Raw genomic sequence first — 69,537 nt, forward strand, 5'->3', positions numbered from 1 at the left:
ATTCTTGATAGGACGTGTCAATTTGTTATTAGTAACGTCAATTGTGTTACATTTGTTATAAGGTAACAGATGGAAAGTTTTGTAGTTTGAATCTAAATAGGGGGGCAGTCTACTATATACAGACTTGGGATCACATTGAAAGGCCCGATCTCCCTCCTTCCAGCTCTTTATAAAAATTCAGTAAAAAAGAAAAGAATGGTAATTGATAGGGAGTGGATATTATCACTCCAATATCTACTCTCTAATTGATAATGTCAATCCTCTACGAATATTATTCCCAAATTACCCTCACAATGAAAAATTTCTCTCATCACCATGGAAAATTAAATAGCGAGGATGGAACATAATTTTGAAAAATCACACAAAAAGGGAGTGGCAGTATCTCTCTCCAAAGTCTCCTAATTTATACTGTGAAGTCCATCCTTATTTGCATCTTAAGCTTCCACTTTCTGTTCCATTCCATTGTGTTGTCACATTCATGTTGTATTGTTTACTTGTCTGCAATTTGTTATGATGTGCTTGTATTTGTGTTTGTTGATGTCTAATGGGTTATGAAAATAGTTTCCGACATCTATTAACTTTGTGATGATGGTCTGCTGTATTGTTAAGGGCAACCGCTTTGCAATGCCTCTTTCCAGAGTTGCTCTGCAATCTCCAGCGGGAGCTACTCGAGGTCAGGTATGTAGATATCTCTTCTGAGATTAAGGTTATTATCACTCCTCAGATGTGTGAATATGATTGCTTTTACTCTTTATGCTAACGCCTTGAAAATTTTGAAAGGCTGATGACATCCGCAATGAAGCAAATGAGCTTTTAAGAATCAGAGATTACCTCTTTAACGAGTTGGCTAAGAAAACAGGCCAGCCTGTTGAGAGGGTCAGTTCATTCAACAATGAAATACTTGGAGATGAACATGAAAACCTGTTATCTTAAAAACTTAAGGGCTTATTGGTTTCTATTTTTAGTTTCTACTATTTGATGATTTTGCGAGGAAAAAAATGACAACAATCAATATTTTATTGTTTTCTCTTTCCCTCACATAATCTTGAAAATAGAAAATACTGAAAGTGGAAATGGAAAATAAATAGGCCCTTAAGTTTGTAGTTTGCTTCCATTTTATGATCATTTGTGTCAGTTCCTAGGTGCTTATATTAAATTATAAGTGTTTATCATTTGAAACTAATTTTTAATGGCATTCAGATCACCCAAGACCTGGGCAGGATGAAACGCTTCAGCGCACAGGAGGCTCTTGATTACGGGCTTATTGATCGAATTGTGAGGCTACCACGCATTAAGGCTGATGCGTCTAACAAGGAGGCAGGAACAGGCCTTGGTTAAGAACTCATGGTTTGTCACCCAGCCAGAGTACTCGTAATATTACAGAACCAGGATTGTTTCTTGTGTTTTATTTATCTCCTTAATTATTTTCAGAAATATGTATAATATTTGAATAGTTAGAAATTGTTGGCAAAGATAATTGGTTCTTGTTCAGAAATGGATGAATTCCACTGGTTGAAAGTAGTAAATAATGCAGTTGAAGCTTTATGTTCGTAACTCTACCACATCCTCATTTCTTCCCCTTTTACAGTTCTATCATGATCTTATATAAGACTTGCTCCTGCTCAAAATGCTAGATATATCATTCCCTGGAAAATTAACCCCAAAAGATGATTAGATATTTTAAGATTTTTGTGCATAGTGGTTAACACAAAAATTAGAGTGAGTTACTGAAGAGAAACAAATTTCTGCTCCTATTGAAATAAGTAGCAATTTCTCTTGTCAAGTCACTAGTACATGGTATGCACACATTAGGAAATATACAATGGTAGTAGTAATTTAGATATTTGTATACTTTTCAGGATAATTTACTTGTATAAATCATTTGGGAAGCAAAACTACATGATTATTCTAAAAGCGATTCCAATACATGTTTGTCCTCCAATCTATTGTGTAAATTGTGTGGATTTAACGATTTTCTTTTGTTCATAACTACCTACTAAAACCAATGATTAATGAAAAAGGGAAAGCTAGGCTAAATCATGGTATCTGAACCTGTTTTAGGTGCAGAATGCAATAAATTGCGCTGAATACAATGATTTATGTTCGTGAAAAGCTACTAACATAAAACATAGCAAACACACAGCGATTTACCATAGGTGCAGGGAGGTAAATTGTGGAATTTGTGTAGTGTGGATAAATCATGGTGAAGGCCACGATTTAATATGAAGACTGTTTAAATAATGGTGAAATCCCACGAATTAGTGTGAAATCATGGTGAAATCTCACGAATTAATGTGAAGCAGGATGCTATATAAATATAGTGTGAAGCCGTTTTAATAGAAGAGCTAGATGATTAAAATATTATCTAAAGTTACGATTTAGCATCATCAATGTCTGCCAAGAGATGTCACAATGGGATTCACTGCAACACGCAACAAAAAGTGATGTGATTATCTTGATCAACTATACCAAATAAATAGAATTGCCCATACGGTAGGTGTCATAAATCAAGGGGTTAGTAATTTTAATATTTTTAATTATTTTCTGTAGTAGTTTGAGTATAATAGATATCTTTAGTGTGAATTGCTCATGTGTTACGATTTATTATTTTTTTTTAAGAGTAAACTACCATTTGTACCCACAAAAGTTGAAAACGCTGACATATCTACCCATAGAAAAAGGAAATTACCATTTGTACCCATGAAAAATGATTTTTACAAGCAAAATTATCCAAACCCTAAAAAATTATCTAGAAACCCCAAAATACCCTTATCTTCACCACTACACCACCTCCTTCACTCAAACCCCTTTCTAACCCTAACCTTCTTCACCCAGCCACCACCCCTCTTTCCCTTTCTAATACACTCTCACCATGACTTCCCACTCAGTCCCCACCGCTGCTCCAATGGCTCCTTGCCACACCCTCCTTTCTTTCATCCTCACAGTCACAGCAACACTTGCTGCCGCTTCCCCGGAAAAGAAGAGCACCTTCATGGTGCAAGTACACCATAAAGCCAACACCTCCATCTTCCCAACCCACAAGCACTGGTACGCTCCCCACTAACCACTCCACAATCCTCATCTACTCATCACCTTACCACCACCACCACCACCACTAACCCCAAATTGCCTCTGTTTCTGTTCTTGCAACCTTCAGTGTCAGTGTCAGTGACCACCCATCCTTCTCTCCTTCCCTGTCTCGCTCTTGTCGAACAGAGGACCTTCGCACCCACCCCGCCCCTGCTTCGCTGCCGCTAGCAACCCTAGAGCCGCAGTGCCCTTTCTCCTCTTTTCACCGCCGACCACCTTCACCTACCGGGGCTACCTTCTCCTCATCACCGAACCAGTGCCCCAGACCGGCCACCGCGCCAGCTGCCACCACCGTGGTCCCCTTTGCGAACCAAATTCGCGGTGAGCTCTCTCTCTCTCTCTTTCTCTCTCTCTCTCTCTCTCTCTCTCTCTCTCTCTCTATCTCTCTCTCTTTCTGTCTCTTTCACCATTTTTCTTTTCTCCCAGAAAAAGTAAATCCAAATACATGAGGCTTCTGTGTTTGATTGTTCAGATTTGATCCTTTCTCCTCACTTTCTTCTCACCTTGGATCTGTGTTCTTTTTCGCCCTATTTCTATTAGCTTTCTCCATGACACCCTTTTCAATGTTTTGTTCCCTCAAACAGCTTCAGATTCAGTTGAAACCAAGATCCAATTTTGACTCTCACCCATCGTCATCCATTTCAAATTCCTCTCTAGGGTGATTTTGATTCCTCCAAAGGTGAAGGTTATGGTGATGAAGGAGTGGCAATGAGGTGGTTTGTGGCAGAGAAATGGAGGTTAGATCGGAGAGTGTTCATGTGATGCAAAGAGAGAGATGGGGAATGATGGTAGCAGTGGTAATGATAAGGGTATTTTGGAGTTTTTAGATAATTTTTTAGGGTTTGGATAATTTTGCTTGTAAAAATCATTTTTCATGGGTACAAATGGTAATTTCCTTTTTCTATGGGTATATATGTCAGCGTTTTCAACTTTCGTGGGTACAAATGGTAGTTTACTCTTTTTTTAATTATATTGTTATATTATGTTAGATGGTAACATGTTGATAATTGTAGGCTTGTCTTATAGCTCGTGTCAGATTAATAGAGCGGCATATAGGTGATTGTTAGATGTTAGAAATTTGGTTGTAATACATTGTGTTTAACAATCGATTAGTTGTATACTTGAAGAATATGGGATTGGTCTTAAAAAATTAATCCGAACGTGCTATTAGTTTGGGTTGAACTTTGATTGAACATTACCTAAATATATGCATGCATTTTGTGTGATTTTTTTTTTGTTGTCGAGCCATTGTATCATTAATATGACGAGGCAGTAGAAGATGCCATTACATGATCACATCATCCCTTATTTTTAACTTGCTAGGTTGTACCATCTTGCCAGGTTTCATGAGTAGTGGTTTAAGTTCGATGAGGTCCTTATAAGTGCATTTATAAAGTGGTGTCGTCTAAAAAAGCACATTCTTCATATGTCATTTGGGGAGTGTACGATCACGTTGTAGAATGTTGATTATCAGTTTGATCTTTCAATAGATGGTGAGGTTGTGAGTAACTGTCTTTAAGATTTTGAGCAATTTATACCCGAAGGGAAGTCTACATAGATTTGATTTAGGAGTTATTTGGTCATTTGGTGAGCTTCCGCTTGACAAGTATATTATGAAGTACACTATCACGGATACCTAGTTTCAAGGGAGATTTTGGATTCTCCAACTGATACCAATGAGAATACTGTGAAGATTTATGCTTTGGCACATTATGATGCATTTATCGACCCAACTGTTCATAAATAAGCTCGGGACTCGAGTTCACATTCGATGGTTGTCCTATGTTACCAATCTGGATAAGTTGAGAAAGTATAGTTGGTCCTTCGCCATGTTGGCATGGTTGTCCTGTAATACCGTTGCATATCTTCCGTCAATAACCTAAATGTGATCTAGCTAATAGGTCTTTTGATATTACTCCATTAATAGACTTTTTGGTGTTTTCTGACATTGAGATCTTACAGTACATTTGATTGGCCATTGGCTTCTAGGTAATGTTTTTGATAAGGAAAAGTATATGGGGTCAACTTCCCTATAAGGCAACTCAGCCAACTCCCCTGTAAATCTAATTTTGGAATTCAAAAAATAGGTTTTTGCACTCTCTCCATATCTGCGTCGTACAATTGCAAGCCATAAAATCACTCACTATAAGATCTCTCATCCTCTCTCAATCACTCTTCCTCCCATCCATGGAGTCGTTGACGTCTGTCACCGTTGACATTTGCCTCCCGCCCCATATCACGCCGTTGTCACCCATCGTGTTGTGTCCTTGCCATCACGTCGCACTCCTTTCGTCACCCATGGCGTTGCGCCCCTGCCCTCGCTAGCACTATCTACTAAAACCAGCAATTAATTACAATGGGAAAGCTAGGCTAAATCATGGTATCTAAACCTGTTTTAGGTACAGAATGCAATAAATTACGATGAATATAAAGATTTGCGTGCGCGAAAAGCTACTAACATAAAACATAGCAAACACACAGCGATTTACCATAAGCGCAGGGAGGTAAATTGTGGTATTTATGCAGTGTGGATAAATCATGGTGAAAGGCCATGATTTAATGTGGAGGCTGCTTAAATCATGGTGAAATCCCACGAATTAGTGTGAAGCGGGATGCTATATAAATCTGGTGTGAAGTCGTTTTAATAGAAGAGGTAGATGATTAAAACATTATCTAAAGTTACGATTTAGCATCCTCAAACACTGCCAAGAGATGTCACATCGGGATTCACTGCAACACGCAACAAAGAGTGATGGGATTATCTGGATCAACTATACCAGATAAATAGAATTGCCCATACGGTAGGTGTCATAAATCAAGGGGTTAGTAATTTTAATATTTTTAATTATTTTCTATAGTGGTTTGAGTATAATAGATATCTTTAGTGTGAATTTATCATGTGTTACTATTTATTAATTTTTTTAATTATATTGTTATATCATGTTAGATGGTAACATGTTGATAATTGTAGACTTGTCTTATAGCTCATGTCAGATTCATAGAGCGGCATATAGGTGATTGTTCGATGTTAGAAATTTGGTTGTGATACATTGTGTTTAAGAATCGATTAGTTGTATATTTGAAGCATGTGAGATTGGTCTTAAAAAATTAATCCGAACGTGCTATTAGTTTGGGTTGAGCTTTGATTGAACATGATCTAAATATATCCATGCATTTTGTGTGATTTTTTTTCTGGCCGAACCATTGTATCATTAATATGATGAGGCAGTAGAAGATGCCATTACATGATCGTATCATCCCTTAATTTTAACTTGTTAGGTTGTACCATCTTGCCAAGTTTCATAAGTAAAGTTCGATGAGATCCTTATTAGTGCATTTATAAAGTGATGTCATCCAAAGAAGCACATTCTTCATATGTCATTTGGGGAGTGTACGATTATGTTGTAGAATGTTGATTATTAGTTTGATCTTTCAATAGATGGTGAGGTTGTGAGTAACTGTCTTTAAGATTTTGAGCAATTTATGCCCGAGGTGAAGTCTGCATAGATTTGATGTAGGAGTTATTTGGTCATTTGGTGAGCTTCCGTTTGACAAGTATATTATGAAGTACACTATCACTGATACCTAGTTTCAAGGGAGATTTTGGATTCTCCAACTGATACCAATGAGAATACTGTAAAGATTTATGCTTTGGCATACATTATTATGCATTTATCGACCCAACTGTTTATAAATAAGCTCGGGACTTGAGTTCACATTCGATGGTTGCCCTCTGTTACCAATCTGGATAAGTTGAGAAAGTATAGTTGGTCCTTTACCATGTTGGCATGGTTGTACTGTAATACCGTTGCATGTGTCGCGTCACTAACCTAAACGTTATTTAGCTAATAGGTCTTTTGATACTACTCCATTCATAGACTTTTTGGTGTTTTCCGACATTGAGACCTTACAGTACATTTGATTGGTCATTGGCTTTTAGGTAATACTTTTTATAAGGAAAAGTATACGGGGTCAACTCCCCTATAAGAAAACTCAGCCAACTCCCCTGTAAATCTAATTTTGAAATTAAAAAAATTAGGTTTTTGCACTCTCTACATATCTGTGTCGTACAATCGCAAGCCTTATATCACTCACTATACGATCTCTCATCCTCTTTCAATCACTCTTCCTCCCAACCATGGCGTCGTTGACGTCTGTCACCGTTGACGTTTGCTTCCCGCCCTCTATCGCGCCGCTGTCGCCCATCGTCTTGCGCCCCTGCCATCACGTCGCACTTCTTCCGTCACCCATGGCGTCGCTCCCCTGCCCTCGCTAGCACTCCTCCATTGCGCTACAGCGCGTCGCCATCCTTCCCATATAATTTGGATATTTTTTCGATATAATTTGGATATTTTTTTTGGTATATTGTGAATATTTTTTCGTCCCTTAGTAGGAAATGTATTGTGGTTTAGAATGCGGATGTTTCTTTTACAAAGAAAGAAACATCCAATTACAAAAAATATTCAATTACAAATAAAGAAACATTCACAACCCATGAGAATGAATTTAATGGGATTTGAATTTTTTTCGATGTAATTTGGAATTTTTTCTTGAAATTTGAATTTTTTCGATATAATTTGTATTTTTTGTATATTGTGGATGTTTTTTCATCCCTTAGTAGGAAATGTATTAGCGTTTAGATAAAAGAAACATCCAATTACAAAAAAACATCCAATTACAAAGAAAGAAATATCCACAACCCAAGAGAATGAGTTCAATGTGATTTGGATGCTTTTTTCATGTAATTTTATTTTTTTATATAATTTGGATTTTTTTTGTATGTTGTCAAATTTTTTTCGTCCCTTAGTAGAAAATGTATTGGGATTTGGAATGCAGATGTTTCTCTTACAAATAAAGAAATATCCAATTATAAAAAAAGAAACAACCACAACCGCTTAAGAATAAAATTCCAACTCACAAATCCTAACAAATAAAAAATGTCCAATATTTACAGAATAAAACATCCAATTACTAAAAAAAATGTTCACAATCCCTTATTTTTATTTTCTTCATGCGTCTTGGGATGTAGTCCAAATAGGAGTTGGCTAAAGTTAGTGGCACCTCTTGTTGGTAACCTAACGAAGTTATTTTGATAAAATTATATCGTTTAGTGCATTAATTTAGGTTTATTTATTTCGTTGATAATGGTAAAATGATTGCATTGTAGGTGGTGAGGATTTTCTCCATCCTATCATATGAGAGAGGTTAGGTTTGTGCAGACGAGGGTGAGGTTGGATATGTTATGATCAACCGATGTAAGTAGTATCTTTAGTGTTTAGTTATTACTATTGTATAGTTGTATTTTTATATCATATTTTAACATGCAATGTTATAACCGTTTTTGTGGGTGCCATATACTTTGGCAGCAATGTTTGAAAATCGAATCAGATTGACCAGTCGAACTAATTTAAGCGTGACTATTCATCAGTTTGGTTCGGACAGAGATCATAATCGACCAAATCAAAAACAAAAAGATTGGACCCAAGAAAACTACTGAACAATTGACCAAAAAACGTTTGGTTTAGTGGTTTGTGAGAAAAGGGCAGTTGATGTGCTTTATGCTGCTAAATAAAGTAAGTGTTTTTCCATTGTTTTATGGACTTATGGTTCATGGGCTCTTGGGCCGATGCATTATATCTTTCTTTATCTTTTAAATCATTTATAGAAATCCAACTAAAAAAGTTCTATGAACACGACAAACTATATTTGACCTACTCGTTATAACTCGTTGTTACTGACTTATATCTTGGAATTAGAATTGAACATTATAACTTGGTTACAATTATGTCTTTAATAGTTTATTAGTATCCATTTTTCATGTTAGTTTACTTATGCGTATTTGGATTTTATTTTTAGTTATAAATTTTGATGTTTGAAGTTATTTGGAACTTTTAATGGTAAATTATAGATAATTCATTATGTGAAATTATAAAATTTTGAATTTTATTAGCTTACAATTCATTGAATTTAAATATTTCAAATTATGTATTAAATTTTTAATAATTTTATTTTATATTTAATTAAATCGGTTGAACTCCGATTGAACCCCAATTGAACTATTAAACCATTGAACCAGTCACTCCACCGATTCATTGACCGGTTCAGTTCTCGCAACCTTGGGTAACATTGCTAATAAATAAATAAAAGAAGGAGGTTCTGATTCCAGGGAGGATCAAAAGGGCATTGTTGTTGAAGTTCATCTTCAGAGCTGAGCGAGTATTGTATCTGGTTGAAGTTTTCTTCAAGCTCAAATAGTGCGTTCCCCCTCCCCTATCTCTTCGTAACCTCAAAAAGCTAACATGGCGGTTGCACCCTATATCACCGCTGCTGCACCTCCTAGGTTTGCTTCTCCTTCCCATTGTGCGTTTCCCACAATTTCTCTAAATTACTAACTGACTCTGTATTTCTCTTTTTGATGTGGCAGTTGCGCTATAAAACTCTACTCATGGTTGAAACTTCAATCTCCAAGTATCCCTAATTCCCTTGCGTGTAAACCTAATGTCTCCGCTGAGTTCTACGGAAAAGTTCACAAGCAAAAAATGTTGCATTGATACAGAACACGAGATACGATACAAGATACGCAGAGTTCTCATCGTTAAAATAAATGTTCATAACAATTCAAGTATTGAACAATAAACTAACCTAGAAACAAGAAGGGTTTAATTTAATTTGGTGAAAAAGGAAGACTAACCTTTGAAGAATAGCAACACAATCTCCAAGAGGCCCAACCAAAGCAAAATGCAAAGATTAGCCAATTCTCCCTTTTGTTTCATCGTCAATTGCCAACACAATCAGAAGGGGCATATTCACAACAGAGCCATCTTCCATCCTCAAACAATTAAAATGCAAACTCTGAAGGTACTCACTCTCCCTCATGAACCCTCTCAATGGGCTAGCCCACCCTTCACTTATCACATGCACCCACTCCACATCATATCTGGTGAGATTCACCTTCGCCATCGACTCTACCTCTGCCATCTTCGAATCTCTTTGGCTCTCCGGCACTATCAGATCCACCAATGTGCCTGCATCAGGATCTATCAATGAGCTCTTTATCATATTCTTATTACTATTATTGCACTTTATTCTTTGCTTCACCTTGCACTTCTTGATAGTGATCAATGGGTTAACGTTGTAAATAGATTTGGCAAGATTGTGTTTGCTCTTGTGTCTGAGGTTGTTGAGTTGGGATGTTAGATGTAGTTTGATTGTTAGAGACATTATTATTCTATATGGGAAATTATATTATGTTTTCTCGAGAGATAAATTAACAAGTAACTAATGTTGTAGTGCAACACAAGAAAATACTATGTGTAGAGAGATTAACGAGAAACTAAAATGGTGTCTATGATCATGGCGAAAATGTTGTAATGGTAGAGAACCATGAAACACAAGTGGCTCTCTAGTGCTTTTATTTTGACTTTTTAGCGCTTGTAGAGAAAAAAAATGTTGGCCATCGATGCACCAAACATGCATGCAGCCATCAGCATATATATTTTTCATTTTTATAAAAATGTTATGTGGATTAATAAAATGGAAAGAGTACATAAAGAGTAAGCAAAGATAATAAAATTGTGAAAGAATAATGAAAGAAAAGAAAAGATGAAGAAATTTTATTGATTGTTGATTGATTGAAAATTGTAAACTATGAAGGTAAAACTAAGTATATATAAAGCATTGGCCTATGAAAGATAAAAACAAATAAAGATAAGATAAAGATAAAGATAAGATAAGATAAAGACTAAAATTATAATTGAATTTGTGTATTCTGTTGGGCTGAATTTGTGGGTCGTGAGACATCTTTATTGTTGTCATGGGCTAAGGTGGAAGAGTGGTTTAATACGCCCCCGCAAACTGGAGATGAAAGATGTCAAGAACACTAAGCTTATTCAAATTAAGATGGAAGGGTTGAGAAGACAAAGGCTTGGTGAAGATGTCAGCTAGTTACCTAGAAGAGGGAATTGGGAGAAGTTTCATCACTCTTTTTGTCGAACCAAGTGACAATCAACCTCTAAATGTTTGGTCTGTTCATGAAAAACCGGGTTAGCAGCAATATGAAGAGCACTCTGATTATCACAATATAAAACTGGCGAGCGGATAGGAGAGATGTGTAAAAATTGTAACACTTAGTATCCATTGAAGTTCACAAGTTGTGTTGGCAAGTGCATGATATTCTGCTTCCGTGGATGAGCGGGCAACAGTGGTTTGTTTCTTGGTTTTCCAAGAGACTAAAGAACTGCCTAAAAAGAAACAATAACCTGTTAAAGATCGTCGAGTGTCAAGACATCCGGCCCAATCAGAGTCACTAAACCCGAGAAGCTGAATTTCTGATTCCCTTGGGAAAAAAAGTCCTTTTCAGGGACTAGTTTTCAGATATCGTAACACATGCTTGGCAGCTTGAAGATGAGATTCAGTAAGAGATGCCATGAATTGACTTAATTGTTCAGTGGCATACATGATGTCCGGTCGAGTAATGGTGAGATAGATAAGACGGCCAACCAAACGACGATATACAAAAGGGTCAGATAGCAGGGGACTTTTGTCTTGATATAATCTTGTGGTACTATCCATTGGAACAGAGGCAGGTTTAGCACCTAATAAACCAGAATCCTCCAAAATATTAAGATAATATTTTCTCTAAGATAAGCAAATTCCCTTCACTGATTGAGCAACCTCAATACCCAAAAAATATTTTAATGGGCCAAAGTATTTAATTTGGAAGTGTTGGTGCGAAATAGACTTAATGTCAGCAAGTTTAGAAATGAAATTGCCAGTGAGAACAATGTCGTCAACATAGACTAAAAGGATAGAAATTTGATCACCAATGAATTTAACAAATAGACTATAATCAGATGAGGTCTGTTGATATCCATGAGATAGCAAAAGATGAGAAAGTTTGTCATACCACATACGACTAGATTGTCGTAAACCATATAGTGACTTTAGTAGCTTACAGCATTGATTCGGTTGAGGAGATGTAAATCCGGGTGGCAAAATCATATAAACATCCTCAGAAAGATCCCCATGTAAGAAAGCATTATTGACATCCAACTGATGTATGGGCTGATGCTTTATAGAGGCTAATGCCAAAACTAATCTGATGGTGGCAGGCTTGACAACAGGGGAGAAAGTTTCCAAAAAATCAACACCTTCAATTTGAGTGAACCCTTTAGCCACAAAGCGTGCTTTATATCGATCAATTGAACCATCAGGCTTGCGTTTGATGTGATAAACCCATTTATAGCCAACCGGCTTAACCCCTGCAGGGCAATCAACAAGACGTCAAGTTTTGTTCAGCTCAAGAGCATCCAACTCATCTTTCATAGCACTACGCCAATTAGAGTGTTGATTGGTGTCCTTAAAAGACTTTGACTCAACGTCAGAATGTATAGATAAAAGAAACTTTTTATGTGAAGATGAAAGAGAAGAAAAAGACATGACTGAAGATAAAGGATACTTGCACTTTGAGGGAGATTGATTTGTAGAGATGAGAGAGGAATTACACAAGTAATCAGAGAGATATGCTGGAGGTCGGTGAGGCCGGTCGGAATGACAAGGATGGAGTTGCTTAGGTGGTGAAGAAGGTGACGGAGGATGAGAAGGTGATGGTGGACTGATGTCTAGTGCAGAAGGAGAGAAGGGTGTGTGCCTTGAGAGAGATTCGGTGGTCATGGGTTCAACTTGGTTAGGAAATGACAGTGAGGAAGAAGGAGAGGTTGTTGGAGAAAATAAAGAATTAGATGGAGTTGGGTCAATGGGTATGGGTGAGGGTTCAACTGGAAGTCTAACTGAATCTTGTTTTTGAGAAGGCGTGTTTGGCAATGTTGGGTTGGGTGTATGGAATTGGACATTTTTGGTGACTAAGGGCAAGATAATTTCATAAAAAATCACGTTTCTAGAAATCTCAATTCTTTTATCTTCTAAAACATAAACAATATATTCTTTAAAACCATGTGGAAAGCCAATAAACACAGCCTTTTTGGCTCTTGGATCAAATTTTGATCTGTTTGCCATTAGAGTAGAAACTAAACATAAGCATCCAAAAACTTTAAGGTCATGATAATTTAGTGGATGATTGAATAAAATCTCAAATAGTGTTTTAAAATTAATTGCAAAAGATGGAACTCTGTTAAGTAAATAAACAGCATGTTTAACAGCATAAGACCAAAAAGATGGTGGTAAATTAGATTGAAACATAAGAGCACGAGCTATATTCAAAATATGTTGATGCTTGCGTTCTACCGTTCCATTTTGTTGAGGAGTTTTAACACAAATACGTTGATGAATAATGCCCTTTGAAGCATAAAAATCATGTAAAATAAATTTTGGTCCATTATTGGAACGAATAGTTTTGACTTTAGAGTTGAATTGTGTTTCAACTAAAGTAATAAAATTTTTTACATGATTTTGCACTTCTCCTTTTGATTTTAATAAAACAACCCATGTAAAGCGGCTAAAATCATCAACAATAGTAAAAAAATATTTATGATTATAAATAGAATTTTGTCGAAACGGACCCCAAATATCAAAATGTAATAAATCAAAACTTGCATTGGCTTTGTTAAAACTTTGAGAAAATGAAAGTTTCTTTTGCTTAGAAAGATGACAAATGTCACAAGCCTCATCATGATGCATAGAGATAAAAGGAAATTATTTATGTAAATGATTAAGTCTTTGTCCAGAAAGGTGTCCTAAATGAAAATGCCATATATTTGAAGGTATAATGGGTGGGAATTGGATGGAATTTATGGAATGTGTAGTGGATCGATTTTTACCGAAATTGGGTTCAAAGACATATAATCCATCTCTCATTCTGCTCAAATCAACCGTCCCCAAATTGTTGCTCTGTAGAGTGTAAGAAGAAGATGAAAAAGTGAGTTCACATATGAGTGCTGAAGTAATTTTTGAGATAGAGATAATATTAAAGTTGAAACGAGGTAGATAAAGAACATCATGAAGAACCAATGATGGTGAAAATTGAATAATGCCTTTATAAGAAGCAATAATTTGAGAACCATTTGGTAAATAAACAATAATAGAAGAAATTTGTGTGTAAGAAATAAACCAAGACAAATTTGATGCAATGTGATCTGTGGCACCAGAATCAATGATCCAAGTGTTCAATAATAAATCTCGATTTGAAAAATTAACAATAGAAAAAGTATTGAAAGAACAAAGATAATGAGTAGTTGAATTTGACAACAGCTCAAGTTGGTTTGAAGGACGAACTTCTTTATTGGAAGGAAGTGCCATGAAAGAAAAGTGATGGACTGACGAAAGGTCCAAAAGAGGCTCCGGATGAAGTTGCTGATGTGCCCTTTCTCCTTGATCTTGGACAGAGTAGGGAGGTTGATTATTCATAGTGGAAGGAGAGGTTAAAGGGGTTTTAAGATTTGAATTGGTTGATTTATCCATGGATGTCAGCAGAGCTCAAGAGGAGCTCTGATACCATAATAAAACGGAAAGAGTACATAAAGAGTATGCAAAGATAATAAAACTGTGAAAGAATAATGAAAGAAAAGAAAAGATGAAGAAATTTTATTGATTGTTGATTGATTGAAAATTGTAAACTATGAAGGTAAAACTAAGTATATATAGAGCATTAGCCTATGAAAGATAAAAGCAAATAAAGATAAGATAAAGATAAAGATAAGATAAGATAAAGACTAAAATTATAATTGAATTTGTGTATTCTGTTGGGCTGAATTTGTGGGTCGTGAAACGTCTTTATTGTTGTCATGGGCTAAGGTGGAAGAGTGGTTTAATATGGATACTAAAAAAATTAGCCGTGAATTAGTTATTATGTATTTTTATATAAATATATATTATTTAATTTATTTTTTATATGTATTCTATAAAAATAAATGATTTGTTGTCTAATTTTTTATATTAATAATTGTTCCGGGTTTATCTGAAACCGATGGATTGGGCTGTAAGGGAAGGTCCAAATTCAAATGGAAGGTGGTCTCCGACTTGTACTACATTCTGGGAGCCGTCATCCGAGTTGTGTATTTGAAGGAATGGGAGGTGGTACCTGCAAGACACTTCGATGCCTAAGTCAGCAAGGGGTTAAAGCAGGTTTAGAATATTAGAACTTTTTATACTTGAGTGTGTCAGGATATTTATAGGAGGTGAGCCAATAACCACCGCTGAGGTAGTTCTACTTCTGATATGGATAACCGTCCCTTTATCTTAGGGTTGTTCAGATATCTCTTCTAAAAGTGGGAGAGAGATTTACGGAGGCAGTTATTCATTAGATAAGTCTTAAGTGTCTGCTTACGTCAAATCCGACCTCTTTGAAGGAGGTCGGACGAGCGATAGAGGCCAATCTGTTGAATTGGACCTTTTAACTTAATTTGGGCCTGATTTTGTTATTTGGGATAGAGTATGAACAATAATTTTTTTAAATAGTTATAAAAGAAGGTTATAAAACTTTAGGGTTAGAAAAAATGGTGATAATGATTTTGATTATTGTTAATGTATTTGGTTGAGGGCTTTAAGAGAATGAAGATGATGATGGAGGATTAATTTAAGAATTTAGCATTCTTTATTAACGAAATCAACAAAATTCAATAATTGAGTATTTTGTCAAATATAACTTATTTTTTATGGTTATAAAAATAGCTTGATTATTTCATAGTTAATTTTATCGACATGCAATGAAGAAAGATATTATAAAAAAAGTTATAATAAACTATAATGTTATAATTAGGGATAAGTACTTTTTTCATCCCTAAGGTTTGAGGTCAAAATCAAAATCGTCCCCAATCTTTTTTTATTATTAAAATCATCCTCAACGTTACAAAACGTTATAAAATCGTCCTTTTTATTTTATTTTACCAAATTACCCTTATCAATTAATAAAAATAATATTAAAAAATAAAAATAAAACCCCACCCCGATGTCTCTTCACTGTCTTCCCTTCCCATCCCCTTCTTTCTACCATTTCTGCTCTCATGGACCCCTCACCGCCACCGCCATCTTATCTTCCGCCCCCTCCACCTGCACCCCCACTCCCTTTTCTCTTCCCTTTCTTCTCCCCCCATCCAAGCAGAAAATCTCACAACAAACTCAGATTATGCAATACAAACAGAAATTTCAGTTCACACAGAAGAAGAAGATGAAGAAGACGTAGAAGAAGAATCAGATTTCTGTTTCCTAGTCCAACCACAGCAGCAACAAGCAAAATCAACAGAAATGGTAGTTCAAGCAACAATTCAGCAATCCTTATTGTCAAGTTATAGCTACAAATATGCGGTGCCATAATTTTAGCAACAACAACAAAATTCATGCCAAACTTAAAAATCATGGATGCAGAAGAAGAAGAACTCGATGCAAACTCAGATTCAACAAACAATTTCACAACAAATTTGCAGAATGCATCAACAATTTCAGATCCAGATTTTTAATTCCACATCCAAACAAAACCGCATCAGAGATATCTGTAGAACCTATGCACAATTACTCAAGAGGGGGGGTGAATTGAGTATTGCAACAACAATGAATCTTTTTGCGAAAGTTAAAGACAATATACAAAAGTGTTATTGTACTAGTATTTTTCCAAGAGCTTAACTCAATTGCTAAGCATTTATAAGGAGCTTTTACTTTCCAATAGACACCAACTCAAATAAATTGATCAAGCTTTTCACCAATCGGACTTAAGCTATTCCTTAAGTACTTACGAAGCTACTTTTCGATCACAATTTATTTGCTCAAAGGTAAAAGACAATAATATTGAAGAGATGAGTTTGGAGAGATGCAAACGCTATTTAGAGTGGTTCGGCACAATCCTTGTCCTACGTCCACTTTCTTTCTCAATCGCTATTGAGAAGTTCCACTATTGCCAAGCTTCAAGGTGCTCGCGCAAAACCTTTTACAATCCGAGTCCTTAGTTTCTAACACCTCACGGTATATGATCACCACTCGTATACTAACCTACTCCACTTAGAGATACCTTCTCTAAGATTTGCCTTGAGTACTTAGTATACTTCTTTGGTATCCTCACCGACTATAGTGTTTATAACTCTTGACTCAACCTTGGAGATCACACTCCAATTTACAAAGTGTACAAGAAAACAATTCTCAAAGAATTGTTGAGATGAAATGAGTACTCTCTAGAAGAGTGTATGATTACAAGTTTAGCACTATTGAACCAATTGATATTGCTCTCTCAAATTGTGTATTATAACACCTTAAAAATGTGTAGAATGAAAGAATATGAACAAGATAGTTTGCAAATACTCACACATATGAAATAAGGCTTCAATCCATCTATTTATAGACTCCCCAAACCTTAGAAACGTTGGGGAGTTAATGGGATGGAGCCGTTTTGATAAAACTAGCCGTTTTTTATGTTTTTGAATCATTTGCATCGATGCATAACACTTTGCATCGATGCAAATGTGTCTTTGAAGCTGAAATTTGAATTTTCAGCTAGGTTGCATCGATGCAAACATCTTTGCATCGATGCAACAAGTCGTTGCATGTTTTGCATCGATGCAAGATGAGTGTGCATCGATGCAAACCTTAAAGAATGGCTTAAAATCACTTCAAAATGCTTAGGATTGATCTCAAACTTGTTGGAGTCAATTCCTATGCTTTTGTACCTTTGAAAACAAGTTTTTAAACCATTTGGCTAGCATCGAATTGCAAGATGTGCATCAAAACATTTTGTGAGTGTGTGTTGAGAGATTTAGCAATTGGTTCTTAACAAGAAGTTACCTAAGTCCTAAGACACTATACTTGTCTTCAAATGTTGTGGACTTGAGTTTCTTGTTGTTGTTGTGTTGCTTTCAACTCTTCATTCCTCAACGTTGAATGTTGGTTGATCTTTCAACATGCTTGTTCATTCAAGTTGTTTGTTGGTTTGTCTTTCATGTCTTTTGTTGGTTTGTCATTCATCAAAACCTACGAATACAAACTTCGCATACAAGCAACATGATTTACAATATCTTCTTCCAGGAACAAGTTCAACCGATTTGAACACACAAGCAACCCGAATTTCAATTCTGCAATCAGATTTCCTGATTCAGGGACCAGCTTACCTGTATGCCGGAACGCAACCTTTGGATGCCGGTGGTCGTCCGTGGCAGGGAACAAATCCGGTCGAGGACGAAGCAGCAGCGACCTCCGTGAAGGGGGAGTAGATGCTCGCGACGCCCTGGGTTGACGGAGTGGCAGCAGCGACCGGCACCGGAGAACATAGAAGACACAGCAGCAGCTGCAACAACAGTAGAATTAGCTGCCAATTCCAAAACCTCCTTTTCCTTAATCTTCTGCCCTAATTCCTTACTCCAGCGATGGCGACGGGACCTCACTCCTGGTGGGGTCTTCCCTTGGAATCGAGACGGAGGACAAAGCGGTGAGGGCTTACAGGGGCAAGTGGCGGCTTCGGGAAGAGGTAGGGAGAACTCGAATAGCGAACAACGGAGGGTCGGGAGCTGGACGGCAGTGGCGGTGCCTCCATGCAAGCTTGCGACGGCCGGTGGCTGCGGGTTGGACGCAAGGGCGGCGGCGGGTGCACCTCCGAGGCAGCCCAAACGACAGCATGACTTCCCCCTTTCCCACTTCCCCCTTCTTTTTTCCTGCCCCCACCCTCTGCGTGATTCCCCCTTCCCCTTCCCCTTTGTTTTCTTTCTTTTCTTTCTTTTTTATTTTATTTTATAATTATTTAATTATTTTTATTATTTAATAAGGATAATTTGGTAAAATAAAATAAAAAAGGATGATTTTATAACGTTTTGTAACGTTGAGGATGATTTTAATAAAAAAAAAGGTCGGAGACGATTTTGTTTTTGACCTCAAACCTTAGGGACGAAAAAAGTACTTATCCCTTATAATTACTATTAAGGTGAATTGTACCCAACCTCGTCTAAAATAACATATAAGTTACCATTTATGATGTGTCACATTTTAATTGGTCATTATCTTAACTATAAATGGATTATTTTGTAATTTATTATTTGAAATGGGTAATGATATAATTTCTTAAAAGGGCTGGGCTACACATACAAGCTTACAAGCTTACAAGTTGGCCCAGCCCAAACACAAGTCACGCGCATCAACACAGATTACATGGAGCGTCACTTCACGCGCTCAACACAAACGGTTACGTATGGGAAACTCTTCCACTTCTTCCACTTCTCAAAACGCTTCGAAAACAAGGAAACCCTTCCATTTTCGAGCGAAAATCAAAGTTCAAAATATACAAATCGTTGTTCGAAACCTCCATCAAAACACCATCAAACTCTCCGTGAAGAATCTGAAGAGAAAACAAAGCAACAATACTCAACGTAAGTTCCTTAAGATTCCTGTATATTTTACTTTTCTTCTACGTCGTTCTTCTAGGGTTTACTATTATTCTTGCTTCTTTGTTACACTGTTCTAAGTTCTACGTCGTTCTTCTAAGTTCTACGTCGTTCTACGTTCTTGTTCTAAGTTCTCCTGCTATTGTTGTTGATTTTTGGGGGTTTATTCCGTAGATTGGGGGGTGTATACTGCTTGAACTTGTAATGTGGCTTGATATTGAAGCATGTTTGACTGATACCTGACTGATATATATGGATGTATCTAATAATATCTATGGGTGTATCTCACTGTTATCAATGTGTGTATCTGATTCTTACATATGGGTGTATCTTACTGTTATCAATGGGTGTATCTGACTCATATATGCGTGTATCTTACTGATATCTCAATTAATTTGATATTGAAGCATGTTTGAGTGATACCTGACTGATATATATGGATTTATCTGAATCATATCTATGGGTGTATCTCACTGTTATCAATGAGTGTATCTGAATCATATCTATGGGTGTATCTTACTGTTATTAATGGGTGTATCTGACTCATATATATGGGTGTATCTTACTGATGTCTTTGGGTGTATTTTTCGTTTCAGAGAAAATGGCAGCAAGAAACCAAACAAAAGACCTTAAGTGTGCCACACATCTCCTGAGTGATAAGTTCAGAAACATGACTGAGGAGAAGAAGGCAATTGTAAGGGATCTCGGATTCGGTGGGTTGATGCACATCCCACCACTAAGGGTGGATCACCAACTCTTAAGGGAACTGGCAAACAACTTCAAACTTGGGGAGAACAGACTAAAGACAGGATATGGTTCTTTCCAAATAACACCAAAAACAATAGGTGATGCGCTTGGCATCAATGCAACAGGTAACTAGCTCAAAATTATAGGTGTATATTAAGTTGATGCTTGGGTGTATTTAAGGTTGATGCTTGAGTGTATTTGAATCGACTTTGATACTTTGTTGTTTTCCTTTTTGTAGGAAATCTGTTTCCTGAGAAAGTTGAGTATAAGAAACTTTCTGATGATGACAAAATAATTTTTAGAAGATTCCAGGGTAAGACCCTCAAAAGTCTTACCGATGAAATGATGGAAATCGGCGTTGGCAACGAAGAGGAACGCCTGATGTTCAAGAGGATATTCATCCTCTACATACAGATGGCGTTCCTTTTGCCAACGACGATAAACAAAATATCACCCGTGCACCTGGCCCCAATTTTTAAGATGGACGGCATATCGGAGAGAAACTGGGGGGGCATGTTTTGACCTTCATGATCAAGGGCATCACAGACTACCAGGAGAAGAAGAAGAAGGCAATTGATGGCTGCCTCTTTGCCCTGATGATAATATACTTTCATCTTTCATAAAACAAAGGCAAGAAGAGGGCTGAAAGACCACCAAAGTCTTGGATTGCCAACTGGACTAAGGAGCAGTTGGTGGAAAGAATGACTGCAGAAAGAGAAGAAATTTTGGTAAGTAAACATAATATGTTGCTTGTATTTTATTTACCTGAATGCTGCTAGCTAAAATATCTAATGTTTCAGGGGATTGTGAAGATGGCGGAGACAAGAGCAAGAGAAAAAATGAAAAAAAAAGAAAAAAAAGAAAAAAAAAACAAGAAATCAAAAAAACAAAAAAAAGGAAGGCGAGTCCAACATCATCTTCGGAGACAAAAACAGCTACTAACAGTGACACTTCTACCTCTAAGTCTGAGACTCAAGAAGACTCAGAGGATTCAGGAAGAAAACACCCCAGCAAAAAGGGGAAAAAGTAAGTACCATACTTGGGTGTAATTTCTTTTTCAAGTTGGGTGTATTTTGTTGATCACGTTGGGTGTGTGTAGTTTATTAAGCTGGGTGTGTTCGTTTGCTGCGTTGGGTGTATATTGTAAATTTTGTTGGGTGTATCTTGTGAATTCATTTGGGTGTATTTTTAGTATGTTCTAAATAATGATTGTTTGCCTTCCAGAATGGACTCCAGAAAAAGAAAGCAGAGGCAAGAGGAGTCAGATTCTGATTCAGAATCTGAATCTGAACCAAGTGATGAGTAATGTCCTGAAATTATTACTCCTTTCTTTTGGCTTCATTATAAAGATTTCGTGTATTAACTGAAGTGTCTATTATTAACTTATAGGAGCAAAGAATCATCACCTGCAGAGAAGGAGAAGAAAAAGAAAAAAACAAAAACAACACCAAAAAAGTAAGCACTTCTTTGCATAATATTCTGTGATAAAATTAATTTTTTATTTCTGATTGGTACTTTTTTTTTTCCACCCAGAACACAACCAAAAAAGAAAAAAGTTGTTGTGGAGGATTCACTTCCTAAAGAAGATCAATACTTTGACGGGTACAGTACCTCGTAAGCTATATTACCGTCTATCATCGTAATTATTTTTGTTAACATCTTCTTTTATGAATGTAGTGAGACATATGAAATATCAAGTGACGAACTAGATGAATGGCTAAGGGAAAATGTTGATAAATCTGCTGCAGAGGGGTATGTCTTGCTAGGCTGTGTATTTCAGATTTTGGTGTGTTTTGTTTACTAATAATTGTTTCTTGTTTCGCAGGAACCGAGCTGACCTGCGATCGACAGAAGGTCGCTATGTGTCGTCTGAAACGTAAGAAGCTTTATTATTTAATAAAATCTTGTTATCATGATTTGGGTGTATTTTGTGGAACCATTTGGGTGTATTTTGTGGATCAAGTTGGGTGTATGTTGTTTAATAAGTTGGGATATTAAGTTTGTTGTGTTGGGTGTATATTGTCCATTCGGTTGGTTGTATCTTGTGCATTCATTTGGGTGTATTTTATACCTGTATCTTATTTTGTCTGAATAACATGAGATCTGTTTTAGAATACCGGCTGTGAACTTGGGAAGTGATGGTCCTTCCTCTCAAGGGCGCACAGAACAGAGTAGTGTAAACCAGCAGTTACAGAGCATGTAATTTCTCTTTCAAATAACCGTTACTTTTGTTCTTCTATTACCCTTCTACTTCTAATTCTGTATATATTTTTTTAAGAAAAAAAAGCCCTTTATTATTTTATTCAAGAAAAAAAAGGCAGAAAAAAAAAGCAAAAACTGCAAGTATGTAAGTTCTCAAAAAAACAAAGCATGTCTTCTTTTTGAATTGTTCGGGTGTATTTCTTGAATTTCTTTGGGTGTATTTTAGGTTGAGTCTGGCTGATTCGAATATGATGGTTGTGAGGGAACAGACACCGTCGGATGCGCTTGCAGTGTGAGTTTTCCAAGAATATTTCAACCTTATGAGCTTATTATTTTCAAAGGCATTGTTAACCTTTCATTTTTCTTCTTGTTTAGAGTCCCGATTCAGGTTTTTGTGCCGGCATCCCAAACAACCACTGAGACAGATTTTGAACCAACCCCTATGCTACAGATTGAAGGGACTACAGAAACGTAAGAAATAGTATTGAGTGTATATTTGTTTAGAGTTTGGGTGTATATTTGCTAACAGTTTAGGTGTATATTGTTCCTGATTAGTTTTTTTTACGCCGTGATTAATTTTTTGAAACTGTGCAGCACTCCTAAAACCCCCAAACAACTTCAAGAGACCACACCCACGCTTCCCCCAGCTCCAACTAAAATGTAAGTTCATCAGACTAAAATCAATCTTTGCTTATCATCCGTATATTCTTATTCTTATTCTTATTCTTATACATGATGACGCAGTCATCCAGACGCAGAAGACGCTGCTGCCCTATTGATGATGGCACGGACAGCATCCTATGTTCCTAAAACAGATCCAGGGGTGCCATCATTCAGCCTTGGATTGACTGATTCAAGCCAGGAGGGGGCGTCAACGCAGGAGACAGAAAGGGCAAAATCTCCAGAATCTGCAAATTTGATAGAACAATTGGACGATTTGGTCCAAAAAATAGCAAGCAGTGCGGCGAAGGGAAAAAACAAAAGTCCACAAATTCAGAGGGAGAATGGGGGAGAAAGTTCTGCAAAGTTTCAAACTCCTGGGGGATTATATCAGATTACGGATGATATGAAACAAAAGTGCTACATCTGGGGGACGAGACTGAAGGAAGATGCAGATGGCAATACTAACGAGTATGAGGAGATGTGCACTCTGATTGGCCAAGGAGAATACATTTTGATGAGAATGCACCTTGTATCCCTCCAGGCAAAAAGTGATATAGAATCTCAGGTAATATTAGAATAACATTAATGTTTTTACACCAAAGTCAATTGCAATGCTTATTAATGTAAAATTGATTTCGGGATATATTTCTAGATTGTATCTGCCATCTGCCTCATCCTCAACCAGAAAAATGAAAAGAGGTTTCAAGATCAAATATACTGTCTCCCCCCCCCCCCCGATATTGTGGTAAGTGTTACTTCTACGAACTTTGGGTGTATTTTCTGTATTGATTTGGGTGTATCTTTTACGTTCAATTGGGTGTAAGTTTAGTATTTCATTTCTTGTTTTGCAATTATTGCAGAGCATGGCACTTTCGGATCACCCAAACGGGGAATTCATATCACCGAAAACGAAAAAGGAATTCAGGGTGGAAGCCTACCCGAGTTTCATTCCCTTCATAGATAGAAAAAAATTAACTTCGCATCCATATGTAAGTTTTCGTTTGCTAAATTTGTTAGTACGCTTATTTAGTTATATGCCAAATAAAATAACACACTGTTGAAATGTGGCAATCCTTCAGATTTTTGCTCCTGTTTGCCACTTGGGGCATTGGTGGTTATGGCTGATAAATACAACAAAGTGGAAATGTCATATACTTGACCCGCTACACAAAAAAGCTCCAAGCGATGAGAGAAAGAAGGTTAATAAATTCACTGTAAGTTGCCTCTGTCTTCTTTACTTTAATATTTAGGTCTATTTCGTTAGTTGTGTTGGGTGTATATTGTCCATTCAGTTGGGTGTATCTTGTGCATTTATTCGGGTGTATTACTGATTTGTTTTGCTATTTAAGGGATATGTATTTTCAAGATTGATAACATATGCCGGCGGGGAACCTCTGCAGAAAGGGGAGAACGAGAAGAAAATTAAAGCATCATATATTAAAATATCAGGCCAAAAAACAAGGTATAAATTTGTGAGTCTGAACATTAAACTTTCGTAAATGAGACTTGTAATTTATTTTCTTCGTTTTCAGCTATGACTGCGCTATTTACGTTATGAAGTGGATGGAGTTAATTGAGCCGGAAAACATCAAAAAGGGGAAGTATGAATGGGATAATTGGCCACAGGTAACTGTCTTTAGAACTATATAACTTTGTATTACTTTACTGAATTAATATTGCTGTTTAAATAGAATATACTTTTTAATTGTAGGAGGAGGTGGACCACTATAGAGTGGAGTATGCTTCCCGGATACTATTCAGTGAGATGAATAAAGAAAGAGATCGGGCAATTAGAGAGAGTAGTGCTATAAGGCTGTCGAAGCCATCCTCTGTATTATTGAGTCCGTTTTGTCAGATTAATTCTGCTGATATAGAAACTGCGTAATCCAACTGCTGGGTAGTTTGTAAATTGAACAAATGATGTAAATATTTGCCATTTATCAACAACTTCTATTCCATGTATATTTTTTCCCATAGTTAAACTATCTGTGCTGGTAAACTGTCTGTGATGTATTCAAAAGTTGTATTACAAGTGGTAAAATATGAAGGAAAAAATCAAGGCATATATAAACGCAAATTATAAACTGTTACACCCAACGCAGGTCTAATAATACACCCAAGATTGCATAAAATATACACCCAAACTGTCTGTGCTGTATTCAAAATGTATGAATTACATGTACTAAAATATGAAGAAAAACATCAAATCAAATATACACCCATAACCTGCGAATTTTTACAGCTTTTATTCTATATGAATCTATATATGTGTCTATATGTAAATTGTCAATGAACAAAAATACACCCAAAAGAACAGTGCTTTTACACCCATATTCTATAAAACTATACACCCAAAGAGTTATCCCCTGCTGCTGGTACCCTGAACTGATAATTCATAACGTGTCCTTGATATTGGCTGGAATTTGAATGCGCCGCTGATGCAGCATCAAACAGGTTTATCTGAATATAACACTCACACATTAGCTAACCTATTAACGAGAAAAATAAACTCAATCGCCACAAATTTAAAGAACATTACTTTTACCTCGCTTAAAACTTTCGTCTTCTTCTTCTTTGTGGCATTTGCGATCTGTTTCTCCAGCTTTGAACCTAGCCTGTTTTTTGGACGTCCTCTTGTTCGAATCCTTGGCGGGCTTTGAAGCTCGTTAACAGATTCCAAGTTGGCGTCTTCGTGGGATAAAGAAGATGTCCCCTTCCTTTTGGCTTTTAATGCTTCCATCTCGGCCATGATGTTATCGTACGCACGGTGCAGAATTGCAGTCAGCTCCTCCGATTCGGAGGCAAATTCGCAAATATTTTGCGAACGAAAAACCAATTGGTCGAACCTCTTGCTTCTTGGCTCCATTAGTGGCTCGTCGTGGCTGCTCTTGATGTGTGTGTGTCGCCTCTTTACTTTCTTGCTCCATCGTTCCAGTATGTATCTAGGTGACACTTGGCTTACTTGTTCGAAGCTTAACACGCTTAGTGCGTGACGGCACAGTATCCCTCTCGACTCGAATAATAAGCATTGGCATTTTACCTCGGCTGCAACTGAGTCGTAAGTAACCACGAACTTGTTGAATATTGAGCTGGAAACTTGTTCTCCGACTTCGTATACTGAATAGCCTAGAGCGGAATTCTTTAATCTGGTGATGCAATTCGCCTTTCCTCTGAATTGCGCTTGGACTTCCCTAAACTTTGCATGAGTGTACGCCTCTTGAAACTGAGCTTCAATGGAGGATTTGGTTGCACACGGTATGACCGTATGAAAATCTGCAGCATCTGATTCTCTCTCTGCTTGTTCCCTGCTTCCGAGGCAATTATCGTATTGTTTGACGAACTGAATAAGCGAGCTGTTCCGGGTGATATACTTGTTAAAAAATGAATGCATGCTCTCGCTCCTTTGTGTGCTTCTCATCCCTGCCCAGAAGTGGTGATCCAGATAGATAGGAACCCATATGTGACGGTCTTCGTACAGATCTGCATAATACACCCAAACACAGACTGTAAATACACCTGAGAGAACATGCAATATACACCTCTGCTGCAGATTTTAAAAAGACATTACCTGAAAGCCACTTGTTGTCTGCAAGACCAAAATTCAGCAGAAAATCATTCCAATTCCTATCGAATGAGTCTTTGCTATGAGAGTTCCAAACAACTTGGCTCATTTCTTGTTCGATATCGGCATGTCCCTTGTACCCGTTTAATTTTCTTGGAATCTTCTTCATGATGTGCCAAATACACCAACGGTGAATTGTTGTTGGCATACAGGCCTCTAAAGCCCTTTTCATTGATGCGCACTGATCGGTGAGAAACCCTTTCGGAGCGTTTCCTCCCATGCAACGAATCCAGCATTGAAATAACCATTTGAATGATTCAATTTCTTCGTTCTTCATCAAAGAGCATCCGAGAAGTATTGACTGACCGTGGTGATTCACCCCGACAAAAGAACCACAGACCAAATTATACCTGAAACAAATTACCATGGTCCAGAATGCAAAATCATTAGTTACACCTTAACAAATGCTTCGCATACACCCAATGAAACAGCCAATATACACCTCTGATGCGGATTCGTAAAAATAAATTAATTTAGCATCATAAACAGGGGCAGTTTGTTACCTGTTTGTATTGTAGGTGGTGTCGAATGAAATGACGTCTCCGAAATACTCAAAGGCGGCTCTATTTCTTGCATCGGCCCAAAAAGCCAGCTTAATCGATTGATCCTCTTCGAGTTGGAGCTCAAAAAAGAAATTTGGATTCTTCTCTTTCATTCTTAACAAATATTTTCCAAATTCCTTTGCATCTTCTTGTTCGGAAACATTTCGCACTTCCCTCGTAATGTAATTCTTCACGTCCTTTTCGATAAAATTTAACTCGCGATGACCCCCGGCAGCCGCAACAAATGATTGGTATGTTTTGCTTGGTCTGATACCGGCCTCCTCGTTATTCTCTATTGTACGACGAATGGACATGCTTAGTTCCCTGTGCTGTTTGAGCATCTCTGCTTTGCTTGGACAGCAGGGGTGTGAATGATCGAGCACAACCTTTGAAATAATCCAAGCACCGACATCCTTCAATGTGTGTATATAAATTCTTGCAGGACAGTTTAAACCGGATGTAGGATTGGTCTTCTCGGTCGGAGATATTTTAGATTTCCATTTTTCCTCTCTGCTACATGTAATCAGTTGATTCTTAATCTCGTTTCCCTTCCTATTTGTGCACCGAACTCTTGTAGAGAAACCTGCAGCCTTGGCGTAGTTCCTGTAAAATTTTCCAGCATCTTCAAGGGTGGTAAAGGTCATTCCAACCTTCGGAACAAGCTCGTCATCAACAACCGAGAGAGGCTGCACAATACACCGTGTTAGAAACTGTGAATACACCCATAGATATGATTCAAATACACCCAATCATGCCTAATATGATACAGCCGAACCGCAACAACTCAACTACACAATGACCTTTAAAGCCATAAACTGTAAATACACAGGCTGCAGAATACACCATGTCAAAAACTAAAAACACACCCAATCATGTCTGATATAATACACCTGAACAACAACAACTCAATTAAAATAACAAAACCAGTAGTGTAGATACACCTACACTTCTAGCAAAAATACACCCAAAAAAAGACCTGATCTACACTCGAGCGTCTGCTATAAATTCCAGGTAATTAATCACAACTAATACATTGAATCGACAAATTCATGTTAATGTGTTAGTTTCACAGTCAATGTTCAGCAATTTTTCAACTACACAATGCTATACAAATTACTGAAAGAAAATTCATTATGTAAATCAAACCTCAAGAACTTCGTTAGATTCAAATTCATAATCCACTTTGCCTGGATTCAGCTGAGAATCTGAGGTGGAATGATCCATTATCTTCAAAACAAGTTCAAACTTTGATTTCAGAAAACAACAAATCAAAATAGAAAACGAAGCTCGAGTTGCAGAGAGAGAAAAAAGTAACGTAAACGAAGAACATACCAGTGAGAAAGGGAGAGGAAAAGAACGATGGAGAAGAACGAGGGAAGACGCGCGAGAAAAAGAACAACCAAATCTCAAAATAACGAAAACGAAGAAGGAAACAAATATTTTAAATTTGGTAGTTAGATATACGCGGGATCTTATATAGCGCGTGTAATCAACGTATGTGGAGCAGCGCGTATTTTCGTTTTATTGTTTAATGAGCTTGTAAAGCATACAAGCCCTAATGGCTTATATGCAGAGCTTTTCCGTTCTTAAAATATCAAAATTGAAGTACCGTTAATTGAAGTACCTTTCTACTTCTCTATTCTTTCTTCATCACGTAGTTTCGGTCCTTCCAAGCATCGCCATCGACGTCGTGACAAGAGTCGTCATCTACTGCCTTCTCACGCAATTTCTCTTTTTTCAGTGCATCATCCCTTAACGACGTCGTTGAATTTCTGTCGTCCGTAACTTTGCCGTCCTTCCCAATATATAGCCAGCGCCGATGTCATCGCTATCTCCTGTCCTCTCACTAATCCAATTATGGTTAAGATAATGACCAATTAAAATGTGACACAATATAAAAAATAACTTGTATGTTATTTTAGAGAAGATTAGGTAAAATTCACCTACTATTAAATATAGTAGATATTTTTTAAAATGTTAGCCCGTGATTATTTTTTGTTCCGTTTATTTTGGTAATTTTTCATATTAAAAATTGGTGTTACTCGTTCTTTTTTTTTTTTTTACCTATTTTGCTTATATATTAATTTTATCACTCTCTACGTAAATTATTTAGTTTGTTTTTGTTCCAACTCTATCTTATCCCTAATAAATGGTATCAAAGTCACTTTTTTTTGGAGTAAAAGTTCAATTCTTCATATACTTTGCGTAGTTGCAGGTTTGTCTGATTTTCTATATTAGAAAAAAATTTATCTTAATATAAAATGTTGATCCAAAAATTTAAATTTAAAATGGTAAAATTTAACGGTTTAATGACTTTCAATTATAAAAATTAAAGGTACAAACGTTGTTAGATCAGTAAGACATAACTAGGACAGTGAATAGAATAATAGAATTGCTGAAGAAATTGTTTGAAGATTAAAAGATAGAGACAATGTGGCAAAAGCAAGAAGTACAGTTCAATTATGCTTGGCAAACAACATATTAAGAGAAGTAATTAATGAAAAAACTGCTGATTTATTGTGAAAAACCTGGATAAAAAAAATGTTTATCAAGGCTTTGTCTAACAAGATATACCAAAAGAAAAGATTGTATACATTTAAATATTCACTGGAGGGTATAATCAAATTCTAGTATATATATGTTACAACCCTCAGAATTTTACTATATATTCACTACAATATTACATCACTACATTAGAAGAGAACTTTTTACTTAAAAAATATTCGACACTTTGAACTTGCTTCTTCTTGCTATGTGTTTAGGTTTTTTTTTTTTTTTTTTTTTGGTGTATTAAAACTTTAGATCATCTCTTATTTATAGGCAACAAAAAACCTCGATACCACTTATTAGAAAATTGTGATGTCATAGCTTACATTTTTAACAAATATAGAAAATGGTTTCAAATTTATGAAATAAATGACCATTACATCAGTTAGTTTCAAATAGATAAAATAAATACTAAGAAAAAAGTTTGGGAACCAAAATTTTTAATCATAATTAGCCAAAATTTTTTAAAATTTATTTCATTTATATAATTTAATAATATTTTTATTTTTTATTTTATTCTCTTATTACTCCATTTATTATATTCTTGGCCCATATATTAATCAGATTAATTATAATATCATATCACTAACTATTAAGCATTCTTTCTATTACTACTTAATATTTTTTTTTATAATTTAAATTTTATATTTAAGAATACAATAAAGACTAATAATAATAAAAAAATAATAATAATATTTATTAAGTGACTTTAACTATAATGGATTTGTAATTTCTTTGTTTCATTTCATTATCATTCACGAGCAGAAGAAACGTAAAGACAACGTAAAAACCTTGTTTTATTTTATTCATTGCTAGAAGAAATGTAAAGACCATGTAGGTTTAGAAGCAAAAATCACTTTAGTGCAACTGAAGCACAATCAGAAACGTCAAAATTAAATAATAAATACCTAAAAATCACCAATTGGAAATATAATTGGGATAGGCTAAAGAAATTCACAAGAAGTAAGTCAGAGTTATCATTTCAAAATTCAAATAATATGTCTATATTGTAAAGAGTTAAAGAATTTAAATAATAGACAGACTCAATGAAATTGTTGTTAATTAATTAATTTTTGAGAATATAAAAAATCACACTAGCTATTATGAGGTATAATAATAAATTAATTTATTATTTTTTTTTGTTTTTATGTACAGTTTTAATTATACTGTACTAACTAAGTTTATATACATAACATTTATAAGTTCATACAAATGTATAACATTCATAATTATATATAACTAATATCTAAAAATTAAATTAATGTTTATTAGTTGTTGGGAAAATCTCAACAAAAGGTTCAAACAAGAACCTGTCTAACAGCGGAAGCACCAAAAATATTTTTTTCACAACCTGTGCGATTAAATGGGCAAAGCCAAAGATACTCCAAGCAGCAAATATGATGACAAAAATTAAATAATCAGACACCAGAATTTTTAACGTGGGAAAACCCCCAAAAGAGGGACAAAAAACCCACGGGACCTAGTCCAGAAAATCTTCCACTATCAAAATAATGGGTACACAAACAGTCTTCCTAGTGACACTAGGGCATCTCAACAATCAACAAAATACATCATCAAAACTGATGGAATCAACATAAACCCTCTACAAAGTGGGCATCTCAAATCAGGCAAAAGAGAAGGCAATACAACAAGCAAGTTATATCCTAATGTTCATCTCTACACCAGGAATAACATACTAAAATTTCATAAGAAATGGAACAAGTTTACCAAGTCAATGTGATCAAAGTTGGCTTGCCCTTTTCTCCCAAATTTCTCTTCTCCTACACCGCTGCTACGTCTTGCTTTCTTTCAAATTGAAAGAAGCCTTCTGTCTCTCACTTCCTCGTGGCTATTAGCCACTTTCCTTTTATTTTTATTTGTTTCCCCCTTTTTTTTTTAAACTCGTGGGCCCCACTTGGTTGGGGACCCACCAACAAATCTCCCCCTCACCAACTCAAGTGGGGATAGGCTGCTCCACCAAGCCCGCCTTCTCTTTGCAGGAATCAAACTTCACTGCAGGTAAACTTTTAGTCATCATATCTGAACCATTATCATCAGTATGGATCTTCTCAAGTGCATATGACTTCATCTCAAGCGCTTGACGTATCCAATGATACCTCACCTCTATGTGCTTCGATCTAGAATGAAACGTCGGATTCTTGCTGAGATGGATAGCACTCTGACTGTCACAAAACAACACAAACTTCTCTTGATTGATGCCTAACTCTTGTAGAAATTTCTTCATCCACAAGAGTTCCTTAGAAGCTTCAACAACAGCAATGTATTCTGCCTCTGTAGTAGACAAAGCAACACATTTCTGAAGTCGAGATTGCCATGACACAGCTCCCCCTGCAAACGTCATCATATAACCAGAAGTAGACTTCCTTGAATCAAGATCCCCAGCCATATCCGCATCTGTGTAACCATCCAACACAGGTTGGCCACTCCCAAAGCATAAACAAACTCTAGAAGTACCATTAAGGTATCTGAGAATCCACTTCACTGCTTGCCAGTGTTCCTTGCCAGGATTAGAGAGAAATCGACTAACAACTCCAACGGCAAGAGCAATATCCGGCCTGGTGCAAACCATAGCATACATCAAACTGCCAACTGCAGATGCATATGGAATCTTCTTCATTTCCGCTTTCTCTTTCTCACTTGTAGGACATTGCTGCGAACTCAGCTTGAAATGACTAGCAAGTGGAGTACTAACAGGTTTGGAATTACTCATGCTAAACCTCTCTAAAACCTTCTCAATGTACTTCTGCTGCGACAACCACAGTTTCCCATTCTTCCTGTCACGAGTGATACTCATGCCAAGAATTTTCTTTGCAGGACCCAAATTCTTCATAGCAAAGGATCTGTTCAAGTCTTTCTTAAGACTTTCAATCTTCTTAGTGTCATGACCAACAATCAACATGTCATCAACATAAAGCAAGAGAATTATAAAATCACCATCAGAGAATTTCTTAACATAGACACAATGATCAGAAGAAGTCTTACTATACCCATGACCTTCCATGAAGGAATCAAACTTCGTGTACCACTGCCTTGGCGCTTGCTTCAACCCATATAAGTTCTTCTTCAACTTGCATACAAGATGCTCCTTTCCTTTAACCTCGAAACCCTCTGGTTGCTCCATATAGATTTCTTTATCTATGTCACCGTGAAGGAATGCAGTCTTTACATCAAGCTGCTCAACCTCTAAATTCAAGCTAGCCGCCAATCCAAGCACAACTCGAATAGAGGACATCTTCACAACTGGAGAGAAAATCTCCTCAAAATCAATACCTTTCTTTTGCTCAAAGCCTTTCACAACCAATCGAGCTTTGTACCTTGGTTGTGAGACATTTTCATCCGCTTTCAACTTGAACACCCATTTATTCTTAAATGCTCTCTTACCCTTCGGTAACTTCACCAATTCAAAAGTATGATTCTCATGCAAGGATTTCATTTCTTCTTGCATGGCCTTCAACCAATCTTCCTTATGCTCATCAGACATAGCTTCCTGGTAGCTCTCTGGCTCTCCAGTCTCAGTGTTCATCACATACTCATGAGGAGAGTATTTCTGAGAAGGATGACGCTCTCTAGTAGATCTTCTCAATTCAGGCTCAACTGGTGGTTCAGGTGGAACTTCAACATCTGGCACCTCAGGTTGAGGTGCAGGTTCATCATGCAAATCATCACCATCATTATCAACTTGTACATCTCCCCCATCAACAGGAGGTCTAGTGGAAGGACCAGGTTCATCATCAACAGAGCGTCTAACAGTTACTGTTGGCTTATCTGTCTTCTCAAGATCTTCAATAGTTTGGTCTTCAAGAAAAATCACATCTCGGCTTCTAATTATCTTCTTGCTCACCGGATCCCATAATCTGTAACCAAAGTCTTCGTGACCATAACCCATGAAGATACACTGCTTTGACTTTCCATCAAGTTTAGACCTTTCATCTCTAGGAATGTGAACAAAAGCCCTGCAGCCGAACGCTCTCAAGTGACTATAGGAGACATCTTTCCCTCTCCAAACTTTCTCTGGAACATCACCATTAAGTGGAACTGAAAGAGAAAGGTTGATCAGATCTACTGCAGTCCTCATCGCTTCACCCCAAAAGGATTTAGGCAACTTTGCATGAGAGAGCATACACCTGACTCTATCATTGATAGTGCGATTCATTCTCTCAGCAACTCCATTATGTTGAGGAGTCTTAGGAACCGTCTTCTCAAGCTTGATCCCATGTCCTTTACAATACTCTTCAAACGGACCCCTGTATTCACCACCATTATCTGCTCGAACACATTTCAATTTCCTTCCTGTTTCTCTTTCAACACTTGCATGAAAGTGTTTGAAGATTCCGAGCACCTGGTCTTTAGATTTCAAAACAAAAGCCCACACTTTTCGAGAATAATCATCAATAAAAGTAACAAAATATGATGCACCACCTAGTGTCTTAGCATCCATAGTGCAAACATCAATGTGAACTAAATCTAGAACATGTGATCTCCTATGAGGTCCAGAATTATGAAATGATACTCTAGCATGCTTTCCAACAAAACAATGAGTGCAAGTATTTAAAGTTGTACCTTTCACTGGAAGTGAGTGCTTCTTGGCCAAGACGCTTAGTCCTTTCTCGCTCAAGTGACCAAGACGTATGTGCCACAAATCAGAAGAGGAATCATCAGCTACATTCACATCTTCTTTGCACAACTTTGCTTGCAACCGGTAGAGAGTAGTGAGACTATTGTCTTCTCTAGCAACAATGAGAGCCCCTTTGATAATTTTGCATTTTCCACTACCAAAGGAACTGCAATACCCCTCTTGATCCAATGCCTTCACTGAAATGAGATTGAACCGCATATCTGGCGCATGCCTAACATTCTTCAACTGCAACTTGCATCCCATGTTGGTTTCAAGCCACATATCACCCATACCAATGATATTACACACTCCTTTATCTCCCAATTTAATCTTGCCAAAATTTCCAGCAGTATAGGAAGTGAAAAATTCACGTTTCGGAGTGACATGACATGAGGCACCAGAGTCCATAATCCAAGTGGAATCATCACAGACAAGATTCACATAATTTTCATCATATGTGATAAGAACATCTTCATAAACAATAGCAGCAGTTTCTTTATCACTATTTTTACCTTTGTCTTCGTTTCTTCCCCTTGATTGTTCTCTTTTCAAGAACCTACAATACCTCTTGATATGCCCCGGCTTGCCACAATGGTGACAAATGAACTCTTTTCTTGGCTTGTACTTTCCTCTTGACTTGCTTCGACTCTCTGACCTGTCAGAACTGTGAGGTTTTCTACTTTGACTTCTCCCCCGTGACTCTAAAACAAGTGCTTCTGACTGGGAGGAGGCATTAGTCAAACCTCGCTCTCTTCTTCTGGCTTCTTCATTCAACATGCTCTCTTTAACCATTGCTAACGTCAACTTTCCTTTTGGAGCTGAGTTAGTCAGTGTCACAACCAGAACTTTCCAACTATCAGGCAAAGAGCTCAACAACAACAAGGCTTGCAACTCATCATTCAAAGTGATTTCATTATTTGTCAGTTGGTTCACCGTCTCTTGAAAAATACTCAAGTGCTCCGGCATTGATTTACCTTCAACATACTTCATATTGACAAGCTTCCTAATCAAGAATGCTTTGTTTTGCACATTCTTTCTCTCATATAACTCTTTCAATTTCTTCCACATCTTCTCAGCATTCGTTTCGGTGTCAACATGTGGATACACACTAACATCAAGCCATTGCCTAATCAAAGCAACTGCCTTCCGATTCAGTTTCTTCCATTCAGCATCGGATTTGGTACCTTTGGATTTATCTCCCTCCACAAGATCATACAAGTCCTTACTATACAACATATCTTCCATGAGGGTCTTCCAAATTGAATAATTTTGGGAATTCAATTTGATCATATTCGGTCCATGAGTATTTTCCTCCATTTAATCAGCACAGAAATAAACAACCAAAGCTCTGGATACCACTTTGTTGGGAAAATCTCAACAAAAGGTTCAAACAAGAACCTGTCTAACAGCGGAAGCACCAAAAATAATTTTCCCACAACCTGTGCGATTAAATGGGCAAAGCCAAAGATACTCCAAGCAGCAAATATGATGACAGAAATTAAATAATCAGACACCAGAATTTTTAACGTGGAAAAACCCCCCAAAAGAGGGACAAAAAACCCACGGGACCTAGTCCAGAAAATCTTCCACTATCAGAATAATGGGTACACAAACAGTCTTCCTAGTGACACTAGGGCATCTCAACAATCAACAAAATACATCATCAAAACTGATGGAATCAACATAAACCCTCCACGAAGTGGGTATCTCAAATCAGGCAAAAGAGAAGGCAATACAACAAGCAAGTTATATCCTAATGTTCATCTCTACACCAGGAATAACATACTAAAATTTCATAAGAAATGGAGCAAATTTACCAAGTCAATGTAATCAAAGTTGACTTGCCCTTTTCTCCCAAATTTCTCTTCTCCTACGCCGCTGCTACGTCTTGCTTTCTTTTAAATTGAAAGAAGCCTTTCTGTCTCTCACTTCCTCGTGGCTATTAGCCACTTTCCTTTTACTTTTATTTGTTTCCTCTTTTTTTTTTTTTTTAAACTCGTGGGCCCCACTTGGTTGGGGACCCACCAACATTGGTTATTACATCCATACATATATCATTTTTTAGTTATTGCATAAGTAATTATCAAGTTAATATAGATATTTTTAAATTTTACCATAATTAAATTTAAAAAAAATGTCATATTTTTAAATTAATTTATTCAATTGATAAATTTACTTATAACATCTATAAATTATACACATAACATCCATAATTTTATATTAATAACATCCATAATTTTGTACTCATAACATTCATAATTTCATACATATGATCTCCACGATTAATAAATTTTTATAATTAATATTACCAAATTAAACTATATGTCTTATTATATTTTTTAAATTATCTCATATGTACACTAACAAGCATGATTTAATTATTTTAATATTTTTTATTTAATATTCACATGTATACTTATTTATTAATTTTAATATGATGAATTAATAATTATTTTTTAAAATTTATTTTTTAATTTTTTATATTTTATATTTTATTTTTCATTTTTTAATAGTCTATATGTAAAATATAAGTTGTATAGTAAAAATTGTTAAAAATTTTTAATTTAACATCCATAATTTTATATGTATAACATCTATAATTTTAAACACATAATATCTATAATCAATGAATTAGTACTAATTTATTATTTATTATTTTATTTTATAAATCAAAAACTAATAATTTTTTATATTTTTATTTTTAATAAATAGAAACTAAAAAAATTTAAGATGTTTTTATTTTTTATAAAATATATTAAAATAATTTAAAATTTTTTTAAGATTAAAAATATCAGAATTTATAATTTTTTTTAAAATTTGGTTCCTATTAAATTTAAAATTAATTTTTGATATAATTAAATAAAAAAATACTTATAAAAAGAAATTAATTGTATTAATTTAATTAAAAAAATAATTTATATTCTCTTATTAATATAAATATTATTAATTATATATATTTTTATATATTATTTATAATATTTTCACTACTTAGTATATAGAACATATTCTAGCAAGACCATGAATTAAATAGAGGCAAAAATATATCACATAGTTACCCAGAAAGATTATATAAGCTAGAAGGAAAAAAAAAAGCATTAACCACTGTACACTGTATTAGGAGTTAGAAATAAGCATGCTCAATTCTTCCAAAGAGGCGGTAAAAAAATTTAAATCTTCTAAATTTTGAATTTTATTTTAGAAAGTAAAATATGATTTATTATTATTTATTTTATAGATAGAATCAAAAAAAAATATAAAAGAAAAAATATTCAATAGTAAAAAATCTTACTTTATTTTCTAAAGTAAAAATCTAAAATTTAGAGAATTCAAATTCATAAAATTATACTCCACTTAATTTTTAAAAAATATTATTATTTTCTTATATGTATAATATATGTATGTATATTGTGTGTATTTTTTATATTATCAGCGAAAATAATTTTTATTGATCATGGAAAGGTTCATATGTACAATATCATTCATATTTAAGTAATTATTGAATAAAAATAAAAATCAGTTTAATAAGAAAAATGTTACTTATTTTTTAAAATTTCAGTCTTTAATCAGTTTTTAATTTAAATAATATTATTTAATTAATTTAAATATTCACTTTTATAAAAAAATTACTTATTTTTTAGTTTTTTTTTTCTTTTAAAAACTGATAGATAATTTTTAAAAGATATCTAACTGCACTAATTTAATAATACACTTGTCATTTAATAACTCTATAACTTACATATAAGTTTTATTTAGTATATATACTATACTATTCATACATCCACTCAAGATTCTTAAATCACAAGCCAATCTTAGCAGGTAGATTGAACCTGGATGATGCAACACTTTAGAAAACAATCTCGTTAGGTAATAATAAAGGTTTAGCTAATAGTAAATTAATAAATATTTTTGAATTACAATTTATATTAATTAATTATTATTAATTAGTAATTATTTAAATTTTATTTTTTAAAATACAAAATTAATAATTATTAATTATAGTTATTTAAAATTAATTAATTAAAAACTGTTTACCTATATTTTTTTAAAAAACTAACTAATTCGTTATCGGATTCAAACCTCAAAGGAATTTAAACAGACATTGTGATACCTTTAGCATAGAAAGTTGGCAAAGGATTCGATTTGGACCATTAAATGATTTCATAATAAAATATATTTTTTAAGTTTTTTAATAATGGTTAAATAGTTCTTATTTAATTTTAATTATAAATTAGTCTTTTATATATTATTTAACTATAAAATTTATTTTTTATTTTATAAATTATTTTTTTTATCATTCTTCTATCATGTTTATTGAGAATCAAAAACTAAAACAATAATAAATTAGATCTTCCATTAATGATAATAAATATTTTATAATCTTAATCCATTATAATTTTATCATTGATCCAATTACATACGTATTGGGTTGAAAAATCGTTTTTGTTAAAAATTCAATCGATTGGATGTACAAACAGATTGAAATTCAGGCTTCCCAAACTTCAATCGATTGGAATTGATACACAATCGATTGAATTTTGTAAGGCATGTGAGATTTTTCTTATTCAATTGATTGGTCATATTATCCAATCAATTGAAATCATCAAAGCAATCTGGATTTAGTTAATTCAATCGATTGGTTGTTACTCCCTCAGTAAATTATTATTTTTGAAAATCCATCTTTAACTTTAATTTCCCAAATACGAGTTTTTTTATGTAAAGCAAGTTCGCCAAATTTCACTTCAAGTTCTAAAAAAATTGACTAACTCAAGTTCTTAAACTTCACAATAGACAATGACAATTATTATCATCGTCTCCAGAGTACATAGGAGTACACAAGAATATTGAGAAAATAATAGGTTTTTTTTAATTTATAATGAGAAAAAATCCTGGTTAAATATGTCTTATTTCCGTGTATCTGTGTATTTCTGGAAACGATGATAATTGTTGCCATTAATATTGAAAAAGCCATGCTAGTTTTTGGTATATTTTTGTGTACTCCTATGTACTCTTTTAGACGATGATAATGGCTTAAAATTTTGAGTTTTGTTGGTTTTGAAAAAAATTCGAGTGAAATTCGTCCGGTTAGACAAACTCTATAAAAATTATAGAGTTCGGGAGGTCAAACGAACTCTATAAAAAGATATAGAGTGCGGCTAACTCACCCTAAATAAAAAAAATCGTATTTAAAAAATTAAAGTTGATAAATGGAATTTTGGAAAATGATATTTTTTTAAATGATAGTAAAAATAATTTTAGTGTTATAGGAAGTGTATTGAAATTTTTTCATTGGTAAATTTTGAAGATGTCAGGTATATTTACGGACATTGAGATGGATAAATAATACTATGAGGATGATGACATTAATCAACAAGAAGAGCTAATATGTGACCAAGATATGATGGATAAATAATATGAATTTGAACAAGATTTTGGAAATGAATTTATTGAGGGAATAACAGAACCAATCGATTGAATTAACTAAAACATATTGCTTTGATGATTTCAATCTATTGGTAATATAACCAATCGATTGAATAAGAAAAATCCCGCATGTCTTGCAAAATTCAATCGATTGAAGTTTGGGAACACTGAATTTCAATCGATTAGGTAGTATAACCAATCGATTGAATTTTGCAAAAACTATGCTATCTTGCAATTTTCAATCGATTGTTTTGTGATAACTTGTAGTCTAATCGATTGAGTTACGAGAAACCTGAAATTCAATCGATTGTTTAATAATCCAATCGATTAATTTTCAAAGAAACACGATTTCACGGCTTTGGACGAACGCCACGGATCAAATGACAAAAAAGTTTATTACGATTAATGAAAGATATAATTCGTTATTTTTTTTATTTTGATTGTTAATAAACATAATAGATGAATAATAAAATAATAATTTATAAAATAAAAAATATTTTTTATAATTAAATAAAATATATAAAATTAATTTGTAATTAAAATTAGAAAATGACTATTTAGCAGTTATTAAAAAAACTTAAAAAAATATATTTTATTATAAAATCATTTAATTGTCTAAACATTCTGGACCATCAAATCCAGTGACTAGAAAGTTAATACTGAGAGAATCACAACTTGTGCTTTGGGCCTATTCGAACTCTTGTGAGGATCGAGACTTAATTATTTGAAGGATCAATTTGCAATGAGATAAAGATGGCCCTTCAAATTTTTTATTAAAAAGATAATAGTATTTTTTAAAAAAAATAAAAAATAGTTTAATTGGTTCAAATATTTTATTATAATTTAAAGTAGGGCAAAACACTACAATAAGCCAACATGAATCCAAATTTACCTATATGAGCCAAACTGAAAATCGATACAGCAATGAGCCAGATCATATTTTTATGTAATTCGAACCAGGGTAGTTCGAACTTCATCCTCAAATAATTCGAACCAGACCAGTTCGAATTTCGAAGAAAAAATTGAATGTAAATCGAACCAGACTGGTTCGAACTACTTATGCAAGTAATTCGAACCACTCCAGTTCGAATTAGGGGGAAATGTGTTCTTCATGTAATTCGAACCACCCTGGTTCGAATTACGCTTAAGCAAGGTTGGTAGTAATTCGAACCACCCTGGTTCGAATTACTAGGGAATGGGCTATATAAGGAGTTCGAATCAGGCTCATTCGAACCATTCTCACCTTCCCCTGCCCCACCAAATCTCAGAGAAAACGACCCAGATTCTGTCCGTGAAAGACCTGAACGCAATATTCTGCTCATGGAAGACGATCCGGCGCGGTTATATTGCTTGGACGGAGTCGCCCATATAGCTGGGGTCATCAACGAAGAGGTTAGTACGGAAATAACTTTGTTTTACCGGTACATGTGAGTTTGTGGTTTGGCATGCGAGTAAGATATTGGTTTAGTTGGTGGTTTATTTTAGTGGTTTATGTTAGTGATTTCTGTAAATGGTTTATTTTAGTGGTTTTTGTAAGTGATTTATGTTGGTGGTTTATCTTAGTGGTTTATCTTAGTGGTTTATGTTAGTGGTTTATCTTAGTGGTTTAGGTATGTGGTTTATGTTAGCGGTTTACGTTAACGGTTTACGTTAGTGGTTTATTTTAGTGGTTTATGTTAGTGGTTTATGTTAGTGGTTTATGTTAGTGGTTTATGTTAGTGGTTTATGTTAGTGGTTTATGTATGTGGTTTATGTAAGCGGTTTACGTTATCGGTTTACGTTAGTGGTTTTTGTTAGTGGTTTATGTTGGTGGTTTATCTTAGTGGTTTATGTTAGTGGTTTATGTTAGTGGATTATGTTACTGGTTTATGTATGTGGTTTATGTAAGCGGTTTACGTTAACGGTTTACGTTAGTGGTTTCTAGTAGTGGTTTATGTAGGCGGTTTAGTTGTGGTTTTATAATGTTAGATCTTTCATGTCAGTAGCCTATGGGGGTTTCTAATTTAAGTTTCTTATGCAAATTGTTCTCGTTCTTGGTATTTTTAAGCGTCTACACATAGTAAGATTTTTTGGTTTATCAATTATCGTGTTGGTTATGTTTGTCACCGGTAATTAAGCTGGTTCTAAGAATGCGGCTCATTTCTTCCGCAGCCTCAGCGATGCATCAGGAGCATGCGGCGGCAGCAGGGCATGGTCCTGGATGACAGATACGTTCCGTACCTGCAAATGGCTGGTCTTTACCATCTTGCAAGGTTGAACGATAGATGGTTCCGGTTGGACGAGGCCCTTGTGAGTGCGTTTGTTGAGCGATGGCGTCCGGAGACTCACACGTTTCACATGCCGTTCGGAGAGTGCACTATCACACTGCAGGACGTGGCATACCAGCTGGGTTTGCCAGTGGACGGGCATTACGTCAGCGGCTGCCTATCAGAGTTCCATATATACATCGAGGGTGGCCGTCCAGCCTGGGTTTGGTTCGAGGAGTTGTTTGGAGTGGTACCTCCTCCTAGCCAGGTTCAGAAGTACGCGGTCAACTGCAGCTGGTTTCAGGAGACGTTTGGTGAGTGCCCGGAGGGGTGCAGTTTGGAGGGGTGCAGCCCCGTCCACAGGCCGCCCTGAACATCGACTTTCTGATGTCGAAGGACGGCAGAGGCGGCGATCGATGGTTCCCGTCCCATTTGCAGAAGTGGCATCAGTATTGGGAGGACCGTACGGAGAGCGTGCTGAGATTCGATGTAGTCGCCGACCCTGGTCCGTCGCATCTGTTCTTGGATTGGTGGAGGCAGCACGGGAAGAGGTTTTTGTCTCCGGATCCGCAGTTGGGCGATCCGAGAGCCGCTGCTATTCCTGTTGAGGCCTCACAGCGGGGAGCTGGGCAAGTACCTGAGATGGATCGGCCTGACGACGTGCCGGATAGGAGGCGGGTTGATAGGAGAGCTCGCGTGGGCACACGTCGTAGCCAGCGTGACTGGGGTTGGCTTGAGCGTGCTATGGAGGCTGGCGAGGAGGCCGGCCCCGCTAGGGGTCGACGACGACATCATCCTGGCAGAGGTAGAGGGCGTGCTGCGGTTCATGCCGCTGCACCTGACCCTCAGGACGATGACGATGATCAGCATGGGCCTGAGGGCGGGGATGGTGCAGGGGCGGCCTCAGTTGCTGGTGGTAGTACCCAGGATGTGGTTCACGGAGGTGAGTGGTATGGCTCCGGGATGGGTGACGGGGCTGAGCCTAGTGACGCTGGACTTGGGTCCGGTCCTTTTGGACATTACTTTGTTGGAGTACCCACCGACGACCAGCCTCAGCAGGACGGTACTCCATGGGTTATTCCCGGATCACAGTGGCAGGACTTCCTTGGGGCAGATACGCTCGATCCGGACTTCGGCAGTCCACGGTTTCTGGCGGAGATTTCGGCTATCATGCAGGAGGACGAGCCGGGCAGGAGGCGTCCTCAGACCCCTGCCACGCAGGCACCCTTAGATGTTGATCTGAACGAGCCTGCTACGACTCCTGTTGGTGACCAGTTTGCTTTGGGAGGTACCCCACATTCCGCTTACACCGCTGCATCACAGTCTGTCGCCGGGCCGTCTGTCGCACCACTCCATTTTACGCCACCTGCACAGCCTACCCCTCATGAGGACGCAGATGAGATAGATGATGAGGAGCCGTTCATCCGCAGAGGTCAGAGGCCACGGGTTCCCCGTCGTTGTGGGACAGGCTCCCACTTGTTTAGATGATTTACATTTCATGTATTTTGGACGTTAGGGTTCACTCATGTATTTTAGATGATTTACTTTAGATCTATTTTTCCTTGTTGTATGCTCATTTTATTGTACTTAAAAATCTGTTATTTACCTAGTGGATTAGTGACTATGTATTATCATTGAATCATATGACACTGTAGTTATCAACTTTTGCAGTCATGGGATTTCTAACCAAATTCAAATTCAGATGCAACTTTTTCATTACTAGAAGGTAAAAGGATAAACAGATAACACAAATCATCTTAAATAACAAGTAACATGAAAAATAAAATCAATAAACACTAACAATAACAAGATCGCTACTACTGGCCCCCCGTGTGAGACGGTCCTCCAAGCTGTGGGCAACTCCTGCGGGTGTGTCCGGGTTGGCGACAAAGGCCACACCTCTTTGGCCGGTTCGGATCTGCCTCGTCCATGTTCGTCCGTATCCTAGTGGATCTCGGACGACCCTCTCTTGCCCGCCTCTTGGCAGGGTCCGGGATCACGGTTGGCCCGTCGTAAGGTGGCCAGAATCCCTCCGGTATCGGCGGTGTGAATCCCATCTGGTACACACGGAACACTGAACTAATCTGATACACGCTGTGAACATAAGAGGACCAGGTAACCCGTGAGTAGGCGCAGCATGCAAGTGCGTGCTGGCACGGGAAATGAAGTGCCTGGAAGTACCCGCAGTCACAGGTCCTGGATGCAAGCGATACTCTGTAGGTACCCAATGAGAAAGAGCCCGTCGGGGTGGTCTCGGCTACGGTGAACTCGGAGTTATCCCGGTCATACAAAGTCACCGTGAAGCACCTCGAATTCTTCAAGTTGGCCTCTATACACTTCACCAAGTACTGACTGAATTGCTGTCCGGTTCCCATCTGGGCCTGAGCCTCTCTACCCTTGCGAACAAAGAGTTCCGCAAGCCTTCCATATGTTGCCTTCACCAAAGAGCAAACAGGGAGGTTTCTGACACCCTTTAGGATTGAGTTCACACACTCCGAGATATTCGTCGTCATGTGACCGAATCTCCGTCCATCGTCACGATGCTGAGTCCATAAGGAATAATCAATCCGGTTCGCCCACTCACACATCGCCGGGTCTTCAGACCGAAGAATATCAAACCAGTAATCAAACTCAACCTCGGTCTTGGCATATGCGGCATTCACTAGAAGCCTACGTGCATCCTTGCCCTTGAAGGTAAGGGCAAAATTAGCCGCTATGTGTCGAATGCAGAATGCACGGTATGCAGATGGAGGTAACCAACCCCCGTCCGGAGCCTCAAGCGCAGCCTTTATGCCGTTATGCCTGTCCGATATAACCAGAAGACCGGGCTGCGGTGTCACCTGCTGTCTAAGGTGGGAGAGAAAGAATGACCAAGACTCTGCATTCTCACCTTCTACCAGTGCAAATGCAACGGGTAGAATGTTGGAGTTCCCGTCCTGTGCAATCGCGATGAGCAAAGTACCCCCGTACTTCCCATACAGATGGGTCCCATCAATGCTAACTAAAGGCTTGCAATGGCGAAATGCCTGGATGAGCGGTGGAAACGTCCAGAAAAGTCTGTGAAAAAAAGCTTGAGACTCGTCTACTTGTCCACTAACTCGAACGGGGCTCGTCCGTAGGATTGCAACAGTACCGGGCATCGTCAATTGGACACCCAAAACCCACCTGGGGAGCTCGTTGTATGACTCATCCCAGTCACCATATACGAGGGCAATTGCCTTCTGCTTCGCCATCCAGACCCTCCTGTAAGTCGGCCTAAACCCGAAGTGTGCTGCCGTCGCATTTAGGAGCACCTTGATGCTGACGGATGCATCGGCCCTAACCATTGGCATAACGAACGCGGAAATCACATGATAATCCAAGCTCCTGTGGTCACTCGAGATGGAGGTCGCAAGACAAGTGTGAGGTCCATTGTACCGCTTCACCTCCCAAATGCCCTTGCGCTTCCGCAAACTCAGTCGAATCAACCATGTGCACCCATTCCCAAACTCAGAACACTTGCCCACATAACGGCGATGATCAGACTCCACAACCTTGTACTGTACCCCTCGCCGGATGCTGTAAGTCTTCACACTTAATAGGGCCTCGTCTTTATCCTGAAACTGCTGACCAACCTGGAACTCTGTTAAACCAGCAGTCCCTTCAGCATCTCTAGCTCCGAATCCAACAGAGTGCCCTGATACACCCTCTTGCCTCATGGCATCTAGGTCCAAAGAGGAAAAATGTGGTGGATACTGCTGTGTGCCAAAACTAGAACCACCGACTACCAATGCAGCCTCAGTCGCTCCAACCTCGTCGCCGCTGTCATCCTCAATCATATCCGGCTCGACGTCGTCCTCCTCTACATCACCCAACACTCCGTCACCGACGCCAACCGGTGGAACTCCCTGTAAAGCGTTCGGCAGTATATCAACTGATCCTACCACGTCGCCTACTCCATCATTCAGATCAACAGCAAAAGACGGGGAGGCGACTGGTTCGACCGCTGGCTCGTACACAGGGACGGACGAAGAAGCAACGGCAGGCCTTGAACTCGAACCGGCTACCGCTGCTTCAGTGGTGGCATTCCGGTTCGAACCCCCTGAGCTGGATACCACATCAACCAACTTTGCCAACAACTCTGGTGTCCTAACCTCGGGAAACTGCCTCCGACATAGAAACATGACTTGCAGGTCCTCATCACTACCAATCGTGAAGCAATCATACTTCACCGTATCCTGCAAGACAGTGATTGGAATGCGATAGAAAAACTTCTTCACTCGCTTCGCACCTTCCAGACCGAGTTTCATCAGCACGGATCTAACAAGATCATCATAGCTCGTCGTTGGTTTCACCACGATACAGAGAGGATCCTTATCTGTGAACTTCACACCGGAGCGAGTTTTTCTCTTAATGGATCCTCTATGGTGAACCAAAACCCCAAAACTCTCCTCACTAGCCATATTACACCCTCTATGAGAGCAACTCACGTTTAGAACCATATATATACTGCACTGTCTACCACTAATTCGAACCGGACTGGTTCGAATTCAAATTGTGTAATTCGAACCAGCCTGGTTCGAATTACTTGATGCAGTTTCTCCCTATATAATTCGAACCAGTGTGGTTCGAATTATGTGATATGTTTTCTTCCCAAGTAATTCGAACCACCCTGGTTCGATTTACTTGAACAAATTTCCCTCTTCATAATTCGAACCACTCTGGTTCGAATTACTAATGAATTGAGTTCGAACCACACTGGTTCGAATTATATAAATATAGGGTTTGGCTCATTGCAGAAACGAATTTCAGTTTGGCTTATTTAAGTAATTTTAAAATTCCCATGGTTTATTCTGGTTTTTTGCCCTTTAAAGTATTTAGATTTAATCTTTATCTCTTATTTTTATTAACTATAATAATTTTTAATTTTAAACATTCAAAATATATTAAATTTGGACTGAATTGAGTAAATTTTATTAGCTTTCACAACACATCAAAATTAAAAAAAAATCAAATCAAATAAAAAAGTTATCTAACAAAAAAAAAAGATAAAAATAAAAAAAGATCATCTAACAATCAAATGGCTTTTATGAAAAAAAGTCAAAAGTGTATTACTTGATTGATAGATTGATTGATTCGTCTGATATTAACTATTCCAGTTTCTACAGAGCGATCATTTTCAGCAATGAAAATAATAAAGACAAGGTTAAGAAACAAGATGGAAGATGACTTTCTAGCGGATAGTTTGGTTATTTACATTGAGAAAGAAATTGCTAAAAAGTTTAGTTCTGATTCAATTATTAAAGATTTCAAGTCACTAAAAATCCGAAGAGTATCATTATAAACTATTTTTATATTTTTTATCTGTAAAATTATTTATTTATTATTTATTAGTTACAAACTTAAAAAATAATTATATTTATAAATTTTATTTTAATATTTTAATATAAATATTATTATTAAATTTTTATGTTAAATTTTTGGACCCAAAATTTTATTTCAAACTCTGCCACTATTTCAGTCTTAGCTATACATATGAGTTAAGTAAATAATAAATAGCATATTATTTTATATTAATTTAAATAAGTGAAATAAAATTACCATTGTTCAATGTTCTACTTTTATTTTTAAAAAATTAGGTCATTAGTTTTTTAATAATTTTTAGAGCAAAACCTATGATTTTTTTTAAATGAACAATTATATTTAGATCCAAACAATTATATTTATAAGATCCAATTAAACTTTGAAATTAGTTTACTCTTTACCAGAACAATATCACTATTTTCAAGATGCTTGACGTACTTAGATGTATGATATCTAAAATCGTACCTTCAGCGTGTATTCTTTACAAATATATCGTATATGCATAAGAAAATATTTATTTACTAATAAGTATTCTAAGGATATTTTTTAAGGATAGTGATATTATATATGAACAAGGATATATTTATCCATTGAGAAATGTTAGGGGTAAGTAATTTTGGTATTTTGTAATTATCAATTGACCATTAATAATATTTTTAATAATATAAAATTATATCTAATAATAAAAAATCACTCACTTTTATTTTAATAATTAAATAATAGCTAAAAAACATAAAAATTACTTGTCCCTAGACTTTTCCTTATCCATATCCTTCCTTATTCCTTCGAGCAAACACACCCAGCCACTCAACCAAGGGAAAAACCCTAGCCGCCACCACCGCCGCAAGGAGGAGCCGTCTTGCCGCCGTCCGTCACAGTCAGGGGCTTGTCTCCTCGAGTCTTCGTGCGTCGCAATCAGGGGAGTTTCTTCCAAGTCTTCAATCTGTTCGTAGCACAAGTCGCAGGCGCGCCGCTTCTCCCTCGAGCTCGGTGGTCGTCGTCTTGTCGCCATTGTCTGTCGCCATCTGTCGCAGTTAGGGGTTTGTCTCCTCGAGTCTTCGTGCGTTGCAGTCAGGGGAGTTCTCCAAGTCCTCGATCTGTTTGCAGTCCCCGTCGCAGGCGCGCCGCTTCTTCCTCGTGCTCGGCGGCCGTCATCTTGTCGCCGTCGTCTGTCGCCATCCATCCTCCTCAGCGATCGAAGGTCAGTGACTCAGAGCTCATTTGTTCTTCGTTTTTTTAATTTTTTTAAATGCTTTGTTCAGAAATCATTGCATGATTATTGAATAAGCTTTGCATTTTTAATAATTTTTAACTATAATTGAATAATTTTTTAACTGTGAATTGAACTGTGAACTGTGAACTCTGTTGAATAATTATGAATAATTATTGTTAGTTAAGCTGTGAACTTTGTTGTTGTTACTTGTTACTGAGTTGAATAATTATTGAATAATTTGCCATGGGTTCTTGTGAACCTGTGATTGATGATGATTGATGACTCTGTCGTTGTCCATTGCTCACTGCTTCTTGCTTAAATTGAAAATCTTGTTAATTAAATTGAGGATTGGTGATTAAATTGTTAACAGGACCCACTTTACAAAAAATCAAGAAAGAAATCATACATATGATCTACACAATCCATGTATTTTCATGTGTTCAGAATATCTAAACTGTGAATTTATCTTGTTACCAGGCCCAACATAGATGCTAATAGAAAACTGTTACTAAACTATGAATTCTTTGTCAAATGGTTGATATTTTTTAGGTTGGTGATCATGATAGGAAATACAGGGAAGCTTAGGATTAAAAATGGGTAAGTTGCATTTTTTGATCCATTTTTATTTTGGTTTCTATTTGGTAACAATTGTAATTGAGAACTTTCATAAGTACTTTCTCATGTTTTTAGATTGGGAGATTGCAAACTCAGACACTGCAGTTTTGATAATGCCATTTTCAGGATGCTTCCAATTTGTTTATGTAGTTCGTGTCTCTACTTGTCAATTGTTGTATATATGAACGTGTGATATATGTTGTTTGTCTCTCTGTTCTCTCTTCCTTTTTACCTTTTGTTGATTGTGGTAGAGTTGTTTGCCTATGTTTATTCACTAAAGTATTTGTATTTTGATAAGATCGTATGGCTGGCTTTGGATGATGACATTTTATGTAATATTTTAAATTTAGAAGATATTTTAAGATTTATATTAAACTATAATTATATTTTATAATGTTTATTTATAATTTATCTATTATTTTATTATAAAACGGTTTTTTCGGTTGAACCACGGTTAGACCGGTTGGACCAGTAAACTAGTGAACCAGTAATTAGAGCGGTTCAATAATCGGTCCGGTTTTCAGAACCTTGGCTTCAATGTATGTTTTCTTATTTTGTTATTTTACTGATTCTGAGTTACTGAAATCTGATTTTGAGTTGCTGATTTTTCTGAGTTTGTAAGCCTCCATCCCTACACTGCTTCAGTTTCATTTTTGGGAGTTAAATTGCTGTTTTTCTGGACTTAAGTATGTTGTTTTTCTGGGGTAATTGTTGTTTTCTGAGTTAATTTTCTTCGTTGTTCATTGTTGTTAACAGGGCTGGACTGTTGTTATCTTGTTCTGACTTCTGGGTTAATTATTGTTGACTATTGGTAATGTTCTGAGTTATTTTTGTGCTATTATTCTATTTGAGTTAATTTGTTAGTTGTTGGCTTGTCGCTGAGTAAAATTAGTTAAACTTAAAAACTTGTGCTCTTCAACTGGATCCGGCTCTGATTGATGCTGGAAGAAGGGTTTCAGTTGAAATCCTAGATGAATAAGCTTGTTTGCTGCGCCACTGTTGCTAAATAATAGCCTCAGCTAAAGCTCATCAGAAAATTGTTGAAAAGCTCTGAAATTTCACTCTGTTATTCTCTTGGAGTTGGGGATGTGGCATTTTAAGTTATATGAATCTGTGTTAAGTTTCATATATGACTTAATGTTGTTTCTTTAATAGTGTGCCTTATATGGGAATACCAAATAATATTAACTAAAGAATACCAAATAATTGATTTTAACTAATATTGAATACTTGTGTTAGTTTACTTATGCGTATTTTGATTTTATTTTTAGTTATAAATTTTGATGTTTGAAGTTATTTGGAACTTTTAATGGTAAATTATAGATAATTTATTATGTGAAATTGTAAAATTTTGAATTTTATTAGCTTACAATTCATTGAATTTAAATCTTTCAAATTATGTATTAAATTTTTAATAATTCTATTTTATATTTAATTAAATCGGTTGAACTCCGGTTGAACCCCGATTGAACTATTAAACTATTGAACCAGTCACTCCACCGGTTCATTGACCGGTTCGGTTCTCGCAACCTTGGGTAACATTGCTAATAAATAAATAAAAGGAGGTTCTAATTCCAGGGAGGATCAAAAGGGCGTTGTCGTTGAAGTTCATCTTCAGAGCTGAGTGAGTGTTGTATCTGGTTGAAGTTTTCTTCAAGCTCAAATAGTGCGTTGCCCCATCTCCTATCTAATCGTTACCTCAAAAAGCTAACATGGCGGTGGCACCCTATATCACCGCTGATGCACTTCCTAGGTTTGCTTCTCCTTCTCATTGTGTGTTTCCCACAGTTTCTCTAAATTACTAACTCTATTTTCTCTTTTTGATGTGGCAGTTGCGCCACAAAACTCTACTCAGGGTTGAAACTTCAATCTCCAAGTATCCCTAATTCCCTTGCGTGTAAACCTAATGTCTCCGCTGAGTTCTACGGAAAAGTTCACAAGAGTCTGCATTGCGGGTAACTGTTTGACCACATTTGTGATTTTGCCCCCCTTTTTTTTTGTTTTTGTTATGGAGAAAGTTTTGTTCTTTAGCTTCTGCAGTTTTCCTTATTTTGAATTGGTGCCATTTTTTGGTGTGTGCTTAACTTTGCAAAAATAAGCTTTGGCATGGATGATGATAGTTTTGTATTTGAATTGCTTTTCTTATACCTGTATTCATATGTGCAATTAACATATACTTGGTTATATGCCTAGTATTGTGCGCTTTCAGCTGATACATTCCATGAAGGAACGGTCTTTTTGCAAAATTTGAAGATTGAAAACAATAGTGAATTGTCTCTTTATGCTTAAATTTTGTGGTTGGTCTATTATGTTATGTTGCTACTGTATGCTTTGTAGGTACATCCCTTTGATTGCCAAATTTTTCAGCATAATGTGTTCAGTCCACTCTAATGCAATTTTTCTTGTTGCAGAAAGCTATGCTGTATCATATCTTTGATATTGTTGTTTGGATTAGCGAGTAGTTTTTAACTGCAATTGAGTTTGTCATGATTACTGTTATATATTATAACAAGGATTATTTTTTTGTAAGTTCTAACAAATTTGAATTATGAAAAATCTTCTTTAGTCTTTACGGCTTTACACAATAGTTGATAATCTTTGACATAGTGAAAGTGAAGTTAACAAATAAAGCATAGTTTATGTCAGATAAAAACGATATACTTAGAAGAGTTTTCACTAATGTCAAACACGTCTTTTAATTAAGAGACTAATACAAGGTGTATAAATCTTGTATATTTTCAGGTATGCTAATCACAAACCAGCAAGGGCACAAATTCAAATGATGCCCATAGGGACCCCTAGAGTCCCCTATAGGACACCTGGTGAAGGAACTTGGCAATGGGTTGATTTGTGGAATGCCCTTGTAAGTCAATAATACATCTTAATATATATCATTAATATTATGTTTTTCTGCATCTAAAAGATGCTGTTAACATTGCGTCACATACTCATTGCGTCACATACTCACATAGAAATAGATCGTTACGCATGAACCTCTAGTTTTCTTATGATTTCCATCACTCTTTAAAACATTTCTAAAAGTAAAGGGTTATTGGATGCAGTATCGAGAGCGTGTTCTCTTCATTGGACAAAACATAGATGAAGAATTTAGTAACCAAGTATTGGCAACCATGCTGTATCTTGACAGTATAGATAACGCCAAGAGGATGTATATGTACATCAATGGTCCTGGTGGAGATGTAAGCTTTCTTCTAGTGTTAGATGTTTAGTCAATTAAATATCTCTCTTTTGTGCCCACCTTTGTGTTGCTTAGTCATGTTTTTAACATGCTTAAGCTTGTTATTTGTGCAGCTTACACCAAGCTTGGCTATCTATGACACTATGCAGAGCTTGCAAAGTCCTGTAACCACCCATTGTGTTGGCTATGCCTATAATCTTGCAGCATTTCTTCTTGCAGCCGGAGAAAAGGTATCGAGTTACATTACTATCTGTTAATACAAACTGTGAAAGTTTTCTGTTTGATTTAGAGTTTATAGTGATTTCCAACATCATGTAATCATGCATGACATTGTGTGACTGACGAGATTTATTGTTGCATCTTCCAGTTGTTTCTTCACGATTAATATGAATAAAAATTATGCCTGAGATAAGGGGACGGTTGAAATAATTGGAGCATTAATAAATCACTCAGTAGTCAATATAACAAGAAAAAAAATGAAGAAATATTTTTTATGCTGCTTATGTGCTGCCTAGTGCATTCTTGATAGGACGTGTCAATTTGTTATTAGTAACATCAATTGTGTTACATTTGTTATAAGGTAAAAGATGGAAAGTTTTGTAGTTTGAATCTAAATAGGGGGGCAGTCTACTATATACAGACTTGGGATCACATTGAAAGGCCCGATCTCCCTCCTTCCAGCTCTTTATAAAAATTCAGTAAAAAAGAAAAGAATGGTAATTGATAGGGAGTGGATATTATCACTCCAATATCCACTCCCTAATTGATAATGCCAATCCTCTACGAATATTATTCTCAAATTACCCTCACAATGAAAAATTTCTCTCATCACTATGGAAAATTAAATAGCGAGGATGGAACATAATTTTGAAAAATCACACAAAAAGGGAGTGGCAGTATCTCTCTCCAAAGTCTCCTAATTTATACTGTGAAGTCCATCCTTATTTGCATCTTAAGCTTACCACTTTCTGTTCCATTCCATTGTGTTGTCACATTCATGTTGTATTGTTTACTTTTCTGCAATTTGTTGTGATGTGCTTGTATTTGTGTTTGTTGATGTCTAATGGGTTATGAAAATAGTTCCCGACATCTATTAACTTTGTGATGATGGTCTGCTGTATTGTTAAGGGCAACCGCTTTGCAATGCCTCTTTCCAGAGTTGCTCTGCAATCTCCAGCGGGAGCTGCTCGGGGTCAGGTATGTAGATATCTCTTCTGAGATTGAGGTTATTATCACTCATCAGATGTGTGAATATGATTGCTTTTACTCTTTATGCTAACGCCTTGAAAATTTTGACAGGCTGATGACATCCGCATTGAAGCAAATGAGCTTTTAAGAATCAGAGATTACCTCTTTAACGAGTTGGCTAAGAAAACAGGCCAGCCTATTGAGAGGGTCAGTTTATTCAACAATGAAATGCATGGAGATGAACATGAAAACCTGTTATCTTAAAAACTTAAGGCTTGATTGGTTTCTATTTTTATTTTCTACTTCCAATTTGATGATTTTGCTAGGAAAAAAATGACAACAATCAAGATTTTATTGTTTTCTCTTTCCCTCACATAATCTTAGAAATAGAAAATACTGAAAGTGGAAATGGAAACCGAATAGGCCCTTAAAAGTTTGTAGTTTGCTTCCATTTTATGATCATTTGTGTCAGTTCCTAGGTGTTTATATTAAATTATAAGTGTTTATCATTTGAAACTAATTTTTAATGGCATTCAGATCACCCAAGACCTGGGCAGGATGAAACGCCTCAGCGCACAGGAGGCTCTTGATTACGGGCTTATTGATCGAATTGTGAGGCCACCACGCATTAAGGCTGATGCGCCTAACAAGGAGGCAGGAACAGGCCTTGGTTAAGAACTCAGTTTGTCACCCAACCAGAGTACTCATAACGTTACAGAACCATGATTGTTTCTCGTGTTTTATTTATCTTTAGAAATATGTATAATATTTGAATAGTTAGAAATTGTTGGCAAAGATAATTGGTTTTTGTTCAGAAATTGATGAATTCCACTTGTTGAAAGCAGTAAATAATGCAGTTGAAGCTTTAAGTTCGTAACTCTACCACATCCTCATTTCTTCCCCTTTTACAGTTCTATCATGATCTTATATAAGACTTGCTCCTGCCCAAAATGTTGCTACTGCTAAAATGGCCACTTAAGTATGTACTTATATGTCAGGCTTGGGCTCAATTTAGACCTGGTCCAACCCGTTAGTCTTTTTGGCCTATTTGACCCAAATTGGGCCAAACCTTTAGAATTAGCGTCTGGTTTTTAACTTTAATTATTTTTCTAAGTTTTTCTACCGTTTTTACTGCTCTCACACAGTACTGGACAGATTTAAGTCGGTATTGTCAGCTAATTTATTGGTATGCGTTTTTAAGTGATTTTTTTGTAGGAAATTATATTTTTCAATTCAAAAAAATCTATTGAGTCTAAATATCATATTTAAACTTTCTAATTAATATTCTAAATTTTTAAATTATGTTGGGCAAATAAATTATTTTAATTAAGCAGTTAATTAATTACGATTCTTACCCTCATTAGCTATGAAGGCAGCTCCAAAAGTTATCTTTGGCAATGATGATTTACCCGGTGAATGGTGCAAAGATCCTACTATATTTATTTGTATTATATATTGTGTTAAATGAAACATTTCCAAACAAAACATAATTTTTCTACAAAGACCATCTTTTCAAAAGATATATTTAAGCCTTCCTTCACTGTATAAATATATGTGCATCAGAATCTTTGGTCAATAATTTTAGATTTCATGTGTATGACCTTTATGAAATCTGTAACTAACAATTCAGATTCAACAACTTATTTTTTCTTTCTTTTTTTTATTAAAGATAGGAAAACTCGAACCTGCGATCTCTTATACGAGTATGAAAAGACTATGCCATTTGAGATATAACTCATTGGCTTTCTTTCTTAATCCTTATTTTGAGCAAAGAAAATATTTTTCACACAATGCCTTTCGTATCTTTTGTAACAGAGAACTTGCATATACACTAAATCCAGTAAGATGAGTATACTTTTTGTAGAAGTTTTTCCTTTCTTCTAATGTATCAAATATCATGCCAATTACAAGTTTCAATTCATCCTCATAATCTGAAATTCATTCTTGTATATTTGATATTGTTGTTGTCATATTAATACTATTGTCTTGTGTATCGTATCCGTTGAAAATATACCTAATAAATTAAAAAAAATAAATTGATGAGCCATTTATAATAATAATAATAATAATAATAATAATAATAATAATAATATATCAAAATATTAAATTAACACAAATATATTAAATGTTCATACATAATAGTCAATGAAAACCTCCTGCCTATATCCCTGTAAACTGGGCTTTATGCAAGGAACTTGTGATATCTCCAAGATACCCATAAAAGGATACATTTGGTTATATATTTGTCACATTTTGATGAATTACTTATACAGAGAGTGATACGTCCATGTAAGATATGGCGAATCTTAAGATAGTTGATGACATCTATCAAAGTTGAGATAATATCCAAAATGGCCCATGAAATTTGATTTCCGACTCAATTTAGTTTTCAAAGTTTTAATTGACTCTAATCGTACCCTGAAATTTTGGCCCGTGTCTCAATTTGGCCCTTCCATCGTTTTCCGCCACCAGAAAGCTGACCTGGCAATTTTAGTTGACACCTGACACTGTCAAAACGACGTCGTTTAACTCTTGGCACCGAAATTATTTAGAAACGATGTCGTGTGACATGAGAAAGGGGTTAAACCAAAACCCAAACGTTAACGACTTCAAAATGAAACCCCAATTGACCCTTCTTCTTCCTCCTCCTCCCCTCGTATACGTACCCTCAGAGAAGAACCATGGTTGTCACTGTAACTGAAGTTTGAAGCTTTTCTTACTTGTTTCGCCCCATTGTGAAAGATTAATTGCCTGAAAATCACCATCTCTTCAAAAACAGGTTAGTAATAAAATCGTTGCTCTCAACATACCATACTCTATTTTTTGCAAAATGTTGCATGAGGTTTGTTTTTTCATTTTTTTTTGCTCTACTCATCAGTAAAACTTTTGAGGACTTTGGTTGATTATGGTTGTTGATGATGGTAGAGTTCTTGTATGCTAGGGTTTCATTTTTTTGTATGTATGTGGCTGTGATCAACTGAATCTTTCAATTCTTTGTAACGTACTCATTGATTCTTTATATTCTATTTTAAAAATGACAATCTTACTCCTTCATATCTCATTTTAGTTTAATTATCTGTCTAGTATTTTTCGGTTAAAATTACATATATTTATTTACTAGAGCAACCATTGTTAGAATAATTGTATTATTCCTTGATCAATTTAAAATGGAGTAAATTTCATAGTGGTTCCCGAGATTGACACCGTGCACCAAAATCATCCCTAAGATTTCAATTGCACCAATTATGTCCTTGAGATTGGAAAAATTGCACCACAGTAGTCCCTGAACCGTTTTTCGCTAACGATGCGCTGACGTGGCTTGATGACGTGGACCTTTGGTGACACGTGTCACCTCATGGTTTTGCCATGTGTAACGGTATGATGACATGTCGGTCAATGACACGTGGCATGCTGACATGGATAGGTATGCCACGTGTCACAATGCTATTTTACCACGTGTCAGATTATGCCACGTGTCGTAATGCTATTTGTCCACGTGTCATCCACTATGTCATCGTTACATGTGCACCAAATTGGTCCCTTACTTTACATTAAATGACTCATTTTAGTCCCTGAAATTGAATGCCATGCACCAAATTAGTCCTTTCATAAATTTTTTCTCATTTTTTTAAAAATTTAAAATTCTTATTATATATTTGAATACACTAATTTTAATTTTATCTTTTTACAAGTTATTTAAATACAAGTATTTTTATAAAATATTTTTAAAATATTAGTTTTAATTATACAATTTTTTTTACAATATTTTATTAAAAGAATTATGCGACATATTGATATTGATTTAATAAAGAGTGTAAGTTAAGAGTATAATAATATTCCTTAATACAATTTTTTTAATATTTAACACTTTAATAAATATTTTAGAAATACTTGATAAGGCACTTATTAACTAATATAAATTCATTATTCCCATCCATTTTAAGAATGTCCGATTTTCCATATAATTAACTTCTCACTAAATTAATAAGATAGATTTATACTGTCGATTATAATAATTCATTTTATCTATAACTTAATTAGGCGGCTTTTTCATATATTACACGATTAATCAATATAAGTACTTATTGTAACCATGACTTGAACAGTATTAAAACAGATACAAATAAACACAAGAGGCAATAATAAAGTTTTGGTTTTAGTTAACATTTACTCTAATGATACAAGTTAACATTATTAATTAAAAAATTTATTATAAAATATGTATAATAAAAAATATAATTAAAATTAGTCTATAAAAAATATTGAGAATTTTAAATTTATAAAAAAATAAAAAAAACTGTTGAAGGGACTAATTTGGTGCATGACATTCAATTTCAGGGACTAAATTGAGTCATTTAATACAAAGTAAGGGACCAATTTGGTGCACATGTAACGATGATATAGTGGATGACACGTGGACAAATAGCATTACGACACGTGGCATAATCTGACACGTGGTAAAATAGCATTGTGACACGTGGCATACCCATCCATGTCAGCATGCCACGTGTCGCTGACCGACACGTCATCATACCGTTACACGTGGCCAAACCATGAGGTGACACGTGTTACCAAAGGTCCACGTCATCAAGCCACGTCAGTGCGTCGTTAATGGAAAACGAGTCAGGGACTACTATGGTGCAATTTTTCCAATCTCAGGGACATAATTGGTGCAATTAGAATCTCAGGGACGATTTTGGTGCACGGCGTCAATCTCGGAGACTACTATGAGAATTTACTCATTTAAAATGACAATCTTATTCTTTCATGTTTCTCTAATAGTATAACTATACAAGTACATATATTTAGACAACTGTATTACTATAGCAACCATGATTATCGTATAAGTTTGTCATTTTAAATGATTAGAGCAATGTAGAAGGAATACAATTGACTGGACTGGATGAGGATGTACTAGACGTATTTTCACTGAGAGATTACTACAAGGTCCTAGATTATGATAACATGATTGAATATTGGTGGCTTATTCCTAGTAAACCTATAAAGAGTGTACTGTAAGTACTATATCGTGACAAGGAACTGGTAGAGATGTGCTTCTATGCAAAGAACAATGATGGAAGAGTGCACATATACTATGAGCATGGAGTTTCCCAACCCATGGTAGATGAAGCATCTGAATTGATAGCGTTAACACCCAATGCCACTGGTGTAGACAAGGATGTCAAAGGGACCACACCTATCCTAAAAAATGATACACCGACCATTCCTTCTAAAGAAATCAATCCTAAAACACCTGAATTTACTACAACCCATAGCAAATTACCCATTGACTCCATAATTGAAGGCCCTTTCAATACAACATCCAAATCACCCAACCCCCATTGAAGGAGACAACCCAATCGAAATCAAACGCAGGTGTTTAAAATCTCTCATGCATCTCCAATCGCCTCCCTCTAAGTATATAGGCCGAGGTAATGATACGCCACATCCTCTAAAGAGATAGTGTACTCATCCCAAAGTAGATGGAAGGTATAAGTCTTCGGTCTCCACAAATATAGAAATCAGGATTTGTCAAACACAAAATTTATGAGCTATATTATTTGGCAAAAATCGGCCTCTCTAAAAAATGGGAGGAGCACAGCTGATGTAGCAAGAGTGTAGCTAACACAGGTAGTATGGTGATTAAAATATATAGACATACATACAACAAAAATTCAAATAAAATAACATTAAAATAATAAAAAAAATAATTTTAATGCATTAACGGTGTAAAACGTTTATACAGTCGTGTAATTACAATGGTTTTCTTGGATAACCATTCATGCGGTTAATATAAAATGTATGATGTGATGTGATTGGATACATGTATAAAATGATTTTACATTGATGATGCATTAAAATTAAATTCATTAAAAATTAAATAAAAAATACAATAAATAAAAATACTTCTAACTATTATTTCGAAAATTTATTTTATACTATTTATTTCAAAAATTTATTTTATACTTCCAGAATCAATGATACTCTCATTCGGCTCTCTAATGACTTGGTTTGATTGATAACTTGATCGATTGGATACTTACGTCACCAAATTTTCAGTTTGACCATTTCAATCAAATTGGGCTTAATAATTGAGAAATATTGTTTGCAATAATATTCATGCATAGATCTTTTTGTATTTTTTATAGTATAGAAGATAAATTTTTTATTTTCTCTTACTTTTATTAATCTCTTTTTAATATCAAAAGTGAAACGTAAACAAGACAAGCGACACAAAGTAAGTGCATATAACATTCCTCTTAATAATTAGAGTAATATACCCGCGTTATCCAGAAAAATGTGAAATAACTGTTGATAGGTTAGACTTGTGTAGAGATCAATTGAAGGAGTATAATTGGTTCGACATTTGAAGAATGTGTCAAAAAAAGACTCTGAAATTTTAACAATTAGTTGGAAATCCAGTTTAATGCAGCTAGCTTGATGTAAATACAAAAAGAATCTTCATGATTTCAGTTTAATGCAGCTAGCTTGATTAATTGGCAATCTATGGTAATATGAGTGCCTAAGAACACAGACTACATGATACATCTTCACTTTCTTCCACGTTGATCTGCAATTGAAAATACATGTAAAATTCATAGCATATGTATTTGTTTAAATAATATTTCTTAGTAAAAACTTGTATTATTATCTCTACAATAAATGTCTAATAAAAAAACAAAAATAAAGTAGGAAATTTAAGAAGTTGCTGAAGTAAAATAAAGCCAAAGGCTAATAGCAGGTTCCAATTAAAATGTACCATCTTCATTTTTTAGTTTATCTTCTTGTCAACTTGTAACCAAAGTCAATCATTTTCCAAAAAGAAAGATTCAATGCACTGAATCAAATTAACAAAGAAAGACCAAAAAAAAAAAATTAAACTACTCCATTTGCATATATGACAAGTCATCTTTTTATTGGTCAGAAACAAAAAAAATGCATCAAATGCACAATATACAAATGCATTGAACCAAGCACCTTTATTAAAGGGGAAAAGAAAAAATAAAAAACAGAAACTAAACTAAGAAATCAAAACATCAAACCCCTTTTCCGTGCTTATGTAATGTTCTTTAAGTTTCAAAAGATCCTAACTCTACTAAGTCACAAGAATGATTGCTAAGCTATATTTTGCAATATCTTTCATTTAATTGCGTTGAATTAGAAAAATAATTAACATATTGATAATGACAAACATGATTAAGTTGGATTAATATCCTAAATGATTTTTGATGAAATAATTTAAGTGTGCAGGGTCAAAATTTTTTTTTTTTTTTTTTTTTTGCAGTCCAAACCAATGAAGCAAAATGCACCCAAGTGAGCTGAATGGAAATTGATTCACAAACCAAGCCCAATGTCAAACAACCATAGTGAATCAAACCTAAGCTAGGTTCACAAGTGCACTTCGGATAAACAAGAAAGAGAGAGAACTTCATCTTCAAGCTCACACACACCAAAAAAGAAAGAAAGAGAAAGCCAATCAAGAAAGTAATATCCAATCAAACTAATCAAGAGCATGTTAAGTTAAGTCAGAGGTTAAAGGTAATTAGTTACCATTTGCATGCAAGTTGATTTCTTCACTTCTTCCCTAACTCTCTGCACAACCATTTCAAATAACAAGATGATAGAGGTGGCTGAACTTGATCTATTGTAAATCAATGGCCTACAATGTTACTTGGAGCTAAAGCACTTTTTCATGAGTTTGGAGTTGGGATTATCACTGAACAAATATATTTTTGCTGACTCTGCCCTCCTCGGTCAAATACAGCACCAGATTTAAAATCCTTAATTTGGGAGTTGAATTGAAGAAAGAGAAAGGTAGATCTTTGCTAGCCCAAGGTCCAAGAAGTTGACTTTGAGAAAAACCCTAAATGTGGCTCTGATGAAGATACAAAAAGAAAAAGGATTCACATTAGAGCTTAAGGAGAGAGAACTAGAATCTGAGTTTGTTAGAGAGCTTCACTAAGAGTGTTCAACATTTTGGACAGTGTTTCTACATCAAAAAAATATTCCGTTAAGATGGGGAGCTTCTTCAGAGAGAGCTGAATCCGGTTCAACTTATAGCACAAAGGTTGTGAATCATCATCTCCTTCATTATTTACTGTTTGTATTTTAGTTTCAATGTATATCTTTCTTTGTTTTCTTTCTGAGGTAAAAGGCAAGAAAGTGAGGCATTGATAAAAGCTACATTGTGGAAAAAGGCTAAGTGAAACACTTGAGAGAAAAGACAAGAGTGATTTCAGATTTCTTTTGGTTGTATTTTCTATGTTGTATCAAGTACCTGAGAGGTATCCCCTGCTAAGTTAGGTAAGCACTTAATGTGTCTAGTTTAGGTAGTTACATTACCAAATCAAGTTTATATGGAAGCTTGATGTGTCTCAGATAGGATTACATTGAGTGCTAGAGAATTGGTGTATGTAATATTTAAAAGATAGTAAAAATTCCACCAATATTGTAGTAGAGACTGGATGTAGGTTGCATTGCACAAAACAACTGAACCAGGATATATGGTTGTGTCACCTTCTACCTCTCTGCTTTAGTTCTATTTTCTGATTTTTATGAGACAAAACGAAATTATCTCCTGGTTAATCCGCTGCGCAAACCAAACAGAAGCCAAGTTTAAATTTCTGCTTTTAAAGCTTAATCAATTAAAGTTAAAGAAGGCCATAGATTCAACTCTCATTCTCTAAACCTTTTAGAACCTTCAATTGTTATCAGGAGCCAAGGTCTCAAGAATCAAGGTTAACAGCTTGGAGCAAAGGTTCAATGGTGAATAACTTGGGCACGACCACAGTGGCCTATACGCTAATAGAGGGTCAGTCAAACAACATGCCTCCCTTTTTCAATGGGAAAAACTATGCTTACTGGAAAGAAAGGATGCAGATCTTCATTCAATCAATTGATTACAACATATGGAGGATAGTTGTGAGTGGTCCCAAAATCCCAACAAAAATTAGTGCTGATGGAGTGGTGACTCCAAAGGAAGAAGCTGAATGGAATAATGATGACAAAAAGAAGGTGGAGCTGAATGCTAAAGTTATAAACTTGTTACACTGTGCTATCAGCTTCGAGGAGTACCGAAAGGTGTCTAGATGCAAGACGACAAAAGAAATATGGGAGAAATTCCAGGTTACATACGAAGGCACCAAGCAAGTCAAAGAAACAAGGATTGATATGTTGCGTAAAGAATGAGATGTTTACCATGAAGGATGAAGAAAGCATTGATGAGATGTTTGAGAGATTCTCAATCATCATCAACAGCCTTGATTCTATGGGCTTGACACACACTGAACAAACTCTGGTGAGAAAAGTCCTTAGAAGTCTCACAAAAGAATGAGAAACAAAAGCCACTGTCCTAGCCGAAAGTAACAATCTGAACCCACTAACATATGATGAGTTGAGAGGGAAACTCCTAGCCTATGAAACCACACACACAAGCCAAGACTCAAAGAAAAAAGGAGTAGCCTTAAAATCAAAAGTAGAACCTGATGAGAGTGAGTCTAGTGACAGTTTTTCAAATGACGAACTTGTGTTTTTTGCTAGGAGACTAAGGAGGCTCATGAGGAACAAAGGCAGGTGCAAAGGTTCAAGCTCAAAGGAGTACAAAAAGAATTTGAGCAAGGTGATATGTCACAACTGCAAGAAGGGTGGACACTTCAACTTCAACTGTCTAAATATTAAAAAGGAGGACAAGGCTAAAAAAGAAAAGAAGTGCTCATGGCTTCTTGGGAGGATCTAGAGAACGGTTTGGATGAGGAAGAAAACTCCGAATATGAAGCTCAAGTTGATTTTATGGCTGGTAAAGATCAACTAGATGAGGTAAATTACTATGACCTATCTATGGATGATTTACATGTTATTGTTGATTATCTCGATCTCACCCATCATTCTGAGAAATTGTTGAATAAATATAACAAATGCAAATATGAAAATAAAGTGTTGAAGGCAGAAAATGATTTCTTGTAAGAAAAAGTAAAGGAGACCGAATGTGCCATTGATCGCATTGAAGAAAATAAATTTTTAAAATCTGAAATTGAAAAACTTAAAGGAAAGTACATTATTGATCCTTCTCAAGAACTTGTTGCTGAAAATGAAAGATTAAATGAAATGATTAAAAGGTTGAATAGTGATTTAGCAAAATTTTCTCATAGTTCAAGCAACTTAGACAAATTACTTGCAAATCAAAGACCATTGTTTGAAAAATCATGTTTGGCCTATATGTCAAAAGAGGATGCAGTTTTTGAAAAACTAATTGCAAAAGTCATGGCCTCTTCTTCAAATACAAAACCCACTTTTAATAAATCTGGTCTTGGATATGTTTCCAACTATGAGGCTGCCTTTGAAAAGCCATATTTTGAGGAAATTGCATCTTCATCAAGAACCGAACCTGTTTCAAACAATTCGGGTCAGGGCCGCTTCTCAAATAATGAGGTTGCTTTCAAAAAATCACATTTTTACAAAAGAACCACATATTCAAGAAGCCCATTTGCCCCAAAATATTCTGGTTTAAGACCTTTGGCAAAAAGAGGTGCATATGCTAGAAATGAATTTGTCAAAAGTAATGCATCATTTTCAAGAACCAGAAAATTTCACTCTTTTAATCATTATCAGCATCAAAGCTTCAATCACTTTAACATGCACCCAGAAATTATTGTTTTAATTGCAAAAAACTTGGTCACTCTTACTCCTAATACTTTATTAACAAAAGAAGAGTACCAAACATACAATGTTATTTGTAACTTTAATGCACTTGGGCAACTAAGATGGATTAACTTCAAAGGATCCAAATTAGTTTGGATACCTAAGGTTACTTAAGAGTGTATACAGATTTGCATAGCATCCAATAAGAAGAAAGACATGTAGTACTTGGATAGCGGATGCTCTAGCACATGACAGAAAGGTCAACTTTCTTCATCAAACTCAACAAGTTTGATGGAGGATTTGTGACCTTTGGAGATGATGGTAAAGGTAAAATCATTACTGTTGAAAAAGTAGGTAAAAATCACTTTACCTTTATTGATGATGTCATTTTGGTTGATAGTTTGAGGCATAATCTTTTTAGTATTAGCCAATTGTGTGATTTGGGTTACTTGGTAATATTCAAAAGATTGGAATGCCGTGTTGTGAGTAAAAAGACTAATGAAGTATTGTTTGTTGCTAATCAGTGTGATAATGTGTATGGCCTTACTCTTGATGAATTAAAGAATTAAAATATAGCTTGTTTTCATTCTAAAGAATCTGAAAAATGGCTATGGCACAAAACATTAGGCCATGCTAGCATGTTTCAAATGAACAAGCTTGTTAAAAAAGGTTTAGTGAGAGGTCTTCCTTTGATAAAATTTGACAAAGATATTACTTGTGATGCATGTCAAATGAGAAAACAAACAAAAATTTTATTTAAATCAAAGGAAGATATTTCTACTAAAAGACCACTTGAGCTGCTACATATTGATCTCTTTGGTCCAACAAGAACTCAAGGATTGGGTGGTAAACAGTATGGTTTGGTGATTGTGGATAATTACACAAGATTTGGTTGGGTTTTGTTCCTTGTGCATAAAAATGATACCTTTAATTTTTGCCTTTTGAGATTTTTAGCAAAAGAATTCAAAATGAGAAGGATTTAAAGATTGCTTCTATTAGAAGTGATCATGGTAAAGAATTTGAAAAAATATTTTGAATCCTTTTGTGATGAATTTGGAATATCACAAAATTTCTCTTGTCCAAGAACACCACAACAAAATGGTGTTGTTGTGAGAAGAAATAGAATCATTCAAGAAATGACTAGGGCCATGCTATGTGAAAGTGATGTTCCAAAATTTTTCTTTGGGCTGAAGTTGTTAATACTGCATGCTACATTTTAAATAGAAGAATCATAAGAAAGTTTTTAAAGAAAACCTCTTATGAGCTTTGGAAAGAAAACCCACCAAATTTGAATTATCTTCATATCTTTGGATGCAAATGTTTCGTTTTAAACAACAAAGAAAATATAGGAGAATTTGATCCAAAAGCATATGAGTGCTTATTTGTAGGCTATTCCACAACTAGCAAAGCATATAGAGTTTATCATCAAGATACTAAAATTATTGAGGAGTCCATACCTGTTACTTTTTGTGATATTAACATGGTTGAAAGTGTTATGGAAGATCGTGATGCAGGAAATCAAGTGAAAAGTAATAATAGTAATGCCCAAAACCTAGAAAAAGACAAATCAGGGCAACCTGATTCTGAACCTACCTACTGCTCTTCTGCAGGAGAGCTCTATTGATCCCATCTTAACTGGACCGGAACAGACCAATCAGTTCGATCAAAAAATCGATGAATCGGACCTTAAACCAGTCTGGGTTAACATTTTAACCGAATAAGCAAACAAACCGGTCAAACTTGAAAAACTCGATCAAACCCAGCCTAAACCGAGGATCGAACCGGACCAGTTGGCCCATTGACGTCAGCACGTGCATCACTCAAATTTAAAAAAATGGAGCACGTGCATCACTCAAATTTAAAAAAATGGAGACTATGCTACGCACTACGTTTGAACTTGAGTCTTTCAAGTTATAAAGGAGCCTGCAACCCCTAGACCAAGTTTACTCTTTGTTATATATTGTATCTTTTTATAAATATATTACTAATTATTAGACATATTCTAATTAATAACTTTATGTATTAACTCTTTTAGTCATACAAATTTAAGATATTTTTTTATCTTTTTATTCTAATGAATAGTGTTCATATTAGTTTAATTTATTTTATATTTTATATTTACTCTTTCTTAAATTAATTATTTTTAATTATATATAATTATTAAAATAAACATTAACTTTGTAAAATATCTATAAATTAAAAAAAGATAAGCAAAAATTTTTTATTAATCATAACATATTTTTGTTATTGATAATTGTATGACATCTATTAAAATATTTTTCAACATATATTTGAATAATGTAATAGCTACTAATTAATTAATGAATTAGAAAAAAAAAAGTTAATTTAATATAAAAAATTAAACTTTATACAATTATTTAATTATGAACGGGTCAATTGGTTTAACCTATGACCCACCGGTTGAACCAGTGATCTAGTAATCTGGCCGGGTCGATTGTCAGTTCGGTTTTGATAACTATACTCTTGGGTAAAGGCTATGGAAGAAGAGTTTCATTAATTTGAAAAGAATCAAGTTTTGACACTTGTTCCTAAACCAAATAGAAAGAAAGTGACTGGCACCAAGTGGATCTTTAGGAACAAATTGGGTGAAGATGGAAACATTGCTAGGAACAAAGCAAGATTGGTGGCACAAGGATATGATCAAGAAGAAGGAATAGGTTTTGATGAATCTTTTGCTCCTGTGGTCCGAATGAAAGTTATAAGGCTTCTTCTAGCTTATGCTGCCTATTGTGGCTTTAAATTATTTCAAATGGACGTAAATGTACATTTTTTAATGGAATAATTGATAGAGAAGTTTATGTGGCACAACCACCTGGTTTTGAAAATAAAGAGTTTCCAAATCATATTTTCAAACTTTCAAAAGCTCTTTATGGTTTAAGACAAGCTTCTAGAGCTTGGTATGAAAGACTCAGTTCTTTCCTTTTAAAAATGATTTTCAAGGAGGTACCACTAACACTACTCTATTTATTAAGAACTCTAATGATTCTTTCATTCTAGTCCAAATTTATGTTGATGACATTATCTTTGGATCAGCAAATGAATCTTTGTGCTAAATTTGGAAAACTCATGATAAGTGAATTTGACATGAGTATGATGGGTGAACTTAATTTCTTCCTTATGCTTCAAATTAAACAAACTGAAAATAAAATTTTTATTCATCAAGAGAAGTATGTCAAGGAATTAGTTAGAAAGTTTGGTATGAAAAATGCCAAATCCATGGGAACTCCCATGCACCCTAACTCAAAGTTAGAAAAGGATAAAACTGAGAAAGATGTTGATGAGACTAAGTATAGAAGAATGATTAGTTCTCTCATGTATTTAACTTCCTCTAGACATGATATTGTGCAAATTGTTGGAATTTTTTTAAGGTTCTAATCGCAACCAAAAGAATCACATCTTTCTGCAGTTAAGAGAACATTAGATATGTTCATGATACTTCTAACTTTGGTTTATGGTACCTTAGGACTAATGATTTTTCTGCAGTTGGCTACTGTGATGCAGACTTTGCTGGAGATAGAATTGATAGAAGAAACATGTCTGTCATATGTTGTTTTCTAGGCAGATCTTTGAATGTTTGGTCGAGCGAAAAGCAATCCATAGCGGCTCTTTCCACTGCTAAAGCTAAACACATTGCTGCTTCCTCTTGTTGTTCTCAGTCACTTTGGTTGAAAACTCAACTTGCTGATTATAAATTGAATGTCGGGAATATTCTCTTGTTGTGTGACAACATGAGTGCCATAAATATTTCCAAAAATCCAGTTTTGCACTCAAGAACTAAACATATTGAAGTAAGATTTCACTCAATAAGGGAACATATTCAAAAGGGCAATATTAGCATTTAATTTGTTAAATCAGAGGATCAATTAGCTGATATATTTACTAAACCTCTGGCTGAAGATAAATTTTGCAAATTAAGAACTTGCTTAGGCATTCTTAATTATGATTCATTGTTTTAGCCTTGCAAATGTGCTGGTTGAGAATTTTGTCTTTGAAATTGGGAGGAGACAATTCTGATCAAGTGATAAGTCATTTTCCTGGATCTTGGTTTCTAGAGACAGTATCGAGTTATGAATCATGTGGGCCAACTTTTCTGGTCAGATTTCTTGTGGTCCATTGTGTTTCCTTAAAACACAACTACCTTTGGGCCTAATGGGTGTTACCTTTATCTTTTTGGGGCTTTTCATTTTGCATTTTGCTAAAATGATTTTTTTTAAATTTGTTTTATTATCTTTATTTCTTTTATTTTAAAATAAAAGCTTTTTAACATGATGTCAAGTCTTTTCAAGAAGTAGTCAAAGATTTTGCACATGCATGTTTCCAAGATATCATTTGCTTGTAGCAGTTACTAAAGCAAAACTTCTCATATATGCTTGCATGCCATTTCAGTTTCTTCATTCCAATTTTTTTTTTGAAAACTGCATCACCTACTAAGCATAATTTTCACATGTGATTTAATTACAAGAGAAAGAAAAAAATTCGGTTATGATGAGAAAAGAGTGGGAGTGATTAAAAATTTAGTTACATTGCAGCTAAAAAGAGAGAAGGTTCGGTATAGATAAAGAGAGAGAGAAAGAGAGAGAAAGTTATTAAAGATGTGTGATCATATATTAATTTTTTAGATGATGTAATTAAAGCACTCTTCAAGAAATCCATCATATGATGAATTAAATATGTGGTAGTTGATAAATAAGAGTGGCTAAAACTCGTGGTGGAGATTAATTCTTGGAGAGATAATTAGCAAAAATGGTAATTATGTGCTCACTAGTTTTGGCTGTTTCAGGTAAAACGGCTAAAAATACCAGTATGAGAAATACTAGCAGTAAAGAATATCTTAGCTCTAAAATATGTTTAGAATATTTTATTAGAGCTAAACTAATCAAGTAATACTAGTAAAAAAATTTTATCGGATGAATTTAGACCCCCTAAATAAAATTCATCATTACTAGTACTATTTTGTTTTATATAAAAAATATTATTATATTAATGTACTTTTTCTCTCGTTTATTTATTGTCCTTACTTTTCTTTCATTGCTTTTTCTCTCTACCTCTGTAGAACATTTTTTTTTTTGTGTTTGCTTCATTATATCGAGATGAACTGGGATATTATTTCTACAAAAAAGTGGGATGTTACACGAATCAAAATTTTATACTACTAAATACATTTCAAAGTTTAAATTCATATAACCTTCGTAATTTCAATTTTCAATATCCATATAATAATTTATTTTCTATTTTACAACAACATAATCGAAATTCACAAACACCACAAATATTCATTCTAAACCATATTTAACTTG

The 69,537-nt window shown here is 35.4% G+C and overlaps 3 protein-coding genes and 1 pseudogene across 7 annotated transcripts in view; 3 read left to right on the top strand and 1 right to left on the bottom strand.

Moving 5' to 3' along the window:
• The window catches only part of LOC107620270 (ATP-dependent Clp protease proteolytic subunit-related protein 2, chloroplastic-like), a 15,438-nt pseudogene extending 14,056 nt beyond the window's left edge, over nt 1-1,382 (top strand). The window contains exons 7-9 of the transcript XR_015906932.1: nt 610-678; nt 781-876; nt 1,201-1,382. The product of XR_015906932.1 is annotated as an ATP-dependent Clp protease proteolytic subunit-related protein 2, chloroplastic-like (transcript). The remainder of the gene's footprint in view (nt 1-609; nt 679-780; nt 877-1,200) is intronic.
• Nucleotides 1,383-20,913: 19,531 nt separating this feature from the next.
• LOC110265200 (uncharacterized) lies at nt 20,914-24,508 on the top strand. Its single transcript, XM_088507381.1, has 16 exons — nt 20,914-21,170; nt 21,369-21,446; nt 21,534-21,599; nt 21,678-21,746; nt 21,822-21,896; nt 21,970-22,020; nt 22,257-22,343; nt 22,423-22,491; nt 22,573-22,638; nt 22,722-22,817; nt 22,941-23,006; nt 23,091-23,574; nt 23,662-23,754; nt 23,870-23,998; nt 24,089-24,223; nt 24,359-24,508. Exons 1-16 carry the CDS (start codon nt 20,914-20,916, stop codon nt 24,506-24,508), a joined length of 1,971 nt encoding a protein of 656 aa, XP_088363507.1.
• Nucleotides 24,509-43,840: 19,332 nt separating this feature from the next.
• LOC148579319 (uncharacterized) lies at nt 43,841-46,504 on the bottom strand. The gene has a single exon (XM_088507429.1). It carries the CDS (start codon nt 46,502-46,504, stop codon nt 43,841-43,843), a length of 2,664 nt encoding a protein of 887 aa, XP_088363555.1.
• A 1,603-nt stretch (nt 46,505-48,107) lies between these two features.
• Nucleotides 48,108-54,458, top strand: LOC107622550 (ATP-dependent Clp protease proteolytic subunit-related protein 2, chloroplastic). 4 transcript variants are annotated; one of them, XM_088506588.1, is made up of 11 exons: nt 48,129-48,567; nt 49,129-49,176; nt 49,951-50,005; nt 50,686-50,947; nt 51,027-51,149; nt 51,937-52,057; nt 52,257-52,394; nt 52,507-52,623; nt 53,522-53,590; nt 53,693-53,788; nt 54,119-54,458. In XM_088506588.1, the coding sequence occupies exons 4-11, from the start codon at nt 50,907-50,909 to the stop codon at nt 54,254-54,256; spliced, it is 843 nt and encodes a 280-aa protein (XP_088362714.1). In that variant the 5' UTR covers nt 48,129-48,567; nt 49,129-49,176; nt 49,951-50,005; nt 50,686-50,906; the 3' UTR covers nt 54,257-54,458. The 4 variants fall into 4 exon arrangements, with proteins under 4 accessions (XP_088362719.1, XP_088362714.1, XP_088362717.1 ...); XM_088506591.1 differs by having other exon boundaries at nt 50,757-50,947; XM_088506587.1 differs by having other exon boundaries at nt 50,773-50,947.
• The last annotated feature ends 15,079 nt before the right edge of the window (nt 54,459-69,537 follow it).

Source organism: Arachis ipaensis, chromosome B10 (assembly GCF_059453495.1).
Source record: "Arachis ipaensis isolate K30076 ecotype BB chromosome B10, ASM5945349v1, whole genome shotgun sequence".
In the NCBI taxonomy this organism is placed as follows: domain Eukaryota; kingdom Viridiplantae; phylum Streptophyta; class Magnoliopsida; order Fabales; family Fabaceae; genus Arachis; species Arachis ipaensis.

Excerpts from the sequence above, each read along its gene's own strand:
- LOC148579319 (XM_088507429.1), bottom strand. The coding sequence starts at position 46,504 with ATGGTTCTAAACGTGAGTTGCTCTCATAGAGGGTGTAATATGGCTAGT.
- LOC107622550 (XM_088506593.1), top strand. The coding sequence starts at position 50,907 with ATGGCGGTGGCACCCTATATCACCGCTGATGCACTTCCTAG. Across the intron at positions 51,150-51,936 it reads CACAAGAGTCTGCATTGCGG|GTATGCTAATCACAAACCAG; the intron begins GTAACTGTTTGA and ends GTATATTTTCAG. Across the intron at positions 53,789-54,118 it reads CAGGCCAGCCTATTGAGAGG|ATCACCCAAGACCTGGGCAG; the intron begins GTCAGTTTATTC and ends AATGGCATTCAG.
- LOC110265200 (XM_088507381.1), top strand. The coding sequence starts at position 20,914 with ATGCTGCTAGCTAAAATATCTAATGTTTCAGGGGATTGTGAAGATGGC. Across the intron at positions 22,492-22,572 it reads AAAGCAAAAACTGCAAGTAT|GTTGAGTCTGGCTGATTCGA; the intron begins GTAAGTTCTCAA and ends GGTGTATTTTAG. Across the intron at positions 22,818-22,940 it reads ATTGAAGGGACTACAGAAAC|CACTCCTAAAACCCCCAAAC; the intron begins GTAAGAAATAGT and ends GAAACTGTGCAG.